Source organism: Neovison vison, chromosome 13 (genome assembly GCF_020171115.1).
Source record: "Neovison vison isolate M4711 chromosome 13, ASM_NN_V1, whole genome shotgun sequence".
Lineage (NCBI taxonomy): Eukaryota > Metazoa > Chordata > Mammalia > Carnivora > Mustelidae > Neogale > Neogale vison.
The window spans coordinates 95,996,929-96,069,017 of record NC_058103.1 but is presented as its reverse complement, the minus strand read 5'-3'; the positions used below and the strand labels follow the sequence as shown (position 1 = coordinate 96,069,017).

At 38.9% G+C, this 72,089-nt stretch overlaps 4 protein-coding genes across 4 annotated transcripts; all 4 read right to left on the bottom strand.

Annotated features, from left to right (window-relative positions):
- Window positions 1-5,233: 5,233 nt before the first annotated feature.
- On the bottom strand, window positions 5,234-6,214 carry LOC122893305 (olfactory receptor 11H7). Its single transcript, XM_044230227.1, has one exon. The coding sequence runs from the start codon at window positions 6,176-6,178 to the stop codon at window positions 5,234-5,236; it is 945 nt and encodes a 314-aa protein (XP_044086162.1). The 5' UTR covers window positions 6,179-6,214.
- A 5,486-nt stretch (window positions 6,215-11,700) lies between these two features.
- On the bottom strand, window positions 11,701-12,693 carry LOC122894636 (olfactory receptor 11H6). The gene has a single exon (XM_044232400.1). It carries the CDS (start codon window positions 12,691-12,693, stop codon window positions 11,701-11,703), a length of 993 nt encoding a protein of 330 aa, XP_044088335.1.
- Window positions 12,694-40,877: 28,184 nt separating this feature from the next.
- On the bottom strand, window positions 40,878-41,858 carry LOC122893238 (olfactory receptor 11G2-like). Its single transcript, XM_044230121.1, has one exon. It carries the CDS (start codon window positions 41,802-41,804, stop codon window positions 40,878-40,880), a length of 927 nt encoding a protein of 308 aa, XP_044086056.1. The 5' UTR covers window positions 41,805-41,858.
- Window positions 41,859-64,342: 22,484 nt separating this feature from the next.
- LOC122893268 (olfactory receptor 11G2-like) lies at window positions 64,343-65,308 on the bottom strand. Its single transcript, XM_044230168.1, has one exon. The coding sequence runs from the start codon at window positions 65,300-65,302 to the stop codon at window positions 64,343-64,345; it is 960 nt and encodes a 319-aa protein (XP_044086103.1). The 5' UTR covers window positions 65,303-65,308.
- Window positions 65,309-72,089: the final 6,781 nt, after the last annotated feature.

The following is a 72,089-nucleotide window of genomic DNA, read 5'->3' as shown; positions in this document are numbered from 1 at the left end:
TTTCGTATTTATGAGAGAGATAGTCAATAAACAGATAAACACATAGATCTATAATATCAAAGATACTAAGTTATATAAAAGGAAAAATGGAGAGTATACAAAAATTACAGTGGTAGGATAGGGCATAATTTAGATCAGATGGTCAGAGAGAGTTTTTGTGAGGTGATATTTTAAACTAAGGGAATACACTATGCAGAAACCTAGGGGACATAAATTCCACATAAGTACAGGTATATTATGGAGTTTTCAAAGACAATAAAGGTTAATTTTGGCCATGCAGAAGAAAATGGTACATGAGCCTGGAGACATAGTCAGTATTAGATATCTAGAAGGTCGAGGTCACAATGAAGAGTATTTTATCTGAATTCTGGGGAAGCCTGCTCAATAGTATACACTAAGGATAAGGCTTAATAAAATTTCTAATTAAGTAAAGATCCCATATGAATAAAAAATCATACTCTAAGCAATTCTTAACTTAGGACTACTTATTTACCAAAATGTTTAATTAAAAATGCATTTATTGGGGTGCCTCATGGCTCATGTGATGGAGCATGTGACTCTTGATCTTGGGGTTGTAATATGCAGTCCCATTTGAGTTTAGAAATTACTTAAATCTTTTGGGGCACTAGGGTGGCTCAGTGGGTTAAGTCTCTGCCTTCGGCTCAGGTCATGATCTCAGGGTCCTGGGATTGAGCCCTGCATCAGGCTCTCTGCTCAGCAGGAAGCCTGCTTCCCCCCCTCTCTCTGCCTCCCTCTCTGCCTGCCTCTCTACTTGTGATCTCTCTGTCAAATAAATAGATTAAAAAAAACTTAAAAAAATCTTTTAAAAAATTTATTTATTTAATATATTCCTCTTTGTTCCACCAAGGATTTGATGTATCAACAAAAAATGGACAAAAGGAAGGAAGAGAAATATTAAGTTAAAAAGAAAAGAATGAAGAGCCTGGGTGATGCAGTTGGTTGAGCATCTGACTCTTGGTTTTTGGGTCAAGTCGAGATCTCAGTGTCGTGGGATTGGGCCCTGTGTTGGGTTATTTGCCCAGTCCCGAGTTTATTTAGGACCCTCCCGGCCCCTTCCCCCTGGTTTCTCTCTAGCTCTCAAATAATTTTTTTTTTGAAGTATTTCTTTTTTTTTTCCAATTTATTTATTTTCAGAAAAACAGTATTCATTATTTTTTCACCACACCCAGTGCTCCCGCCACTTCAACCCCCTCAGACTGTTTTTCAGAGTCCATAGTCTCTCATGGTTCACCTCCCCTTCCAATTTACCCAAATTCCCTACTCCTCTCTAACGCCCCTTGTCCTCCATGCTATTTGTTATGCTCCACAAATAAGTGAAACCATATGATAATTGACCCTCTCTGCTTGATTTATTTCACTCAGTATAATCTCTTCCAGTCCCGTCCATGTTGCTACAAAACTTGGGTATTCATCCTTTCTGATGGAGGCATAATACTCCATAGTGTATATGGACCACATCTTCCTTATCCATTCATCTGTTGAAGGGCATCTTGGTTCTTTCCATAGTTTGGCGACTGTGGCCATTGCTGCTATAAACATTGGGGTACAGATGGCTCTTCTTTTCACGACATCTGTGTCTTTGGGGTAAATACCCAGGAGTGCAATTGCAGGGTCATAGGGAAGCTCTATTTTTAATTTCTTGAGGAATCTCCACACTGTTCTCCAAAGAGGCTGCACCAACTTGCATTCCCACCAATAGAGGAAGAGGGTTCCCCTTTCTCCACATCCTCTCCAACACATGTTGTTTCCTGTTCTGTTAATTTTGGCCATTCTAACTGGTGTAAGGTGATATCTCAATGTGGTTTTAATTTGAATCTCCCTGAGGGCTAATGATGATGAGCATTTTTTCATGTGTCTGATAGCCATTTGTATGTCTTGATTGGAGAAGTGTCTGTTCATATCTTCTGCCCATTTTTTGATGTGTTTGCCTGTTTCGTGTGTGTTGAGTTTGAGGAGTTCATTATAGACCCTGGATATCAACCTTTATATGAAGGGAATCATGGATCCTTATTGATTTTCTGCCTAGATGATCTATCCATTGATGTAAGTGGAGTATTAAAATCTTCTATTATTAGAGTATTATTATCATTAGTTTCTCCTTTTATTTTTCTTCATATTTGCTTTATGTATTTAAGTGTTTTAATGTTGGGTATATATATATATATATATATATACAGTTGTTATATCCTGTTGTTGGATTAATCCTTCTATGTAATTCCCTTCTTTGTCTCTTGTTAAGTCTTTGTTTTAAAGTCTGTTTTGTGTGATATAATTATTGCTATTTTCCTTCTTTCTTCCATTTCCAAGGTAAATGTTTTTCCATTCCTTCATTTTCTGTCTGTCTGTGTCTTTGGACTCTTATAAACAGCACATAGATCGGGCCTTTTTTTTTTTAATTCTTTCTGCCACCCTGTGTCTTTTGATTGGAGCATTTAGACCATTTACATATAAAGTAATTATTGCTAGGTATGTATTTATTACCATTTTATACTATAAGAAGACAATATTAATATGAAAAAAATAAGGCATATCTATTTATATTGTACCTGCATAGAAAATTAAAAAATTTTAGGAGAATAGCAACTATGACATAGTCTGAATAATGTAATTATTTTAAAGACATCAAAACCATTATATGTATATGCATTTGCTTTTTTAAAATAGATAAGTTTCTTAAATGTTAAAAAATGTAAATAACCAGTTAATGGTTTTGTGACTAAAATATATTTAATACTAGTGAGGACTGATTTAAGAACTAACTCATTCATCCAATTCTAAAAACTCTTCTTTTCTGGGGTGCCTGTCTTGGAAGCATCCAAGTCTTGGTTTTGGCTCGGGTAATGATCTTAGTGTTGTGAGATGGAGCCCTGCTGAGCATAGAGTCTACTTGCGGCTTTTTCTCCATTTGTCCCTCCCACCGTGCTTTCTTTCTCTCTAAAAAACAAAAAAACAAAACAAACAACAACAACAACAAAAAAAAAAACAAACCCCAAAACTCTTCCTTTCTTTACACACTTACTGTAAGTCTGTCAATTATCCTGTAACATGCTGGGAATGAAAAGATAAGATCCTCTCCTCATCCTCAAAGGGCTTCCACTCTGGGGGAAGAGACAGACATATAATAGACTCACCTCAAAAAATGTAAGTACAATGATGAAATTTATTTTATTTTTTTAGTGTATTTTAGATGCATTATGAAGGACACAGCACAGCCTGAAGATGTTTGGAAGGCTTTCTAGTGGAAGTGTTGTCTGAATCAAATCTTAACAAAAGAATAGGTGTTTGACAAGTATAGCTACATATTCAACCTCTAATACATTGCAGTAGTAAGATATGTGTGAGCTATTTTATACAAAATAATTTTTGTTCCTTCTTTAGGTAATGAGTTCAGTTGAATCACTAAAATATTAGTGCAGAATTAAGACAAAACTGTAGTAGATAGTTCAAACTTGTCCTTAGTAGCCTCCCAAGTAGATTTTATGATTCCTTTCCCACCTTTTTTCGATCCCTCTACTTACCTTGAAGTATAGTCCTATCCAATTGCACAATAACACTTTCAGAGAGATATCTTTTGGTCTTCAGGTGAGGGTTTTCTTCTTTTTAGGCTATAGCATTTTGTTTTATTTTTTGTTTTTTTATTTTTTAAAAGATTTTATTTATTTATTTGACAGAGAGAGATCACAAGTAGGCAGAGAGGGAGACAGAGAGAGAGAGGGGGAAGCAGGCTCCCCACCGAGCAGAGAGCCCAATGTGGGGCTCGATCCCAGGACCCTGGGACGAGGACCTGAGCCGAAGGCAGAGGCTTTAATCCACTGAGCCACCCAGGCGCCCCTAGGCTATAGCATTTTAAAAAATATTTTTTACTTTAATTATTTAATTGCTTGTTTTAGACTTGGTAGGGTATAAATACAAAGGAATTTTAATTTTTCTCAGCACTTCAAACATTTTCTAATGTTCAATTTTCTCCATTTGTGGATAATACCTTGGGCCAATGTGGTAGTTTTCTGATTATCTTTAGCATTAATACAGGGTCTTCTTTATCCAGATCTGGAAGGTCTAAAGCCAAAATTTTAATTTTTTTATCCAAATTAAAACTTATTCCTCAAGACTGGGTCTGACTCAGGCTTGATGTACTTCTTTTCCTCTACCTTTTTACTCCTCTTCTCCCACATGACTACACTGCCTTTGTTTACTCTAGGTTCCAGGTGGGAGAAAAGTAAAGGTGAAAAGTTTTTTCTTGACTGATATTGTTGCCCTTTTATTTGACAGAAATTTGTATGTTGATTTTTCTCTCATGGAGTGCTTTTTTTGGTGGTGGTATGGGGTGCTCTCTAAACCGTAGTTCTATGGTATAGGTAATGCTTCATTGATTGGCTACTTAGGACTTCTTTCATCCCTGGATTCTGGTGATGCACACCATATAGACTCACTTTTGGGGTTGTTTTATTCTCCAAGTAGTGCTTTTGGGTGAAATCCCTTTCAAGATGGTCTAAGTTTGTTACTTTCCATAAGCCCTAAGTAGGCTAAAGGTGAGTATTCTATATTTGCTCTGTTACGGGTGGGAATTCAGTTTGCTTCTGTTATGGCCCATTTTCTTTGTGGTAATTGCATACTAACAACTCACCAAATATATTTTTCCTCATGGCTTATACCAAACTTCCAGTCTCCCCTTGTATACAGTTGATGAGGGTAATGAGTAAGAACTGTGAAACCGAAGTTTTATGATCTCTTAGTGTACCAATATTGATGTGTGGGGTGTCTGCCAAAATCCAATAAAAGGTGAAATATTTGTATGATCTGGAGGGAAACCAAAATATTCTGCCAAAAATCTAGGAGGAAAGGCATTTTATGTGTTATGTGTCTTTTTGGCAAAGCATTAGACAGCCATATAAGCAAATAATCAATAAATTAACATCTTTTAACAAAGTTGTCTGGACAGAAACTGCATACTGAAAAAGTCTAAACTTTCCTAGAAATAAATATTAAGATTTTTAAGAGTTATTTTTTTCTCTATAAGGGGAGGAAATCTCTTTCCATGGAAACACATTTGTGAAACTAAAAGTTCATCAAAATGGAGTAAAAAACATGATGAATTTTGCCTTGCAACACAGGACCATCATGGTTATGAATAAAGCCAAGTCCATTTGGGTTGAAAGAAGAGGATTACTGTTTGACTTTCAGAAAATGAATCACTGTTTTTGACAAAACCTTTTCACAAAGGTTGGATGATTTTCATTCCACAAATGACCTGACGGAGGGCAAATTTCATGTCCTTATTGCGTAGGCTATAGATGACGGGGTTTAAGACTGGTGTCACTACAGAGTAGATCAGTGTGATGATCTTATGCATAGCAACTGAGTCGCCAGATGTGGGACTCACATACATCACCATTATGGTTCCATAGAACAAAGACACTACAACTAAATGGGATCCACAGGTAGAGAAGGCTTTTTGCCGCCCAGCTGAAGAAGGAACCTTAAGGACAGCTCTGAGTACCAGGGCATAGGACCCAAGAATGTACCAAATGGTGGTAATGATGATAAGAGAGCTCACAGAATGGAATACATGCTCTATGATGGGTGCAGGGGCACAGGACAATGCCATCAGTGGGTCCACATCACACAGAAAGTGATCAATAATGTTGGGACCACAAAAGGGTAGTTGAGAAATGAAGAAAATAGTAATTGCATGTCCAAGGAAACCAATGAGCCAACAAAGAGACACCAGAGTGACACAGAGCTGCCCAGTCATAATGGAGGGATAGTGCAGTGGATGGCAGATGGCCAGGTACCGATCATAGGCCATGACACAGAGGAAGAAGCACTCAGTTGTGCCCAGTGAAAAGAAGAAGTAGAATTGAGTGAAGCAACCAGAGAATGATATGGTCTTGGTTTTGGAAAGAAAATTGACCAGCATGTTGGGAACTGTGCAAGTCACATACCAGATTTCTAGGAAGGAGAAGTTGGCCAAGAGCACATACATAGGGGTATGGAGCCGATGGTCCCATCTCACTGCACAAATGATGGCTGTATTCCCAGTTAGAGTCAAGATATAGATCAACAAAGTCATTGAGAAAAGGGTGATCTGTATTTTCCAGGGACCAGGAAAGCCCAACAAGATGAACTGTGTCACAGTAGATATCCCTGACTTATTCATGGTCTCCAGACTGTGGAGAGAAGACAGATAGATAGTGGTAAGTCACTTTGCTACTGAAACCTTTGAAACTTTTCTTAGGACAGGCAATTTGAGTGATCAGACAAATGTATTAAAAATCCTAAAACAAACAAAAAAAAATCCTAAAACAAGTCTTGAGTAAATCCTGCTCTGTTCTGAGTGAGCCATTTCGTCCTGATTCTTTGTAAATGTACGATTCTAGGCTCTTGAACTATTTGTCAGTGGGCACAATCAGTTAAATTTCACCTTTCTTTTGGTAGAAAGAAATACTTGAGTTAGAGGCAAAAAGGGTTTGTTTTATATTTAATTTTTTTCAGTGAAAGTTGTTCATATATAACAGTGCAGTTCACTTCAAAATGTGAGTACACATATGCTATCATTTAAAAATAGGTGTGTATTTGACACATTCTATAGATTTAAATGGTTTAAACTTTCACATCTCTCCCTGTCAGTCTCCCCCACCATTTTCTTGAGCTGTTTCCATTACATTTATTTTCTCTCACTTTTTCATGATGCTGGAAGAAAATCAACAAAGATATCCAGATAGTAAACTCTTGCTACTATTTCTTTTTCTTTTTTTTTATAATGAGAGTACATTTAAATTTTATTTTATCTTTTTTTAAAATTTTTTAAATTTTTTATAAACATATATTTTTATCCCCAGGGGTACAGGTCTGTGAATTGCCAGGTTTACACACTTCACAGCACTCATCTTACTACTATTTCTTAAAGATGTTTACATTGCACTAAAGCTCATTTACAATTTTGTATTTAATCCTTTGTTTTTAGCCATGTAAAGTCATTATAATTCACCCAATGATTAATTTCACACGATAATTTATCATGTTTCATGTCCATTTAAAATATCTCATTAAAGATTAATATGACATTGGCAGCATATTGGGGAAGAAAATGAAAATCACCAGGAGACTGTCTTCTAAAGCTCTTCTCATTGCTGTCACAAGTCTTTCTTCAAGTTCACTGTTTGGAAGATTTTACTTTAGTTTACTTAAACAATATCCCCAATTCTGATAGAAAACAAGACTTGCCCTTATTCCCTTTACAACATCATCATCAAAGGTGTCTTTTTTTTTCTTTCAAAGATGTCTTTTTAAGAATCAAATACAACTCAGAGAAAAGAGTACAATGGTAGATTTCAGAAATTTTTAACAAAATATTTCCTTAAAGTTTTCCTTAAAAACAGTTTTGATAGAAGTGGCACAGCTTGCATGGAGCACTGGGTGTGGTGAAAAAATAATGAATACTGTTTTTTCTGGAAATAAATAAATTGGGGAAAAAAAAAGAAGTGGTGTGTATAGAATATTCATAGTACTCACTGAACATAATCAAATGGAAAAAATCCTTCTATTTAGTGAGGTTATTTAAGTAATATAAATGTACTTATAGTGAAGCGGTTGTTGCAGTTTCACTAAATGAATAATGCATAAAGTGAACTATTAACCTATTCATCTAGAAGCAAACACAACCTTCCTATTGGACGGTTAAGTCAAAGAACATTATAGTCTTGAGGACAAGAAACCAAGAGAACGACATTGAAAGATGGGGATAAATTCTTTTTAATTTTTTGAACTAGGATGATTATGAAGAAGTAAACTAACCTGCATTGATCATTGTTTTGGTTCAGGGTTCCATAGAACACATCATTGTGCAAGAAACAATGGTTCCCCACTATGGGAACTCTGCATTTCCAAGCAAGAGAACTCTCTTCTCAACAAGACAAGAAAGCAATGATGCAGCGAGCATCCACTTACTACCTGGAACAATAACAACAATAACTTGATTCACAGACTTTGACTAAAAATCAAAATATGTAAGGTCTATGTATTTGAGCTATAGACTACTCTTAAAAAAAAAATAAAAGACCTCACAGAATAACTATTAGCTATAGGAAAAGCATGATAAATGAATTTCACAAATAATTTTCAACATGATTATAAGAGGCAATTCCTAATATATTCACCATTAAATTATATACACTGATTTGATTTTGTCCTTAAAAAAATTTTTTTTTAATGCCACCTCTTCTAAAGATGGAGATGAGTAATGGAATGGACAAAGAGGGGAGAGCTGAGAGAAGACCAAAACAAAACAAATCCCTGTTTTTTCTTGGTTTTGGTCCCAGTGGGTGGAACTAGTTCCATACTGTTTTGTTCAAAATATCTATGTAAATCACATCACTTGTGGTGTTCCAGCCACTTCCTGAGAAGGGAAAGACCTTTGGATGACTTTGGCACCAGTTAGTGCACTAATCTGGGGGAATGTAAGTTCCAGGATGATCTAAATACTCTGAAAATTTCATCTCTTTGAATTGTGAGTAACCAATATTCCTTGATACTCAGTCTCTTGAGCATATTCTATGAACAAATGCGAAAAAGGTGACTAGACCTACCTGTGGTGCATAATAGCCCATCAGAGATGATGTTTCCTATATACTGGGAAGCTTTCCCAGGTCCTGGGGAGAGTTCATAGGGAGGTCACAAAGATTCTCTCATTCACTGCCCTTGATGTGGAAGCCCTGTGTGAAAGATTTTTGCATGGCTTATTTCTCTTCCCTTGCACTGTAAGATTCTAGTGGCCTATTTACAACAGAGTGTGCTAAAGCTATGAACTAGTTTTAATTTATGTGTCAGTTTACCCATTGTTGAGAATTCTGAGGTATGTCTTCATATGATCTTAAAGTTTCCATTCCTTCCCTAGGGACCTTCTTTCTTCTTGCCTGGGGATTTCATTAGTATTTCTGGTATGTTGGCCTAAAGTGACTAGTAGGTAATGTGCTACATTGCCTCTCTGGAGACCTCATAATCTCAAGTTTGTGCTTCTCAAACAGAGTATGTGATTCTGTGCCATGGGATACACACAGCCCCTAATTAGATGTCTTCCTGAAGGGACAGTTTCACTTAGAGAAAATTGTTTTGTATTACACCAAATATGTACATGGAACAGAAAGTATAATTTGTGATTATTTTTAAGATAAAACTTTGACTTTAAAAGGAATATTGCCCCCAAATGCCCCATGTTCTCTGACCACTGTTGCTAAAAACTCTTTGGTGGTAAAAAGGTTTTAGAAATGCTTTATGAGAATATTTAATCACCTAGAACCAGCAAGCCTATCTTCCTGGAACACCTAATTTCATTTCCAACATGGCCATACTAAAAGGATATACTTTGATTTTAAGAAGATTGGCCTTTCAGCTAATGGCTTTCCTGTTTCAACATGGTGTTTGGGCACAAAGATGGAATTTGTTCTTGGTATAATTTTCTCTTAGTAATTTTTTGACTGAGACTTTGTCCTATAGCTTCCTGAGAGGCATAAAAATATTTTTAAGACATTATTATTGCATATTACAAGTGGTATTGTCACAGTTGATTTGGGAAAGCTATGAATAAAGATGTCCAGTTGGGAGAACATATAGATTGATTATTATTTTTTAATTTTTAAAATTTATTTATTTTTATTTTTAAAATTTTTTAGTGTAACAGTATTCATTGTTTTTGCACCACACCTAGTGCTCCATGCAATCCGTGCCCTCTCTAATACCCACCACCTGGTTCCCCCAACCTCCCCCCTCCCGCCCCTTCAAAACCCTCAGATTGTTTTTCAGAGTCCATAGTCTCTCATGGTTCATTTCTCCTTCCAATTTTCCTCAACTCCCTTCTCCTCTCCATCTCCCCGTGTCCTCCATGTTATTTGTTATGCTTCACAAACAAATGAAACCATATGATAATTAACTCTCTCTGCTTGACCTATTTCACTCAGCATAATCTCTTCCAGTCCCGTCCATGTTGCTACAAAAGTTGGGTATTCATCCTTTCTGATGGAGGCATAATACTCCATAGTGTATATGGACCACATCTTCCTTATCCATTCGTCCGTTGAAGGGCATCTTGGTTCTTTCCACAGTTTGGCGACCGTGGCCATTGCTGCTATAAACATTGGGGTACAGATGGCCCTTCTTTTCACTACATCTGTATCTTTGGGGTAAATCCCCAGTAGTGCAATTGCAGGGTCATAGGGAAGCTCTATTTTTAATTTCTTTTTTTTTTTTAAGATTTTATTTATTTATTTGACAGAGAGAGATCCCAAGTGGGCAGAGAGGCAAGGCAGAGAGAGAGGAGGAAGCAGGCTCCCCACGGAGCAGAGAGCCCGATGTGGGGCTCGATCCCAGGACCCTGGGATCATGACCCAAGTCAAATCAGAGGCTTTAGCCCACTGAGCCACCAGGTGCCCCTCTATTTTTAATTTCTTGAGGAATCTCCACACTGTTTTCCAAAGTGGCTGCACCAACTTGCATTCCCACCAACAGTGTAAGAGGGTTCCCCTTTCTCCACATCCTCTCCAACACATGTTGTTTCCTGTCTTGCTAATTTTGGCCATTGTAACTGGTGTAAGGTGGTATCTCAATGTGGTTTTAATTTGAATCTCCCTGATGGCTAGTATAATGAACATTTTTTCATGTGTCTGATAGCCATTTGTATGTCTTCATTGGAGAAGTTCATATCTTCTGCCCATTTTTTGATATGATTATCTGTTTTGTGTGTGTTGAGTTTGAGGAGTTCTTTATAGATCCTGGATTATTGTGAAGTGCAAGGGTTAGGGACTGAATGGGCAGTGTTGTGAATTAGGGATTTGAATGGAGGAAGAGTTTGTACTTTACGTAATGGAAGTATAAATTCTACTCTGTTTTTGGTGTGAAACACAGCTTTAAACAATGGCAAATGTCCTTTACTGGGTGGATTTATTAATTTTTTTGCAGCCCTTTGGTCCATTGTTTTTAAAGAATATTTTCTGAACTTAGAAGATCACACACCTATTGAAAGGCTTCAGGTATGCATGCATTTCATTCTTTCCACCAGCTAAGATTAAACAAGTGAAGAGACATCAAAGACAAATAACATACATATAATAACAGAATGTAATTACTTAGAAAAGTATGCATGTTTACAATATTTTATTTAGCCTTTTTCATTGGTGAGCTGAACTTGAACTGCTAAGGAACTGTGGGAAAAAAGTATCTTCTTCTACTTAAGTATGATCCAGAACATGAATTACTGAAGCCATTTTTTATTGCTTTTATAAATAAGGCCAGAAGTGACAAATTCTGTTTTTCTTTATTTTTTTCTCCATTTTAATTTAAATTCAATTTAGTAAACATAAAATATATTATTAATTTCAAGAATAGATATTAGTGATTCATCAGTTGCGTATAACATCCAGTACTCATTATATCGCATGCCCTCCTTAATGCCCATCACACAGTTACCCCATCTCCCCACCCACCACCCTTTCAGCAGCCCTCAGTTTGTTTTCTAGAGTTAAGAGTCTCTTATGGTTTACCTCTCTCACTGTTTTTATTTTATTTTTCCTTCCCTTCCCCTGTGTTCATCTGTTTTGTTTCTTAAATTCTAGATATGAGTGAAATCATAGGGTATTTGTCTTTCTCTGACTGATGTACTTTGCTTAGCATAATACCCTCTAAAACATCTCACTTTTGGTTAGTTCTTAATCCTAGGACTCTCTTTAGGGCATCTTTCATGTCTTTGTTTCGGAGACTATAGATAAGGGGATTTAAGAGTGGAGTCACTGCTGAATATACCAAAGTGATGATCTTCTGCATTCCTGTTGGGTTTCCTGATGTTGGGCTCACATACATCACCATAAGTGTTCCGTAGAATAGAGACACCACCATTAGGTGGGACCCACATGTGGAAAAAGCTTTAGTTCGACCAGCACCAGAAGGAACACGAAGCACAGCTCTGAGTACCAGAGTATAAGATCCCAGGATGGAAAGGAAGGGCCCAAAGATAATCAGTGAGTTGAAGGTGTAACAGATGAGCTCAGTGGAAGGAGCAGGGATGCAGGCCAGTGCGAACAGTGGGCCTGGGTCACACACAAAGTGGTCAATGATGTTGGGTCCACAGAAGGGAAGTTGGGAGATGAGGACAATGGGGACTGGATAGCAGAGAAATCCACTCACCCAGCAAACACAGACCAGGATCACACAGAGCTTCCCAGTCATGATGGAGGGGTAATGTAGTGGGCGACAGATGGCAAGGTATCGATCATAGGCCATGACTGATAAGAAGAAACATTCTGTGGTACCCAGTGAAAAAAAGAAATAGAATTGGAGGAAGCATCCAGTGAAGGAGATGGTCTTGGTCTCAGAGAGGATGTTGACCAGCATGTTTGGGATAGTGGAGGAAATGTACCAGATCTCTAGAAAGGCAAAGTTTCCCAAGAAGATGTACATGGGTGTGTGAAGACGCTTGTCCCATTTCACTATGCAGACAATAATCCCGTTTCCCAGTAGGGTGAGGAGATAGACCACCAGGATGAATGAGAAGAAAAAGTTCTGCATCTCCCTTTGACCAGGGAAACCCAAAAGGACAAATTCAGTCACAAAATGCATTGTTGTGTTCTGGGATTCCAAAACTGTTAGAGAAACAGAAGTAACTAAGGAGTGAATAATAATAAACATTTTTAGGTTTTGCTAACAATACACTTGTTAATGTACAGAGTGTTTTTATTTTACATTATTTCGTTTGGTTTTCCAAATGACTCTTTGCGCTGTAAGGAGGTGTGTTTCATCCTTCTCTTTAACAGATTTAAAAAAAAAAAAAAACAGGTTCAGGGCACCTGGGTGGCTCAATGATTTGGGCCAATGCCTTTGGCTTAGGTTCTGATCTTAGGGTCCTGGGATCGAGCCCCATGTTGGGCTTTCTACTGGGTGGGGAGCCTGCTTCCGCCTTTCTCTCTGCCTGCCTCTCTGCCTACTTGTGATCTCTCTCTCTGTTAAATAAAATCTTAAAAAAAAAAAGAAAACTGAGGCTCAGAGAAATTTAAGGGGTTTACTTAAATGTGCAAAAATAGGCAGTAGCTCCTAGATACACTCCCCATTTAGAGATTGGTTTAGAGCAAACCTCACTTCGTTTCAAATATTCCTGTAAGCCTGAGTTAGTAACGTATCATCTTACATGTTAAAATCATTGCCTCTTGGATATCCTACATGTAAGTATGCACTTTGGATATATTCTACTTTGAAACAAAATTGAATAGAAATCTGAAGCAATAAATTGTTTTCTTACTCAGAATTTCACATACTAAAATCCAATAAAAAGCAGATAAGTGGAACTATGTGGTGGGAGTCTTGAGCTCCCTTGCTTTTCTGTTTCTGAGGGAGGTGCTCTAGAAACCTCAGGATTCTGTAAAATGGTGTGAAAATTATTTTTGTAGCCCTCTCTAAGTTACATTCTTTTAGGTGGCATCTGGATTTGTAGAACAATTTAGCTCATTCCCTCCTGAGGAACTCTGGTTCTTTCAAAGTACTTAATGTTGAGCAAAATCTGTCTCCTTTATTACTTCTATGCATTGATCCTAGTACTCTCCTTTGCTGAAGCTATACAAAATAAGTCTCATTCCTCTTCTACTATGGTGATGATGAGGGGGCTTAAATAACAGATGGAAACTATTATGTCCCATATACGTTACTTTTTTTTTTTTTCTGGATACCACCATTTTCCCTGGCTTGTTTCCCCCTAAGCTGCACTATTCTACATCATGGCTAGAGTTTTGAGGTAACTGGTAGCTGGATATGCCAATTTTGTCTAGTATACAAAACAATGTACTTCCTTCTCTCTCTCTTTTTTTTTGGCTGGGAATTAAGCCTTAAACACCATAACTTTCCATTCATCATCTTGCTTTTCCCTCAAATAATGAATTAGAAAGGTCATTTTAGGATATGCCGAGACCAGAAAGATTGTCCTCATAGTGGCTGAGTTAGGAATTGAGACATGAGGATAAATTTGGATGTTGCTAACAACCTCTCTAGAATTATTGATCCAGGCTTATTTCTTTCTCTATCTATCTATCTATCATCTATCTATATCATCTATCTATCTAATCTATCTAGCAAGGGATGGGGGGCAAAAGGAGAGAGAGAATTCCCGAGATCATGAACTGAACCAAAATCAAGAGTCAGCCACCTAATTGACTGAGCCACTCAGGTGCCCCATATCCACTCTTATTTCTTTGTCTTAAAGTTTCCTGGTTAAAATTCAAGATATTTGGCTGGGTGAAACCACTTTTTTATTTTAAATATTTTAAATTTAGTGATATCTTGACTACATATGTAAGATAATTTGCCATATTATTTATTAATGTTACTGCTAAGATATTCACAAAATTGCATCTTTATGCCATTTAAATAATCTTCAGAGCACATGAGGTCTACTTCTCAGTATTTGATCAAACCTGGAGCAAACTGAGAAGGTAAAGTTTTTTTTTTTTTTTTAAAGATTTTATTTATTTATTTGACAGAGAGAGATCACAAGCAGGCAGAGAGAGAGGAGGAAGCAGGCTCCCCGCCGAGCAGAGAGCCCGATGCGGGCCTCGATCCCAGGACCCTGAGATCATGACCTGAGCCGAAGGCAGCGGCTCAACCCACTGAGCCACCCAGGCGCCCGAAGGTAAAGTTTTTATTGCCAAGGCAACTTTGTATATCTGTTTTGATTAATGATATTTTTAAAATGATGAAAATGATGAAAAAAGACTCTGACTAAACATGACTTTCATGAAAATCTAAATTTTGTCCAGGTAAGTTAGTTCAATAGACTACAACTATGACCGTATGTATCAAAATTTCTAGGAGAGCTATAATTTCAAATATACCCCCCATAATATTTGTCAGACCATGTGCTGTCACTTTTGGTCAGAAAATATAGTTACTTGGCTTATAATAAAAAAAGTTGAATGTTGAATTTAAATTTTAGCACATTATTCACTTACTTATTCACTGGCATTAAACATATGTTTATTCACTGTTATATTCCCAGCAGTGTGCTAAGGCCTGGGGCACAATGGTAAGCATGAAAAATAAAATTCCTCCCCTTTTGAAACTTATGACTTATAAAAGCAGTCAAGACTGCCACTTACATCTGTAGTGTCTTGAACAGTGTTTCATGGCACATACCCAATTACATACTGTGGGGCTGAAAAAGATATTATAGCTCATAATAATTTAGATAAATCAGTGTAATGAGAGGAGTCACATGATTGCCAACTTTGACATAAATATTTTTGGCTTTTCAAGACAGTAGACAGAGACATGAGACATGAATTGGTTTACTTTAATCACAAGCCAGGAAGTTTTTGTCACCAAGAAAAGAAATATAAATCCAGTTCATGATTTTTGACTTGGAACCAGACCTCATAAGTCTTACCTTCTTCCTGGTCCTCTGATTTCATGATGTCCAGGATCTTTTGACATTTGTGCTGCCATGAAATTTTAGTTACCTGTGGAATATGGGATCAGAAAAAGGGATAAACGGACTTCTCAGATTATTTGGAATTTTACTGCATCTGTTTCTTCTTCCTCCGCATTAAAGTGCACCTATTAGTAGCTCAAAGGGTGAACTTAAATCCACTTCTTTCTACTCACCTCAAGTGATACAACAAAAGAACAGTTGGAGAGGTGAGGAGAAACAAGGAGCATGGAGAGTCCATTCTATTTGAATGGATAAGGAAGCCATATCCTTCTTCATAACCCCGCCACTCATTTGAGAGATTTAAGCCTCTTGCCCAGAGAAGTGCAGGGATTCTTTTCCCTTTAAATATTTATATCTTTAAGGTTAATTTGTAAATTTGGTAATTTGATAAATTTGGTAAATGAAAAAGGACAAGAGAGTCTGCTTATGACTCTCTTGGTTTCCATTTCCCACTTGTTACTTATTAAGTATTCTGAAAAATAAGAACATCCTGCTTTAGTTGCCCTTGATGAAGGATATTTGTCAACCAAAACTTTGCTGATCAATATTAGAAACAAAGTGGTACAATACTCGGGCTCCATTCTGACTGAAGGTTTAGTGGCACCCCAAAACATCCAAGGGATTTGAACCCTATGTTCCCTAAGTGAGTTGTATAGTGGGAACTTTGTGATACTAGAGTGAGTCCTTAATGTGAACATATTACCCCAAACAGAAGTGTGTTAGGAAAAGAGAATTGCAGGACCTAACACGTTCTTAGTAAAGAACAAAGGAACAAAGGATAGATTTACAAGAGAACCAGCATGCTCTTAGAGTCTGACAGCAGTGGGTATATAGGAGTAGTGACACACTGATGTGGGCAGACTTTCCTTACATACCTGATGGTGTTTCTGCTCCAAGAGGAAGATGTGAGAGAAACTTCAGCCATAAGAGTACCTCATTTAATAACCTAAAGGCTCATTCATGAGTGGAGAGCAGTATTTGTGGCCCCATAGACTTCCTTCCTTTAGTATTCTGAACTAAATGAAATGTATCTTTCATGCCAGTCATTATTAAAAATTTACATGTCCTTCCTGAATCGGATTAATCATTCAGCATGTTCATTGGAAAGCATGTGTTCATGTATCTCTGGGCATGCACTTAATTCTGCCTATATTTGTGCATATTTCCCCTAGTGGTTTGATTAGTAAGACACAGAGGTCAGAATAAACACCCAAGAGAGGCAGAGAAAATTGTCCTCTTGGTGGAATTATCCTTCCTTTAAGGACCCCATCTACCTGAGGGATGAAGGAGGAGAGGAGTGAATGGGACAGGTTAATGAGAGAGAGAGAGATAGAGAGAGATAGAGAGAGTACGAGATGGGGGAGGAGGGGGATAGTGGGTTTGGGGCTGGGAGGGTGAGCTCTCTATCCAAGATAAATCTGTTTTATCTTGGTGCCAAGCCTATAAGCACTTAAATTCTAAAACGTTTCTGTTTATATGTAATTTATTTAATTTTTATTATATTCAACAAAAGGTAAAGAATTTCCGTTGTCAATTTTAAGTGTAGCTTGAAAACATTTGTTTGAAAAACTTAGTCTTCTATAAAAATAGATTTGTAATTTGTTGACTTAACTGATGCAATATTAGTAAAAATGAAGGTTTAGCACTATAAATGGCTCAGAGGCAGGAAGTAAGAATTCTTTTTTTTAAGAAAGATTTTATTTATTTATTTGTCAGAGAGAGTGAGCACAGGCACACAGAGTGGCAGGCAGAGGCAGAGGGAGAAGGAGGCTCCCTGCTCAGCAGAGAGCCCGATATGGGACTCGATCCTAGGACACTAGGATCATGACCTGAGCTGAAGGCAGCTGCTTAACCAACTCAGCCACCCAGGCTTCCCAGAGGTAAGAATTCTTACATTGGTATCAGGAGAAGGAGAAAAACAAGATGAGGCAGAGAATCTGAGGGAACAAGAACTCCAGGAGAGAACACTACTGGGTTTAGGAGTGAGGTTGTATAAGGACAGAGCAGGTTCTCAAGAATGTAGTCCCTGTACCAACAGGGACTTGAAAAGTTGTTAAAATGCAACTTCTCGGGCTCCTCTCTGACTTAGAAACTTGGTGTGGGCCAAGCAATCTGTTTTAACAAACTTGCCATGTGTTTCTGTTGCATGCTGATGTTTGAGAACCACTGTGTAGAGGATCAAGTCTGGGTTAAGGAGTGGGTGTATGAAATAGCGTCTAAGTTTGGGAGGGATTTCAGTAGGATCAGGAATTAATCGATCATGGTTTGGAGAGAGAGTTAGGAATATTTGTAGAGATAACTGGCACTAGAAGCTGAATTACAGGTGATTGTATCTCACAAGCAGGACTGCATTTAAGCATCAGGCTTTTGAAAGAGGACTGGGAAAGGCAGGGAAGTGGTGAAGAAGGTTATTCAGGCATCATATGAAATGGGGTGACCTGGGATAAAAGCAGGGTACTTTTTATGGGTGGGAGCAGAGTTGAGCCTAAAGACAAGGTGGTAAAAGAAAACTAAGACAGAAAATCTTGGTCCTAGCCTGAGTGTTTTCACTTATAGCTGTGAGAGTTTGGTGGGCTCATTTCAAATTTTAAATATTAGACACATAATTTTTCCTTGTGTACTCCATAGGGCTGATATGAAAATGAGATGAGGTACTAGATATGAAAATATTTTGTAAATGTCTATATATTCATAATATGATTGATATGGTTCAAGAGCCTCAGGAGTGTATTTGTAATTTTCCATTCTTTTTAAAATTATTTTTAAAATTTTTAATTTTTTACTCTAATTCTAGCTAGTTAACATACAGTATAATACTAGTTTCAGGTGTACAACATGATTCAATAACTTTATATGTTAAGCTCACAGGTATAGCTGCCATCTGTCACCATACAATGCTATTACAATACCATTGACTACATTCCCTATGCTGTAACTTTTATTCCTATGACTTATTCATTCCATACTGTATCATCCACCCATTTGTCCCATCCCTCCCGTTTAGAAACCACCAGTTACCACATTTATAGGTCTGATTCTGCTTTTTATTTTTTATGCATTTGTTTTGTTTTTTTATATTCTGCAAAGAAGATCATATGCTATTTGTCTTTCTCTGTCAAGTTAAAACTCTATTACATATAAGATAAATTCCTTTTTTTAGCTTTGTTTTCTTTTAAAAATTTTTATTTGAATTGTAGTTAGTTAACAGGTAGTGTAATACTGGTTTTATGAATAATTTAGTGATTCATAAATCAAAATTTAATTTAGTGATTCATCACTTACATATAACACCCAGTGCTTATCACAACCTGCCCTCCTTAATGCCCATCCTCCATTTAGAACTTCAGCCTGCCCACCTCCCTCCATCAACCCTCAGTTTGTCTCTGTCATTACGAGTTTTTTTTTCTTCTTTCATTATTTTTTTTTCAATTTATTTATTTTCAGAAAAACAGTATTCATTATTTTTTCACCACACCCAGTGCTCCATGCAAGCCGTGCCCTCTATAATACCCACCACCTGGTACTCCAACCTCCCACCCCCCCGCCACTTCAAACCCCTCAGATTGTTTTTCAGAGTCCATAGTCTCTCATGGTTCACCTCCCCTTCCAATTTACCCAAAAGCACATACCCTCCCCAATGTCCATAACCCTACCCCCCTTCTCCCAACCCCCCTCCCCCCAGCAACCCACAGTTTGTTTCGTGAGATTAAGAGTCACTTATGGTTTGTCTCCCTCCCTATCATTACGAGTTTTTAATGGTTTGCTTCTCTCTCTTTTCCCCTTCCCTGATGTTTATCTGTATTTTTTTTCTTTCTTAAATTCCACATGTGGATGAAATCATATGGTAATTGTCTTTCTCTGACTTATCTTTTTTTTTTTTAACATAATACATGCTAGTTCCATCCACATTTAAAAAATTAACATATAATGTATTATTTGCCCCAGGGGCACAGGTCTGTGAATCATCAGACTTACACATGTCATAGAACTCACCATAGCACATATGCTCCCCAATGGCCATAACCCAGCCACCCTAACCCTACCTGCTAACCCCCTAGAAACCCTAAATTTGTTTCATGAGATTAAGAGCCTCTTATGGTTTGTCACCCTCCCAATCCCATCTTGTTTCATTTTTTCCGTCCATACTCCCAGCGAACCCCCGCCCTTTCTCTGAAATTCCTCATATCAGAGAGATCATATGATAATTATCTTTCTCTGATTGACTTATTTCATTAAGCATGATACCCTCTAGTTCCATCCACATCATTGAAAATGGCAAGATTTTGTTACATTTGATGGCTGCATAGTATTCCATTGCATATATATACCACATCTTCTTTATCCATTCATCTGTTGGAGGACATCTAGGTTCTTTTCATAGTTTGGCTATTGTGGACATTGCTGCTATAAACATTTGGGTGCATGTGCTGCTTTGGATCACTACATTTGTACCATTAGTGTAAATACCCAGTAGTGCGATTGCTGGGTCATAGGGTAGCTCTATTTTCCACTTTTTGAGGAACTCCATGCTGTTTTCCAGAGTTGCTGCACCAGCTTGCATTCCCACCACCAGTGTGGAAGGGTTCCCCTTTCTCCGCATCCTCGCAAGCATCTGTCATTTCCTGACTTGTTAATTTTAGCCATTCTGACTGGTGTGAGGTGGTATCTCATTGTGGTTTTGATTTGTATTTTCCTGATGCCAAGTGATATTGAGCACTTTTTAATGTGTCTGTTGACTTTTTCATGTGTCTTTGCAGGAATGTCTGTTCATGTTCATGTCTTCTGCCCATTTCTTGATTGGATTATTTGTTCTCTGGATGTTGAGTCTGTTAAGTTTTTTTTTTCCTTTTTAAAGATTTTATTTTTTTTGACAGAGAGAGACCCAGTGAGAGAGAGAACAGAAGCAGGGGGAATGGGAGAGAGAGAAGCAGGCTTCCCACTGAGCTAAAAGCCTGATGCAGGGCTAGATCCTAGGATGGTGGGATCATGACCCAAGCTGAAGGCAGATGCTTAACGACTGAAAAACCCAGTTGCCCCTGATAAGTTCTTTATAAATTTTTGATACTAGCCCTTTATCTGATATGTCATTTGTGAATATCTTCTCTCAGTGTTCCAGTTGTCTTTTGGTTTTGATGACTGTTTCCTTTGCTGTGCAAAAGGTTTTTATCTTTTTTTAAAAAATTTCTTTCCAGTGTAACAGTATTCATTGTTTTTGCACCACACCCAGTGCTCCATGCAATCCGTGCCCTTTCTAATACCCACCACCTGGATCCCCCAACCTCCCACCCCCTGCCCCTTCAAAACCCTCAGATTGTTTTTCAGAGTCCATAGTCTCTCATGGTTCAAAAGCTTTTCATCTTGATGAAATCCCAATAGTTCATTTTTGCCCTTGCTTCCCTTGCCTTTGGTGATGTTTCTAGGAAGAAGTTTCTGTGGCTGAGGTTGAAGAGGTTGCTGCCTGTGTTCTCCTCCAGGATTTTGCTGGATTCCTGTTTCACATTGAGGTCTTTCATCCATTTTGAGTCTATTATTGTGTGTGGTGTAAGGAAATGGTCCAGTTTCATTTTTCTGCATGTGGCTGTCCAATTTTCCCAACACCATTTGTTGAAGAGACTTTTTCCATTGGACATTCTTTTTTTTTTTTTTCCCATTGGACATTCTTTCCTGCTCTGTTGAATGTTAGTTGACTATACAGTTGAGGATCCATTTCTGGGCTCCCTATTCTATTCCATTGATCTATGTGTCTGTTATTGTGCCAGTACCATACTGTCTTGATGATAATAGCATTTTTAAAAAATTTATTTATTTTCAGAAAAACAGTATTCATTATTTTTTCACCACACCCAGTGCTCCATGCAAGCCGTGCCCTCTATAATACCCACCACCTGTTACCCCAACCTCCCACACCCCCGCCACTTCAAACCCCTCAGATTGTTTTTCAGAGTCCTTAGTTGATAATAGCATTTTAATAGACCTTGAAGTCGGAATTGTGATGCTACCAATTTTGGCTTTTTTTTCCCCTCAAGATTCCTCTGGCTATTGGGGATCTTTTATGGTTCCATATAAGTTTTAGGATTATTTGTCCCATTTCTTTGGAAAAAAGTTATGGTATTTTGATAGGGATTGCATTAAATGTGTAGATTGCTTTAGGTAGCATAGACATTTTCACAGTACTTGTTCTCCCAATCCATGAGCATGGAACATTTTTTCCATTTCTTTGTGTCTTCCTCAATTTCTTTCATGAGTATTCTATAGTTTTCTGACCAGATTCTTTGCATCTTTGGTTAGGTTTATTCTAGGTGTCTTATAGTTTTGGGTGCAATCGTAAATGGGATTGACTCCTTAGTTTTTCTTTCTTCTGTCTTGCTGTTGGTGTATAGGAATGAAACTGATTTCTGTGCATTGATTTTATATCCTGATACTTTCCTGAATTCCTGTATGAGTTCTAGAAATTTTGGGGTGGAGTCATTTTGGTTTTCCACTTAAAGTATCATATCATCTGCAAAGAGTGAAAGTTAGATTTCTTTGCTGATTTGGATGCCTTTAATTTCTTTTTGTTGTGAGGCTAGGACTTCTAGTACTATGTTGAATAGCAGTGGTGATAATGGACATCCATCCCTGCTGTGTTCCTGACCTTGGCAGAAAAGCTCTCAGTTTTTCTCCAATGAGAATGATATTCCCTGTGGGGTTTTCACTGATGGCTTTGATGATATTGAGATATGTTCCCTCTATCCCTACACTTTGAAGAATTTTGATCACGAAAGAATCAAAACTGTACTTTGTCAAATGCTTTTTCAGCATCTATTGAGAGTAACATGTGGTTCTTGTTCTTTCTTTTATTAATGCATTGTATCACATCAAATGATTTGCAGATGTTGAACCAACCTTGCAACCCAGGAATAAATCCCACTTGGCCGTGGTGAATAATCTTTTTAATGAACTGTTGAAGCCTATTGGTTAGTATTTTGGTGAGAATTTTTGCATCTGTGTTCATCAAGGATATTCTCTGTAATTCTCTTTTTTGATGGGGTCTTTGTCTGGTTTTGGGATGAAGGTAATGCTGGCCTCATAAAAGGAGTTTGGCAGTTTTCCTTCCATTTCTATTTGTTTGAACAGTTTCAGGAGAATAGGAGTGAATTCTTCTTTAAATGTTTCGTAGAATTCCCCTGGGAAGCCGTCTGAACACGGACTCTTGTTTGTTGGGAGATTTTTGATGACTGCTTCAATCTCCTTACTAGTTATGGGTCCTTTCAGGTTTTCTGTTTCTTCCTGGTTCAGTTTTGGTAGTTTGTATGTCTCTAGGAATGCATCCATTTCTTCCAGATTATCAAATTTGCTGGCATATAGTTGCTCATAATATGTTCTTATAATTGTTTCTATTTCTTTGGTTTTGGTTGTGAGCACTCCTCTTTCATTCATGATTTTATTAATTTGGACCCTTTCTCTTTTTGGTAAGTCTGGCCAGGGGTTTATCAATCTTATTAATTCTTTCAAAGGACCAGCTCCCAGTTTCATTGATGTGTTCTACTGTTCTTTGGTTTCTATTTCATTGATCTCTCTTCTCCTGCTGGGTTTAGGCCTTCTTTGCTCTTCTTTCTCTAGGTCCTTTAGGTGTAGGGTTAGGTTGTGTACTTGAGACCTTGCTTCTTGAGAATGTATTGCTTGTATTGCTATGTACTTTCCTCTCAGGATTGCTTTGCTGTGTCTCAAAGATTTTGAACTGTGGTGCTTTCATTATCATTTGTTTCCATGAATATTTAAAATTCTTTTTTAATTTCCTGGTTGACCCATTCATTCTTTAGTAGGATGCTCTTTAGCCTCCATGTATTTGAGTTCTTTCCAACATTCCCCTTTGATTAAGTTCTACCTTCAGAGCACTGTGGTGTGAAAATATGCAGGGAATGATCCTAATCTTGGTACCCAATCTTGGTACCAGTTGAGACCTGATTTGTGACCCATGGTATGATCTGTTCTGGAGAATGTTCCATATCACCAGAGAAGAATGCATATTATGTTGCTTTGGGATGGAATGTTCTGAATATATCTGTGATGTCCATCTGGTCCAGTGTGTCTTTTAAAACCTTTGTTTCCTTGTTGATCTTTTGCTTGGATGATCTGTCCATTTCAGTGAGGGTGGGGGTGTTAAAGTCTGCTACTATTATTGTATTATTTTTGATGTGTTCCTTTGATTTTGTTTTTAATTGGTTTATATAATTGGCTGCTCCTATGTTAGGGGCAGAGATATTTAAAATTGTTAGATCTTCTTGTTGGACAGACCCTTTTACTATGATATAGTGCCCTTCCTTATCTCTTATTGTAATCTCTGGCTTAAAATCTAATTTATCTGATATAAGGATTGCCACTCCATCTTTCTGGATGTCCATTAGCATGGTAAATTGTTTTCCACCCCCTCACTTTAAATATGGAGGTGTCTTTGGGTCTAAACTGAGTTTCTTGTAGACAGCATATTGATGGTTTTTTCTTTTCTTTTTTTTTTTTTAAGATTTTATTTATTTATTTGACAGAGAGAAATCACAAGTAGACGGAGAGGCAGGCAGAGAGAGAGAGGAAGGGAAGCAGGCTCCCTGATGAGCAGAGAGCCCGATGCGGGACTCGATCCCAGGACCCTGAGATCATGACCTGAGCTGAAGGCAGTGGCCTAACCCACTGAGCCACCCAGGCGCCCCTCTTTTTTTTTTTATGTCCATTCTGATATGCTGTGTCTTTTGATTGAGGCATTTAGGCCATTTACATTCTGGGTAACTATTTAAAGATGAATTTAGTGCCATTGTATTGGCTGTAAAGTGACTGTTACTGTATATTGTCTCTGTTCCTTTCTGGTCTACTACTTTTAGGTTCTCTCTTTACTTAGTGGACCCTTTTCAGTATTTCCTGTGGAGCTGGTTTGGTGTTCACAAACTCTTTTAGTTTTTGTTTGTCCTGGAAGTTTTTTCTCTCCTATTTTCAGTAATAGCCTAGCTGGATATAGTAATCTTGGCTGCATATTTTTCACAATTAGTGCTCTGAATATATCAGGCCAGCTCCTTCTGGTCTGCTAGGTCTCTGTGGCCAAGTCTGCTGACAATTTTTATTATTTTATAATAATTTTATGTTACAGACTTTTTTTTTTTTTAAAGATTTTATTTATTTATTTGACAGAGAGAAATCACAAGTAGGCAAAGAGGCAGGCAGAGAGAGAGAGGGAAGCAGGCTTCCTGCTGAGCAGAGAGCCTGATGCGGGCCTCGATCCCAGGACCCTGAGATCATGACCTGAGCCGAAGGCAGCGGCTTAACCCACTGAGCCACCCAGGCGCCCTTATGTTACAGACTTCTTGTCCTGAGCTGCTTTCAGGATTTTCTCCTTGTCATTAAGACTGTGAGTTTTACTATTAGGTGACTGGGTGTGGACCTATTTTTATTGATTTTGAGGGGGTTCTTTGTGCCTTCTGGATTTTGATGCTTGTTCCCTTTGCCATATTAGGGAAATTCTCTATTGTAATTTGCTTCAATATACCTTCATGCCCCCTCCTTCTTCTGGGATCCCAAATATTCTAATATTGTTTCATTTTATGGTATCACTTATCTCTCATATTCTCCCCTTGTGGTCCAGAAGTTGTTTGTCTCTCTTTTGCTCAGCTTCTTTATTATCAATCATTTGTTTTCTATATCACTAATTCTCTCTTCTGCCTCATTTTTCCTAGCAGTAAGAGACTCCATTCTTGATTGTACCTCATTAATAGCTTTTTTTATTTCAACTTGGTTAGATTTTAGTTCTTTTATCTCTCCAGAAAGGGATTCTCTAATATTTTCCATGCCTTTTTTTGAGCCTAGCTAGTACCTTGATAATTATCATTCTGAACTTTAGTTCGGACATACATTTTTTATTTTTTTCATTTATTTATTTTCAGCATAACAGTATCATTATTTTTTCACCACACCCAGTGCTCCTCTATAATACCCACCACCTGGTACCCCAACCTCCCACACCCCCGCCACTTCAAACCCCTCAGATTATTTTTCAGAGTCCATAGTCTCTCATGATTCACCTCCCCTTCCAATTTACCCCAACCCCCTTCTCTCTAACTCTCCATGTCCTCCATGCTTTTTGTTATGCTCCACAAATAAGTGAAACCATATGATAATTGACTCTCTCTGCTTGAGTTATTTCACTCAGCATAATCTCTTCCAGTCCTGTCCATGTTGCTACAAAAGTTGGGTATTGGGGGGGGACAAGATGGCGGGGTACTAGGAAGAGGCGTCTTTTCAGCTGGTACCCCAAAGTGAGCTGATTACCTACCAAAGAACTCTGATCACCCATGAAATCAGCCTGAGATCAGAATCATACACGTCTGGATCTCTACAGGGGCAGAAGGCGCCAGTGAGCAGGTAAAGCGGAATGGGAACAGCGGACTGATATCGGAAGATAAACAAAAGGGGGAGGGAGCCACCAGAGGCGACCGGTGCAAAAGTAATACCCCGATACAAGCGAGAGTGCGCTGCATCTGGGGACCAGCATTAACTTGGAGACTGGTTGAAAGCATTCCAAAAGAGCAAAGGATCGCGGGGGCAAATTGTGGGAATCGGGGCGGCTAGGGACAGGGGCTTAAGTCCCCGGTCCCAGACGGCCTCCCCAGCGCGGAGGCAGAGAGAGTGCGGCGGAGAAACCGGCTCCTGGTCCCTAAGCCGCCAGCGCGCCCCAGAGCGCGGGGGTTCCGGCTCCTGTGAGGGGACGGGAGCCGCGCCGGTCTGCAGAATGCGCACTCGCCCTAACACAAAGCTTGAGATGCGCGCGCACGTCGCTCCAGCTCTCCTGGGTTTCTAAGGCCCGGGGGCGCTTCTTGATCCGGGCCATTGTTTCAAAGTCTAAGCCGCGCGCGCGCGCGAAACTCTTCCCCGGACAGAGGCGCGCAAAAGCCCAGCCTGCGGCTTCCGGACCAGCGCCCCGTTCTCAGTGCCCCAGACGCGCGCCCGACCCACAGCCGCCTCTGAAAAGAGGTGCGCGCAAGCCGGGCACTCCCAGCCCGGGCCGGCGGCAAAATCTCAGTGTGCGCTGCTTGGAACCTCTCTGGCGGTCAGGAGCTCCCAGACAGCCGCCACTGCCTTGGCTTTGGGGACGAGCAAAAGATCCTGCGCCCCCAGGGTCTTTAACTTGGAACCTGCACTGCCAGCGTCCAAGGGGGAATTTATTCAGCTTCTGCACCCAGACTGAGGCTTCTCTCTGAGACGGAGATCAGGAAGTGTTCCAGGGTGCACCTTGACTGCACCAGAGTGGATACATCCAGCTACATCTGTTCAGTCTTCTCCCACCAAAATGACTAGGAGGAGGAATGCCCAACAGAAGAAAAATACAGAGGATGGACCTTCCACAATAGAGCTAACGGCTATCAACATAGACAATATGTCGGAAAGAGAATTCAGGCTAACAATTATCCAGGCAATAGCTAGGTTGGAGAAAGCCATGGATGACCAAACAGAATTGATTAGGGCCGAACTGAAAGCGACCAGACAGGATGTTCACAATGTTAGGGCGGAGCTTAAAGCTACAGGGAGGAGGTCCACAATGCTCTCAATGAGTTCCAATCCAATCTAAACTCTCTCAAAGCTAGGGTAACTGAGATAGAAGATAGAATTAGTGATCTGGAAGACAAACAGATAGAGAGAAAGGATCAGGAGGAAGCCTGGAACAAACAGCTTCGATCCCACGAAAGCAGAATTAGGGAAATAAGTGATGCCATGAAGCGTTCCAACGTCAGAATTATTGGAATTCCTGAAGGGGAGGAGAAAGAAAGAAGTCTAGAAGATGTCGTGGAACAAGTCCTTCATGAAAACTTTCCGAATCTCGCGAATGAAACCAGCGTTCATGTACTAGAGGCTGAACGGTCTCCACCCAAGATTATACACTCCAAAAAAACATCACGACACCTGATAGTCAAATTGAGAAATTATAATTGTAGGTATAATCTCTTGAAAGCTGCCAGGGCAAAGAGGCTCCTTACTTACAGAGGGAAGCCCATCAGAATAACGTCAGACCTGTCCACAGAGACCTGGCAAGCCAGAAGAGGCTGGCAAGATATATTCAGGGCACTAAATGAGAAGAACATGCAACCAAGAATACTTTATCCAGCAAGACTGACATTCAAAATGGATGGAGAGATAAAGAGTTTCCAAGACCGGCAAGACTTAAAAGACTATGCAACCACCAAGCCGATACTGCAGGAAATATTAAGGGGGGTTCTATAAAAGAGGAAAAATCCCAAGAATAGCATTGAACAGAAATATAGAGACAGTCTACAGAAAGAAAGACTTCAAAGGTAACTCGATGTCAATAAAAACGTATCTATCAATAATCACTCTCAATGTGAATGGCCTAAATGCACCCATAAAACGGCACAGGGTTGCAGATTGGATAAAACGACAGGACCCATCCATATGCTGTCTACAAGAGACCCATTTTGAACCTAAAGATACACGCAGACTGAAAGTGAAGGGGTGGAGAAGCATCTTTCATGCCAATGGGACTCAAAAGAAGGCTGGGGTAGCGATTCTCATATCAGATAAATTAGACTTCAAACTAAAGACTGTAGTCAGAGATACAGAAGGACACTACATAATCCTTAAAGGGACTATCCACCAAGATGATCTAACAATTGTAAATATCTATGCTCCCAATATGGGAGCAGCCAATTACTTAAGAAAACTGTTAATCAAGATAAAGAGTCATATTGATATGAATACACTAATAGTAGGTGATCTTAACACGCCTCTTTCAGAATTAGACAGATCATCGAAGCAGAAAATCAATAAAGAAACAAGAGCATTGAATGACACATTGGACCAGATGGACCTCATAGATATATACAGAACATTCCACCCTAAAACAGCAGAATACTCATTCTTCTCAAGTGCACACGGAACCTTCTCCAGAATAGACCACATACTGGGTCACAAATCAGGACTCAACTGATACCAAAAGACTGAGATTATTCCCTGCATATTATCAGATCACAATGCTTTGACACTGGAGCTCAATCACAAGGAAAAGTTCCGAAGGAACTCAAACACCTGGAAGCTAAAGACCACCTTGCTTAAGAATGCTTGGATCAACCAGGAGATCAAAGAAGAACTGAAACAATTCATGGAAACCAATGAGAATGAAGACACTTCGGTCCAAAACCTATGGGATACAGCAAAGGCGGTCCTAAGGGGAAAATATATAGCCATCCAAGCCTTGCTCAAAAAAATTGAAAAATCCAGAACACACCAGCTGTCTCTACACCTTAAAGAACTGGAGGATCAACAACAAATCAAACCAACTCCACACATAAGAAGGGAAATCATCAAGATTAGAGCTGAGATCAATGAGGGAGAAACCAGAGATACAGTAGAACGTATCAATGAAACTAGAAGCTGGTTTTTTGAAAGAATCAATAAGATCGATAAGCCACTGGCTACACTAATCCAAAAGAAAAGAGAGAAATCCCAAATTCATAAAATTATGAATGAAAAGGGAGAGATCACAACTAACACCAAGGAAGTAGAAACAATCATCAGAAGTTATTACGAACAGTTATATGCCAATAAGCTTAGCAACCTAGATGAAATGGATGCATTCCTGGAAAAATATAAACTACCAAAATTGAACCAGGAAGAAATCGACAAACTGAATAGACCGATATCTAATAACGAGATTGAATCAGTGATCAAAAATCTCCCAAAAAACAAGAGCCCAGGACCTGACGGATTCCCTGGGGAATTCTACCAAACCTTCCAAGAAGAAATAACACCTATTCTCCTGAAGCTCTTTCAAAAAATTGAAGCAGAAGGAAAACTTCCAGACTCTTTCTATGAAGCCAGCATTACCCTGATCCCCAAACCAGGCAAGGACCATACCAAAAAGGAGAATTTCAGACCAATATCACTGATGAATATGGATGCTAAGATTCTCAACAAGATCCTAGCCAACAGGATCCAACAACACATTAAAAAGATTATCCACCATGATCAGGTGGGATTCATCCCTGGGCTACAAGGATGGTTCAACATTCGTAAATCAATCAATGTGATACAACAAATTAATATGAGAAGAGAGAAGAACCACATGGTCCTCTCAATTGATGCAGAAAAAGCATTTGACAAAATCCAACATCCGTTCCTGATTAAAACGCTTCAAAGTATAGGGATAGAGGGAACATTCCTGAACCTCATCAAATCTATCTATGAAAGACCCACAGCAAATATCATCCTCAATGGGAAAAAGCTTGCAGCCTTCCCGTTGAGATCAGGAACAAGACAAGGATGCCCACTTTCACCCCTCTTGTTCAACATAGTATTAGAAGTCCTAGCAACAGCAATCAGACAACAGAGAGAAATAAAAGGTATCCAAATTGGTAATGAAGAAGTCAAACTCTCTCTCTTCGCAGATGACATGATTCTTTATATGGAAAACCCAAAAGACTCCACCCCCAAACTACTAGAACTCATACAGCAATTCAGCAGCGTGGCAGGATACAAAGTCAATGTGCAGAAATCAGTAGCTTTCTTATACACTAACAATGAAAATACAGAAAGGGAAATTAGAGAATCGATTCCATTTACTATAGCACCAAGAACCATAAGATACCTGGGAATAAACCTAACTAAAGAGGTAAAGGATCTATACTTGAGGAACTATAGAACACTCATGAAAGAAATTGAAGAAGACACAAAAAGATGGAAGACCATTCCATGCTCTTGGATCGGAAGAATAAACATTGTTAAAATGTCTAGACTGCCTAGAGCAATCTATACTTTTAATGCCATTCCGATCAAAATTCCACCGGCATTCTTCAAAGAGCTGGAGCAAATAATCCTAAAATTTGTATGGAATCAGAAGAGACCCCGAATCGCTAAGGAAATGTTTAAAAACAAAAATAAAGCTGGCGGCATCACCTTACCTGATTTCAAGCTTTATTACAAAGCTGTGATCACCAAGACAGCATGGTACTGGCATAAAAACAGACACATAGACCAGTGGAACAGAGTAGAGAGCCCTGATATGGACCCTCAACTCTATGGTCAATTAATCTTCGACAAATAGGAAAAAATATACAGTGGAAAAAAGACAGTCTCTTCAATAAATGGTGCTGGGAAAACTGGACAGCCATATGTAGAAGAATGAAACTCGACCATTCTCTTATACCGTACACAAAGATCAACTCAAAATGGATAAAAGACCTCAACGTGAGACAGGAATCTATCAGAATCTTAGAGGAAAACATAGGCAGTAATCTCTTCGATATCAGCCACAGCAACTTCTTTCAAGATACGTCTCCAAAGGCAAAGGAAACAAAAGCGAAAATAAACTTCTGGGACTTCATCAAAATCAAAAGCTTCTGCACAGCAAAGGAAACAGTCAAAAAAACAAAGAGGCAACCCACGGAATGGGAGAAGATATTTGCAAATGACAGTACAGACAAAAGGTTGATATCCAGGATCTATAATGAACTCCTCAAACTCAACCCACACGAAACAGACAAACACATCAAAAAATGGGCAGAAGATATGAACAGACACTTCGCCAATCAAGAAATACAAATGGCTATCAGACACATGAAAAAATGCTCATCATCATTAGCCCTCAGGGAGATTCAAATTAAAACCACATTGAGATATCACCTTACACCAGTTAGAATGGCCAAAATTAACAAAACAGGAAACAACATGTGTTGGAGAGGATGTGGAGAAAGGGGAACCCTCTTCCACTGTTGGTGGGAATGCAAGTTGGTGCAGCCTCTTTGGAGAACAGTGTGGAGATTCCTCAAGAAATTAAAAATAGAGCTTCCCTACGACCCTGCAATTGCACTCCTGGGTATTTACCCCAAAGATACAGATGTCGTGAAAAGAAGGGCCATCTGTACCCCAATGTTTATAGCAGCAATGGCCACAGTCGCCAAACTATGGAAAGAACCAAGATGCCCTTCAACGGATGAATGGATAAGGAAGATGTGGTCCATATACACTATGGAGTATTATGCCTCCATCAGAAAGGACGAATATCCAACTTTTGTAGCAACATGGACGGGACTGGAAGAGATTATGCTGAGTGAAATCAGTCAAGCAGAGAGAGCCAATTATCATATGGTTTCACTCATTTGTGGAGCATAACCAATAGCATGGAGGACAAGGGGCGTTAGAGAGGAGTAGGGAATTTGGGTAAATTGGAAGGGGAGGTGAACCATGAGAGACTATGGACTCTGAAAAACAGTCTGAGGGGTTTGAAGTGGCGGGGGGGTGGGAGGTTGGGGTACCAGGTGGTGGGTATTATAGAGGGCACAGCTTGCATGGAGCACTGGGTGTGGTGAAAAAATAATGAATACTGTTTTTCTGAAAATAAATAAATTGGGAAAAAAAAAAAAGTTGGGTATTCATCCTTTCTGATGTAGGCATAATACTCCATAGTGTATATGGACCACATCTTCCTTATCCATTCATCCGTTGAAGGGCATCTTGGTTCTTTCCACAGTTTGGTGACCGTGGCCATTGCTGCTATAAACATTGGGGTACAGATGGCCCTTCTTCTCACTACATCTGTATCTTTGGGGTAAATACCCAGGAGTGCAATGGCAGGGTCATAGTTCTGACATATTACCAATGTCCATACTGCTTATATCCCTAGCCATTGGTACTCCCTCTTGTTCTTTTCTTGTGGTGAGTTTTTCTGCTTTGTCATTTTACCCAGATAAGAATATATGAATGGGATAATAAAATACTAAAAGGGTGGCAAAGATCCCAGAAAAATATATGCTAACCAAATCAAAGGGGACCCGAATTTGGGGAGCAAAGAAAGGAGGAAAAATAAAAATAAAAATAAAAAAAATATATATTAGGCTGTTGAATCGAAAAGAGCCATCCACTTGATTTTGTGTGTATTCTGGTATCTTAGAGGAAATTATCTCCCATCATTTTAAAGAAAAAAAATGTGTGTGTGTGTATATATATATATATATATATATATATACACACAACACACACACACACACACACAAAAACAAGGATAAACATGATGAAGGGATGGATATGACTGTAAAGATGTAAATTTTAAAAAGACTTTTAAAAAGGAATTGACAAGTTGGTTGGAAAAAGAAGCAAAAAAGAGGGAGAGAATGTGAGTAGCTGGAGACTAGAACACAGCCATGTGCAAGATTTAGGGTATTTTTGATCTATGAAAAGAAATTTTATCCCAATGTTTTTAAAAAAGAAACCTATATGTTTACAAAAAACAAGGTTAAATATGACTTTTAACATAATACATAATACATAAATACATAACATAATACATAAATATGACTTTTAAAATAATATGACTATTAACAATAAAAATTTAAAAAGATTTTTTAAAAAGGTATTGTTAAGATAAAATAGTTAAAAAACATTAAAAGAGGAAAGAGGAAAAGTTAAAAAAATAGAATAAGAACAAAATAAAATAAAAAAAAATTAACTTTGTAAGACTAAAGGGCCATGAGAGAAAAGCCATGAATTCTATGTGTTGCTTTCCCGCAGTTCTTGTTGATAGTGAACTTGGTCTTGGCTTGATGTTCTTGCTGATCTTCTGGGAGAGGGTCCTGTTGCAGTGGTTTTCAAATGTCTTTGCCTGAGGCGGAATTGCTCCACCCTTTCCAGGGTACGGGCTAAGTAATCTGCTCAGGCTTGCTCTCAGGAGCTTTAGTTCCCTGGGTGCTTTTTGTAGAGCTTTGGGGGACAGGAATGATGATGGAGAAGCCAAGAGCTTGGGGCCCCACTTCTCAGTGTGCCCTCAGAGAATAGCAGTCAATCCCTTCCATACTGGTCTCCAGCCACACTCCATGCTCACCCGGCCTGTGACAAAGTGTTTCTATCTCTGGTGCACAGTCCCGTTTGGAATCTCTAAACCCAGCAGATTTCTGCTGCACATTCCTAAGCTGCTGCTTCTGGAGGGAGAAGGTGAGTCTCCCAGGATCTGCCACCTGTGGGGTCCCTGCTTGAAGACCTGTGGCTTGACTGTACCTTGGATCATGGTTTAAGGTAAACCCGAGCTAACAGCTCACTCCTTGGCTCTGTCTCTGTAGCTGGCTTCCCTACTTTGATACCTGGGGTCTCTGCCACACTTAGATACCCCTGGTTTTCCTGTGACCCCGTGGGTCCTGCAACCACACTGACCCCATGAGGATTCCACCCCCTACTTAGCCTCTGGAGCAACATCCCTCAGTGCAGCAGACTTTTAAAAGTTCTAATTTTGTGCTCTGCAGCTCCACTGCTTGTCACTAGCCAGCTCCTCCCCCCACAGTCTACCATCCCATAGCTTCAGATTCACTTCTCTGCATGTCCTACCTTCCAGAAAGTGGTCAATTTTCCATTCCTAGAATTACTGCTCTTCTTCTCTTCTATCTACCATTGGGTTTGTAGCTGTTTGGAATGGTTTGGTAACTATCTAACTGAACTCCTGGGACCTAATGATATTTCAGTATGCTACTCCTCCACCATCTTGCTTCATCCCCCAGGACCATAATGTTTTGATTACTACAGCTTTATGCTCTATCTTGAAGTCAGGAATTATGATACCTCCAGCTTTGTTTTTCTTTCTTAGGATTGCTTTTTCTATTTGGAGTCTTTTTGTGATTCCATACAAACTTCAGGATTATTTTTCTAGTTCTGTGAAAAATGCTGTTGGTATTTTGATAGAGATTGAATCTATAGATTGCTTTGGGTAGTATGGACATTTTAACAGTATCAGTTCTTCCAAAACGTGAGGATGGACTATCTCTCCATTTATTTTGTTTGTTTATTTTTTCAAAAATTTCAATTTTTATTTATTTGTCAGAGAGAGAGAGCACACAAGCAGGGGAGCAGCAGACAGAGGGAGAGACAGTCTCTCCACCGAGAAGGGAACCTGATGTGGGACTTAATCCCAGGACCTTGGGATCATAACCTGAGCTGAAGGCAGATGCCTAACTAACTGAGCCACCTAGGTGCCCCTATATTTCCATTTATTTGTGTCATCTTCAATTTCTTTCATGAATGTTTTATAATTTTTAAAGTACAGGTCTTTCACCTCCTTAGTGATGTTTAATTATAGGTATTTTGTTCCTTTTGGTGTCACTGTAAGTGGGATTGTTTTCTTAATATTCCTATTACTTCATTATTAGTATATAGAAACACAGTAGGTTCCTCAGTATTAGTTCTGGGTCCTGAAAATTTACTGAGTTCATTTATTCAAATGATTTTTTTGTGGAGTCTTTAAGGTTTTCAGTGCATTGTATCATGTCATCTGCAAATACTGACAGTTTATCTTCTTCCTTACCAGTATGGATGCCTTTTATTAGAAACACTTTTGTTTTGTAACCTGAGGTGTGCTTTTAAAAAGAAAATGCCCTATGATTAGCTATGCTTTAATCTTCTTTTACATGACACAAATCCATGTTTACACACATGCTACTTCTCATGATCTTTAATAGTATTAGTCTTTCCCCCATTATTGCACTTGTACCATTTAACAAAAAGAAAACACTTGCAATTTTATTATGCATCTGTACTATGACACTGTGAGCCCTATGATGGAAAAAAATGTCTCTTATGTACTTTTGTATCAAATTTATTTCCTGGTTCAGTATCTGGTATTGTAAGTGCTCAACAACAAAAACAAGAGTATATAGTTGAATAATGGGAGGGGGGTGTCTAAATAGAAATATGATACAGTAGTTACAGTTTGTCACAGGATATTTGTAGAAGCTCTAAGAGGAAAAAAACATGTCTCAGATTTTCTATGAAGTGCCAAAAAGTCAGTGAAAAAATGTGAAGATGTTCTTTGGACCTAACTTCTACTTTTTAATACATGAATAGGCTCCTATGGACTCCTAGAGTTGTTGAGGGAGTATTGGGGGAATAATTATCTAGATCATATTATTAGAAAATTCCTCTAGAAAGTTATTTTTTGTTTAAAAACAACTGTATTATTATTTATTTAAATTTTTAAAAATATATTATTTAAATGAATTAAATAAATTTTAAATAAATATGTAATATTTAATAATGAAATTTAAGTAAAATTTCAAATTTATTTTTAAATAAATAACTCAGGCAATATACCAAAGAATTTAAAGAGTTCAAAAGAAGTTATGAAGTAAACACCTCCTTCATCTCTTGTTCCTCAGACATCAAATTCTCCTCCCCTGAAGCAACCCCTGTTACCAGTTTTTGGATCTCTTTCAGGAGATAGTCCATACATTTACATGAAAGATAGTTACACTCAGCTATCCGCCTTGTGTTCTTCACTCAACAGTGTATCTGGGATGTCAGCTATCCTTCAGAAATAATAATAAATCCCAAGATAAAATATATCTTGGAGCTATATATAATATTACATATGAAACTACTTCACATTCTATAAGGCTGAAGACAATATTCCATTGTATGACTGAACCATAGCTTATTTAACTAGTCTTCTTTTAATAGGAACTGACATTTTTCTCAACATTTTGCTAGTATAGCAATACTGGAATGAATATTCTTATACTTTCATCATTTCCTATATGTGTGAGAATATCTGTACACCGAGCACCTTAGAAGTTGAATTGCTGGCTTATAGGGTGTATGTCTTCTAAATTTTGATCAAAGTTGCCCAATTGTCCTGTATAGAGCTTGTAAAATCTATTCTCCTACAAGAGTGAGGGAAATCATTTCACTATCCTCAACCACACAGTGGTTATCAAAATGCTTGATCTTTATTACTCCTGTGGGTTAAAAATGAGATAACATTATAGGCTTATTCTACTTGTATCTTTTTATGAATGAATTAGTGCTCTTTCTATATGTTTAAGAATATTTTCTACATGTTGTCTATATCCTTTTGCTTATTTTCCTATTAGGATATTGTTCTGTCCTCCTACTTCATAGAGTTTTATGTATCTTAAGGAACCAAATATTGTTTAACTGCCAAATGATTGAGACTTACTAAATTATTGATGGGAAAATAATTGAAATGTACTAAAGATAGAAATACAGTATTAGTTTGTATCAAAAAAGCAACTTGGGCTAGTGAAATGGGTGGTGGATAGAAAATTTTTGTGTTTTACCATTAAACATCAACATGCCACTCCTGATTCCCAACCTTTATTTTCTTCATTTGCAGATCAGGTCTTTGAATTGCTAAAGACATTTCAATATTAAGATGACCTTTCATTTAAGACCTAGGAGGGAGTGCAAGGAGAACTAGCCCAAGTGACTAATATAACTCCTGGGTAAATGTATTTACTGATCTACAATTGCTGAGTGCCTTCTATACAGGGAAAGGGAAAAAAAAAGCCTGAATCTGTTCTCTGTGTTTTCTGTGGGTGTTACCGCTCATTTATTATTTTTTTAAATTTTATTTAATTTTATTTTTTTCAGTGTCCCAAAATTCATTGTTTATGCACCACACCCAGTGCTCCATGCAATTCTTGCCGTCCACAATACCCATCACCCGGCTCACCCCCTTCCCCCAAACCCTCAGTTGGTCTCTCAGAGTCCACAATCTCTCATGGTTTGTCTCCCTCTCCAATTTTACCACTTATTTTAATGTAAGCAGGACTACCCCGCCCTGACTATTCCTTGGGAATCTGGAGCTGCTTGCAATAAGAAAAAACGCAGGTCTCTATCGCAAACTTGTGTTTATGCCAGTCCCTGTATTCACTTGTCTCTGATTTGTCTCTGCATTTTTGCATGGTTTTGTTATAGGGTCATCTTAGGAAAGTGAAAGAAGTGAGACCATGTGGAATTTAGATGCACCAGAAATAATAGAAAAGAATTTCTGGTTTTCTCCTGATTAAGCTGCTTGTATTAAACTAACCTTTCCACCAGAAGTAACCATAGAATCTGGACAGAATACCTAACAGCATCATTTGAAGACTCTGGAAGACGGTCAACACAGGTGACTTCAGGGGTTACAGTTCCAAGAAGGGAGGGACAAGGAAAGGAGTTCTACATTCACCTTGAGTGCTGTTTTCCTGAGGACAGTTCACTGGGTGTGGGCAATATGGGGATATGGAGGCATGTGGGAAAGAATGGGAGAAAGGAAGAATAAAGTCTCAGCAGAAAGCAGTAGTATCACTGATAGGAGAATATAAAGGCTTTGGTGTTTGTGGCCGCTAGAGAAGCTGGAGTTTGAGCAACAAATCCTGGAGAGAGGAGAACCACAGAGAAGTGAGGCTCAAAATATGATGCAATATTCCTTTCAGGCATTTGTTAATTTCTACTCCATTAATGTGCAAGATGAGATTTCAAGAAATCTAGAGAAAGCAAAACTGGGAGTCTAAAGAGCTGAGCAGAGCTTTCAGGAGCATGGCGTTCAAGGAGTGCAGAATTAGGAAACTAGGGTGCACTAAAGTGGAGGGACCCTGAAAACAGTCCAGCCTTGCAGATGAGACTCAGAGGACTATTCTTGGAGTATACATTTCAGGAATAAAGGCAAAACTAATCTAGGCTATTTTTATACTTAAATTATAGTCCTTAAATGAAATAAAAATGATCTGCCTCCACTTTCTCTACTGCTACAAGAAAACTTTTGTTGATTTACTACACCTGCTGTCTTCACAAATTTTTTTCCAATTTATTTATTTTCAGAAAAACAGTATTCATTATTTTTTCACCACACCCAGTGCTCCATGCAAGCCGTGCCCTCTATAATACCCACCACCTGGTACCCCAACCTCCCACCCCCTGCCACTTAAAACCCCTCAGATTGTTTTTCAGAGTCCAGAGTCTCTCATGGTTCACCTCCCCTTCCAATTTACCCAAATTCCCTACTCCTCTCTAACGCCCCTTGTCCTCCATGCTATTTGTTACGCTCCACAAATAAGTGAAACCATATGATAATTGACTCTCTCTGCCTGACTTATTTCACTCAGCATAATCTCTTCCAGTCCCGTCCATGTTGCTACAAAAGTTGGGTATTCATCCTTTCTGATGGAGGCATAATACTCCATAGTGTATATGGACCACATCTTCCTTATCCATTCATCCGTTGAAGGGCATCTTGGTTCTTTCCATAGTTTGGCGACTGTGGCCATTGCTGCTATAAACATTGGGGTACAGATGGCTCTTCTTTTCACGACATCTGTGTCTTTGGGGTAAATACCCAGGAGTGCAATTGCAGGGTCATAGGGAAGCTCTATTTTTAATTTCTTGAGGAATCTCCACACTGTTCTCCAAAGAGGCTGCACCAACTTGCATTCCCATCAACAGTGTAAGAGGGTTCCCCTTTCTCCACATCCTCTCCAACACATGTTGTTTCCTGTTCTGTTAATTTCGGCCATTCTAACTGGTGTAAGGTGATATCTCAATGTGGTTTTAATTTGAATCTCCCTGAGGGCTAATGATGATGAACATTTTTTCATGTGTCTGATAGCCATTTGTATGTCTTGATTGGCGAAGTGTCTGTTCATATCTTCTGCCCATTTTTTGATGTGTTTGTCTGTTTCGTGTGGGTTGAGTTTGAGGAGTTCATTATAGATGCTGGATATCAACCTTTTGTCTGTACTGTCATTTGCAAATATCTTCTCCCATTCCGTGGGTTGCCTCTTTGTTTTTTTGACTGTTTCCTTTGCTGTGCAGAAGCTTTTGATTTTGATGAAGTCCCAGAAGTTTATTTTCGCTTTTGTTTCCTTTGCCTTTGGAGACGTATCTTGAAAAAAGTTGCTGTGGCTGATATCAAAGAGATTACTGCCTATGTTCTCCTCTAAGATTCTGATGGATTCCTGTCTCACGTTGAGGTCTTTTATCCATTTTGAGTTGATCTTTGTATACGGTATAAGAGAATGGTCGAGTTTCATTTTTCTACATATAGCTGTTCAGTTTTCCCAGCACCATTTATTGAAGAGACTGTCTTTTTTCCACTGTATATTTTTTCCTGTTTTGTCAAAGATTAATTGACCATAGAGTTGAGGGTCCATATCTGGGCTCTCTACTCTGTTCCACTGGTCTATGTGTCTGTTTTTATGCCAGTACCATGCTGTCTTCGTGATCACAGCTTTGTAATAAAGCTTGAAATCAGGTAACGTGATGCCGCCAGCTTTATTTTTGTTTTTCAACATTTCCTTAGCGATTCGGGGTCTCTTCTGATTCCATACAAATTTTAGGATTATTTGCTCCAGCTCTTTGAAGAATGCCGGTGGAATTTTGATCGGAATGGCATTAAAAGTATGGATTGCTCTAGGCAGTATAGACATTTTAACAATGTTTATTCTTCCGATCCAAGAGCATGGAATGGTCTTCCATCTTTTTGTGTCTTCTTCAATTACTTTCATGAGTGTTCTGTAGTTCCTCAAGTACAGATATTTTACCTCTTTAGTTAGGTTTATTCCCAGGTATCTTATGGTTCTTGGTGCTATAGTAAATGGAATCGATTCTCTAATTTCCCTTTCTGTATTTGGAAAGAAGTAGTTTTTAAAATTACTTTTAAAATTTTCAACATCTCTAATCATCAAGAGCAGTGTAAGTAAAAAACCACAATGAGATAGCACCTCACATCAGTCAGAATGGCTAAAATAAAAAACACAAGAAACAAGAAGTGTTGGCAAGGTTGTGAAGAAAAGGAACCCTCATGCACTGTTGGCAGGAATGCAAAGTGGTTCACCCACTTTGTGTAAAAGACTATGGAGGTTCCTCAAAAAATTATAAATAGAAATACCATATGATCTAGTAATTCCCCTACTAAATATTTAACCAGGGGAAACAAAAACACTAACTCAAAAAGATATGCACATCCCTGTGTTTATTGCAGCATTATTTATAACAACTAAGACATGCAAGCAACACAGTGACCAGCCACAGACAAATGGATACAGAAAATATGCACAATGGAATATTGCTCAGCCACAGAAAAAGGTGAGAGCTTGCCCTGTGAGACAACATGGATGGACCTAGAGGGTATTTTGCTAAGTGAAATATGTCAGAGAAAGACAAAATGCCATAGGATTCCACTTGTAAATGGTATTTAAAAAATGAATAAACAAAAAGAAGAACCAAACTTATAAATACAGAGAACAAACTAATGGCTGCCAGTGGGGAGCAGTGTGGGTTGGGCAAAATGGGTGAAGAGGAAGGGGACATACAGGTTTCCAATCATGTATTAAGTCACATGCATAGAAAACCAGAGCATAAGAAATGCAATCAATGATAATGTAATAACTATATAATGAGTCAGACGGTAGCTATATAGTGGTGAATGTAGCATAATATGTAAGCTTGTCAAATTGCTAAGTTGTATACCTGAAACTAGTGTAATATTGTGTGTCAATTATACTAAAAAAAAACTTTTTAAACCTGAAAATAAGTTAAATACAATTTTTGTAAATAACTTAAATGTAATATTGAGCTCTAATTTCTCAAGAGCTGTTTTGATTAACACTTTTTATATTCCCAGAAGTTTCTGCAGGGCATTTTTCATATCTTTGTTCCTAAGACTGTATATCACAGGATTAAGGAGGGGGGTCACAACAGAATAAAACAGAGTCACAATCTTTTGTGTTCCAGCTTCATGCTCAGATGTTGGGCTTCCATACATGACAAGTACTGAGCCATAGAACAGTGAAACCACAGCCAGATGAGACCCACAGGTGGAGAAAGCCTTTCTTTTCCCAGCTGCTGAAGGGACTTTCAGTACTGCTCTTAGGACCAGAGCATAGGACCCCGTGATGAAGAGAAAGGGAATAACGAGGGGCAGAGGACTTAAAGTGGAGAAGACAAGCTCTATCACAGGAGCTTTTTTGCACATGAGTGCTAGAAGAGGACCTGGATCACACAAAAAGTGGTCAATGATCCTGGATCCGCAGAATGACATTTGGGAGATGATGACGATGGGAATCAAGAACCAGAAAAAACCAAGTATCCAGCAAGTGACCACAAGATTGGTGCAGAGACCTCTTGTCATCATGGTTGGATAGTGTAGAGGTCGGCAGATGGCAAGGTACCGATCAAATGCCATAATAGCCAAGAAAAAGCATTCTGTAGATCCCAAGGAGAAGAAAAAGTAGAACTGGAGAAAGCATCCAGAGAAGGAGATGACCTTGGTATCAGAGAGGAAGTTGGCTAACATGTTGGGGACAGTGGAGGTGACATAGCAGATCTCTAGGAAGGAGAAGTTGGCGAGCAAGATGTACATGGGAGTATGGAGTCTCTGATCCCAGCGCACTGCCCAGATGATAGACCCATTGCCCATGAGGGTCAGGAGGTAGAGAAGGGTGAAGAGCAGAAAGAGGAGGATCTGCCCTTCCCTGGGGCAAGGGAAGCCCAAAAGGATGAAGCCAGTGATGGTGCTGGAGCTGTTGGAGATTATCATGTGTCTGGGAACTGTAAAAAGGCCATCAAATTATTGAATGACAGTGTAAAGAGAGACGGGGACCCAGAGTTTATTTAAAACATCTTGGGAAAGAAAATAGAGAACTATATGTTTATAGTTACTTTTTTTCTTAGAAAGAAAAATATTGAGCTGGGTTACTTTTTATTCTCATTGACATTTTCACTGTGGACTCAAGATAACTCTGGTTATAATTGATAAGGTCTTGAAGGAGAGTGTTGTAGAGGTGTTTTAAGATTAGATTAGACCTTATATTTAATAGAGTTTCTGTCTACCTACCTGTTCTCACAAAAGTGGAATTTTTTCCATTTTCAGAAGTGGTGACATTTGCGGTTGTGGCAGAAATTGCATCAAACTCTTTATTATGTAACAAACTTGGAACTTTTTTGAATGACTTCTTTTACATGATTTTTGAAATTGGCCTTATTTAAAACTAAATGATTACCTTAATTTGATAATATTACACACCAGTTTTATGTGAAAACAGTCAAGCCAATTGGCAAGAATTAGCTTTAGTTTCTGTTGTGTTAAAAACAAATAGCATGGAGGACAAGGGGCGTTAGAGAGGAGTAGGGAATTTGGGTAAATTGGAAGGGGAGGTGAACCATGAGAGACTATGGACTCTGAAAAACAGTCTGAGGGTTTTGAAGTGGCGGGGGGGTGGGAGGTTGGGGTACCAGGTGGTGGGTATTATAGAGGGCACGGCTTGCATGGAGCACTGGGTGTGGTGAAAAAATAATGAATACTGTTTTTCTGAAAATAAATAAATTGGAAAAGCAAACAAACAAACAAACAAACAACAAAAAAAAAACAGCAATTGTAGCCATCCATGGTTGACCAAGGTGAAAGAATTATTAATGGGCCATGTAGAAACAGGTCTGTGCTTACCTAAAAAAGACATATGAATTTTCCTAGTTTATAGTTATAAATATAATTCTATTCCAACAATATATACTATGGTAATTATTAATAATATGGAATTCTAAATAGTGGTGGATTTGTAGGGGATGCAAAGCTAAAACTTTACTCCATCCTTCAGTAACTCCTTAGGATGATCTCAAGGCAGAGTGGCTTTTAAATGTTGAATATTACATACAGTTGTTTTCTTTTGTTCTAAATAAGTTAGAATAACTTTGTTAAGCAATTATGTACTCAGGCCTTGGAATCAATTAGAACCCTCTGTAAATAAATGTATAAATAAGCAACAGAAAAAAAATAAGCAACAGAAAATCTGTGTCCCCCCCCCCATTTTATGTTAAGTCCATATTTTGCTTTTTGAAAATTGGCACAGGTATCCAGGGAGTCGAATAATTTCTTACTGTGAGTAATCAAGTTCTGAGAAAACTGTAGGACCAAGAGCAAAAGGTGACAGCAACCAGCTGATACTCCATCTCAAGTATTAGGTTTGGGGGCTTAAAGAGTTGCACTGGAGGAAGAACAGTCGTGTAAAGGGGGGTAAGGCGGGGTAAGACTGGAACAGTCACAGCATAACTTTTAAAACCGTTTCTGGGCCATTTGAAACTAAGGATCCCCTGATTCTGATAGCGTGGGGGATTCTTGGGGCCGATAAAATCTCCACAGATCTGCCTGACTCTATTTACCATGTATAAACTGGAATAGGGTTTAATGGACTCTGGTCTTGGTGGAGGAAAAGTGAGCTAGATTCTTTTGGTATCTGCATTATGAACTTCCATTTCCTAGACGTCTTTTCCTTTTCTGCTTTTAAACTCATTTGTGTAGGGGCCTACTAAATTTCTGAGACCACACATTTATCTCTTAAAAAGGGTAGTTGGAAGCAGACAACAGAAGAATGTATTTTTTTAAAGTCACTCTGTACCAGCTTCGTTCATGATTAAGGACCTTAAGCATTTAGCCTTTTTTTGCAGCATGCCCTGCAGTGTTTTCAAAGTTACATTGGAGTCACATGAGCCTGCTGATTGCTAAAGAATTAAAACAGGGACATGGGAAAGATTTTGCTATGTGTAAATCCTTGATGGATTCTAAAAAAGAGATTAAGTCTATAAGTCTAGCGCTAATTTAGAGGAAGTTAACTTAATTATGAGCAATTAAAAACAAAGGTTACTAATAATGATTAGTATTTTTGACCAGGATTGTTTTGCTGGTATTTGTGAAATTCCATTTTAGGAGTAAACATCTTAGCATGAGCACAGTCTAATAATTGGTCCTTGTATTAAATGTTTAAGAATTCTGCCCCCTCCCTGCCGTAGAACTTATTTCAGTGTTGTATTTCTTCCCTTTCTCTTACCCTCACATCTCATTCGTCAACAATTTCTGTTCATTTGTCTCCAAAATAAGTCTCTGGTCCACCTACTTCTCTGTAGCTTAAGCTGTCATCTTTTCTCTGCTGGACTTCTGTGATGCTGTTCTGACTGCTTCCTGCTTCCACCCTTCCCCTCTATAACCTGCTATCCATGCCACAGCCAGAGTGACTATTTAAAAAAGGAAAATCAGATCAGTCCTTGTTCTTGCATGAGGATTTCAATTAACTTCCCAAAGCACTTACAGTAAATAAAATCTCCACACCAGGGTCTTTGATTTGACCCTGCTTAATATTTCTAACTTCACCTCATGATTCTGTTAATCAAACACACACACACATACATACTTTCTTTGTCTCTCATACACACATGCCCCCCTCCCCCAACATACACTATTGTGCAAAGGAGGTGAACACATAGGGACTTCAGATATAAAATAAGGTTCAACAAGCAGAGGGGTTGTAGAATGTGCCCTTCTCTGGGCTGATCTCACTGGGAGGTGTACATATTTGAACTAGACCCATACTAGCCAGAATTTCAGTAGAGACAGACCCATTTCTGTAATGCTTTACACCAAGGGCCAGCAAATTTTGTCTTAAAAATTTTGGGTTGTAGGGGCATTTGGGTGGCTCAGTCAGTTAAGTGTCTGCCTTAGGCTCAGGTCATGATCCCAGAGTCCTGGGATCAAGCCCCATGTCGAACTCTCTACATAGCAGGGAGTCTTCTTCTCCCTCTCACTCTCCCTCTTTGCTCTTCCTATCTCTCAAATAAGTAAATAAAAATCTTAAAAAATTTTTTTGGCTTGCAGGCCACATAGTCTCTGTCACAACTACTCACCTTTGCTGTTGTGTGAAAGCAGCTACAGACATTATCTAACTGAATGCACATGGCTGTATTCCAATAAAATGTTATTTATGTCCACTGAAATTTGGATTTCATGTAACTTTCATGTGTCACAGAATGTTATTCTTACATATTGATTTTATATTTAAGTTAAAAATGTCAGAATTATTAGTCCATTGGCCATACAAAAACAGACAGCAGGCTAGATTTGTTCCATTGGTTATAGTTTACTGACTCCTGCTCTTTCGTATTTATAAGCAGGAAGGCAGGCACCATCCATTTGACTGTGGAATGATGACAACTTGGTCCAACAATAATGACCTTTTAAGAAAAAGCGGGGACAGCTGTTGGGATCTACCTGTTCTGCTTAGCAGATCTGTTAGGACAGCTTTCCATTAAATTACAAAAATGAATTAAAACTATCAGGATTTGCCCTAATTTCTATGTCTCTGTACACACATGCACAGATGTATATGTGCACACAATAGTTCAGAAATACAACATTGGCTGCCTTTTAGTTTCTAGAAGTGAATACTTCCCTGACTCAGGCTCTTTGTTTTTGTCCTTCAAGTTTATCCCTGGTGCCCAGGACAGTCTGAAGAAAATAGTATTTTGTAAATATTTGTCAAAGAAATTATCTACATTGTTACAGAGAATATAGCTAGGTGATAGATACATAAATATTTATGAATTACTTCACTTGAACTTCAAAAATCCTGTGAGATGAAATTTTAGGAAATGAAATGTAGAAGGAAGACTGGGGAAAAATGACCTGGGGCTACAGAGCATTGACCCATACTTGAGAGGAATTCCATTCAAAGGAAGCAATGCAAGATGGAATGTTCTGGATAGTAGGGCATGTTGCACCCCGACTGCTAAAGATAGTTGTGATCCCACAGCTTTTGGATGTCGAAGCAGGAAAGAGTGGGATAGAAATTCTAGATTCAGTTCTGCGACAGAGTTGCTCAGTGGCTCTAGTGGGTGTTTCTGTTTTGTTTTCTTTTTTTAATCTTTATAAGCTTTGATTTCTTTATATGAAAAGGGAGTAGCAGCATATGAGTTTTAATCACTTTTAATTATAAAATGCTTTATATGAAAAGGGAGTAGCAGCATATGATCTTTATCACTTTTAATTATAAAATTCCCTATGACCCTGCAATTGCACTCTTGGGTATTTACCCCAAAGATACAGATGTTGTGAAAAGAAGGGCCATCTGTACCCCAATGTTTATAGCAGCAATGGCCACGGTCACCAAACTGTGGAAAGAACCAAGATGCCCTTCAACGGATGAATGGATAAGGAAGATGTGGTCCATATACACTATGGAGTATTATGCCTCCATCAGAAAGGATGAATACCCAACTTTTGTAGCAACATGGACGGGACTGGAAGAGATTATGCTGAGTGAAATAAGTCAGGCAGAGAGAGTCAATTATCATATGGTTTCACTTATTTGTGGAGCATAACAAATAGCATGGAGGACAAGGGGCATTAGAGAGGAGTAGGGAATTTGGGTAAATTGGAAGGGGAGGTGAACCATGAGAGACTATGGACTCTGAAAAACAATCTTAGGGGTTTGAAGTGGCGGGGGGGGTGGGAGGTTGGGGTACCAGGTGGTGGGTATTATAGAGGGCACATCTTGCATGGAGCACTGGGTGTGGTGAAAAAATAATGAATAATGTTTTTCTGAAAATAAATAAATTGAAAAAAAATGCTTACTCTCATTCCAAGTACAGCAAAAGTGCACATCCTCTGGAGACTTTATAGATCTACAGGCAATATTTTAGTCACATTTATGTCTCAGATAAAACATCACTTGTATAGATTGTTGCTTATATGTGAAAACCAAAAGATCCAGGCCAGCTATCTTTCAGGGCAATTCTCTCATGTTGAGTGTCTGACAGAGTTGCCGTAGAAAACAAGAAGGGTGTGAAAAATGATAATCTGTGTGTCATCACGATTTCATGCTTGACCTAACTAAATTGACAGTGGGTAAAAAAAAAGATATATCTAACAAGACCGCATTCTTCCTCACCTTTTATTAGTTGGCCTCTCCATACAGAGAGTGGCAGTATTTACCTGGTATGGGGCTTTGGACAGTGGCAGGAAGATTTTCCAGGCTCAGTTTTAGAAAGTGCTGTGTAGATGTAGTGCATATATGGATACAGTCCTGTCAAAGCTGTGGTAGGTATTCAGGATGCATAGACTGAGTTAATTAAGAAGTCAGACAAAATAAACTACACTCTTACCTTCATTATATCTTGGAAAGTTTGGGTAGACCCAATCTAGGACAGCCAGGTCCTGAGCTGTCAGATGAGAGAAAGATGTTTCTCTAATATTTCCTTTTTTCCTAAGGCAGGTCTGAGAAGACAGGATGGTATAGAAGTATTACTAACCTGCTCTCTTAACTGCACATCCTTTTACTTCATTTGGTTGGGACAGATTATCACACCTGTCCCTGTCTGCAAAGCACTTGAAAATAGGAACAGTGTTCTCATTTATGAGAAGTGATTGGTAGCTAAGCCTAGTAGAAAAGCAAAGTATTTGGGGTAAGGAGCCCAAGGTTTGAATTACAAATCATATTTTACCAATTATATGAACGTTGTCAAGCCAGTTTTGTAATACCATTTCCCAGTCTTTTCATCTGCAAAATGGGCAGAGTAACACTTTCACCAAGGGGTGGGGGACTCTGAGATAACCTGTGGAAGAGCCTTATCTAGGTCCTCACACAAAAATGCTTAGGAATTGTTAACTATATAATATATACCTGAAGCAAAGTGAAAGGGAGCCTTATTTAGGGGGTGGTAGTTTTTCTATCGCTTTTATGTTTATTATCTCCTCTAAGCTTTGTGTCATTGCTTTCAAGGGGACAAACCTGAAGATTCTCTTACAGTATCTGGTCTTCCTGGAGAGGAGAGCGGGTCTCTTCCACAATAACCCTCAATGAGTGAAGGTGTAGAAATAGGGTGATCTCTTTGTATTTGCTGGAGGTCAGAGGGATTATAAGCAGAGCCTCTAGGGAGTGGGCCCTGCTCCATGAGGATCACTTTTCCACTGCTAGAAAGAGAACCATGTCAGGAGACTGTTCTGTGCCAGTTCTTTTCTTCCCCAGGGGCCTGCCTTCTCTGGAGACCCTGATGCCTTCCACCTTTGTTTTCTAGTAGAGGAGAAAATATTACCTTTTCCAGCCCTAAAGTTCTGATGACCTGAGATCTAGTCAACCTCCAAACCGACTCAGAGCACCTGCCGGCTGCCCAAAGGAAAGTCTATCCAAGTAATAGGGTGTGGTGACTGCATGCAGGAAGCAACTCACTGGGCCTCTAGTGAGTGGTGTGAATCATGGGTTTTAGGGACAGAACCTCTTCTGACTTTCTAGAAAGGAGAGATGGGGGAAGGTGTGATGAGATCTCAGGCATAGAGGGCTGTGCAGCTGCAGCTGGAATCAATCTTCCTGGCTCCTACCTGGTTTCTTTATAGATCTTTCCTTTCTTTTTTATGGTTGGGCCCTGTGAGCCTCAAGCAGCTGAATTTTAGGGCACACCACCCAGGTCCAGGAGAGGCCAGAGCAGGGCATTTCACAGTTCCTCTCCAGCAGTTGCATCTGGAAGCTGGGTTCTATGCCTCCCTCATCTCTGATGGAGTGCAGGTTTTTTTTTTTTTTTTTTTTAGCACAACTCATTTTCTGTCCTTCTGCTTCCAACTATGGAAGAAGGTTCATCTTAAAGACTTAATTAGTTCATTTTGCTTCCTTGTTTGAACAGCTTTAATATTTCCCTCAGTCACAACACAAGATTCAAAACTGACAAAACAAGAACACCTGCAATTCATCTCTAAAATTATTATTTTTAAAATGTTTTATTTATTTATTTTTCATGTTTTATTTATTTATTTGACAGAGATTACAAATAGGCATAGAGGCAGAGGGGGAAGCAGGCTCCCCACTGAGCAGAGAGCCCAATGCAGGGCTCGATTCCAGGACTCCGATATCATGACCTGAGCCAGTCACCCAGGCGCCCCTCATCTCTAACATTGTTATTCCTGTTGTTGTTATTTTCCTTTTCCCCACTGTTTCTTACAGATGTTCTTATGTCACAGCCACATCAAGCTACTTAGCATGCAATGGAAGGTCATATATTTTCATGGAATGAATAATTTCACCCTCTGAAAAGTAGACAAGAACACTGCATTAATGACTGGCAGTGGGAGAGCTAAGCCCTGAGGTGTGAGGGATCTGGGGAGATTAATTTACTCATGCAGATAATGAGAGCTAATTTATGACGTGTCCTCTTTGTATTCCTTTTCTTGTTTTGTGTTTTGTCAGCATCATCTCTTACTGATCCCCTCAGCCTAGATATTTTCTCACAGAATTCTTGGAGGTGGTATTAGTACAGTGTAACAGAGGTCATTAGTTCCCTGCGTATATTCCCTCCATATTTCCTCCTTTGTTCACTTTAGTGTACCTGCCAACCTCCACGTTTATTTCCCAGAGGTTTTTTTTGTTGTTGATTTTGTTTTGTTTTCTGACTGGGAAACCTGCTTTGCCTGCCTTTTTTTCATTCTTTCACATCACAAGTTCTGGGAAGTTAATGACCTCTGTGCTCCCTAGAAGCCTTCAACTATGGACAGATGAGAACTGGGATATCAAAATTCCAGCTTCCTTGCTCCTGTAGTGAAGCAACTCTGGGATGTCTACGGGACTTCTCTGGGGTTCCTTAGAGGGATTAGCTCCAGTTACCCACAGTGGTAGCTGGCTTGACAATGTACCTTTTCTACTGGAATACTTCCTTGTTTCACTCTTCTGTCAATGTTCCATTCATTACCCAAATGAACTAGTTTCACTGGACTCCTTCTCAGGATTTTTTTCTGGGGAGAACAGCAGAGACATAGGGGCAGGTACATTATGACCCTACCACTATTTGTAACTGTTTAGATGAGCAAAGTTGTTTCAAGTTTCAAACAACCAGTAAACATTTTTTTTCCAAATAAACTTTTTGACAATTTAAATAGTTAGATGGGTGCTATTCTTTATAATGTTTTCTCTAAGAGTATTACTAATTTTGTTTGGAAACATGAATTATGAAAGTTATGAAATAAAAACATTAATAATTTACTGTTAAAATTCATCTATAAATAGCTTTTTCTCCATATTACTCACTCTACAAGTTTTTAGGAGAAAGAACAAAACATTTTTGCTTTACCTAATTCTGTCATCTCCATTTCATTGGTCATAATTGCTGGATAAGATTAGATTGTGAACAAGTTTTCTGCTTCTTTTATGATAATTATGAAACTAAACTAGCATAACCACTTAGCTTAATTTACACCAGTAAACTTTGGTCAAAATTGAATTTTTTTTTTTGCTTTTGAGTTGTAGAAATTCTTTACATATTTGGGTTTTAACCTGTTGTCAAATATATGGTTTGCAAACACTTTGCCATTCTGCAGGTTCCGTTTTCATTTAGTGTATTATTTCTTTTGCTGTGCAGAAGCTTTTAAGTTTGATGTACCAGTTGTTGCTTTTTGCTTTTCTTTTATGGGCTTTGGTGTCATATCCAAAAAATAATTGTGCAGACCAGAGACTTTTCTGGAAGCTTTGCCTTATGGTTTATTCTAAGAGTTTTACAATTTTTAGATCTTATGCTCATCTATTTGAGTTTGTTTCTTGTGTATGATGGAGGATATGGTTCCAATTTCATTCTTTTGCATGTGGGTATTCAGTTTCTCAGTGCCATTTATTAAGGAGACTATCCTTTCCCCATTTGGTGTTCTTAGTCCTTTTGCCAAAGAGTAGTTGATCTTATATGCATAGGCTTATTAGATGTGTCTTCTTTCAGCTTTGTAAACTTACTGTTATAATTTTGAAGCTTGCTACACATTGGGATGTACTGTGCTGTCTCATTGTTTATTTTCTCATCTGTGGGCTGAACAGGAGAAGAGAATGCTGTACTTTCTTTTCCAAAGCAGTCACTTACACAGTCAAAACATAAGATATGTTCACATCCTCCTCAGCGTGTAGATTCCTTCAAGATATTGCTATAATACAAATATTTCAGGTTCTTATCCAGTTGATTGTATCAGTTTCTTATTGATGCTTCAACAAATGCCAAAAATTTAGTGGCTGAAAACATGCATCTGTATTACCTTAGGGTTCTAGAAGATAGAGTCCAAAATAGGTCCACTGGATTAAAATCAAGATGTCAGCAGGACAGAGTTCCTTATGGAGGCTGTAAGGGAGAATAATTTCTTTGCCTTTTTTTTTTTATAGCTTTCAGATGTCTTCTGCATTATCTGGCTCATGACTTCCTCTTCCATCTTCAAAGACATCTTCAAACCTTGCTCAGACTCTAGTCTCTATTTCCATTGTCTTATTTCCCTCTTTACTCTTTTCTACTTCTTTCCTCTTGCACTTATAAGGAAGTTTTAAGTGTCATATGTTTTGTTCTCCATATTCTATAAAGAATAGCACCCATCTAACAATATTTAAATTGTCAAAAATTTATTTGGAAAAAAATGTTTACTTGTTGTTTGAAACTTGAAAGAATGTTTCTCATCTAAACATATGATAATTGTCTTTCTCTGATTGAATTATTTTGCTCAGCATAATACCCTCTAGTTCCATTCACGTCGTTGCAAATGGCAAGATTTCATTTCTTTTGATGTCTGCATAGTATTCCATTGTATATATATACCATATCTTCTTTATCCATCCATCTGTTGATGGACATCTAAGTTCTTTCCATAGTTTGTGGACATTGCTGCTGTAAACATTTAGGTGCACGTGCCCCTTTGGATCACTACATTTGTATCTTTAGGGTACAATACCCAATACTTTAGGGTAAATACCCAGTAGTGTGATTGCTAGGTCATAGGGTAGCTCTATTACCAACTTTCTGAGGAGCCTCCATGCTGTTTCCAGAGTGGCTGCACCAGCTTACATTCCCACCAACAGCGTAGAAGGGTTTGCCTTTCTCTGCATCCACACCGCATCTGTCATTTCCTGACTTGTTAATTTTAGTCATTCTGACTGGTGTGCGGTGGTATCTCATTGTGGTTTTGATTTGTACTTCCCTGATGGCAAGCAATATGGAACACCTTTTCAGGTGTCTGTTGGCCATTTGGATGTGTTCTTTGCAGAAATGTCTGTTCATGTCTTCTGCCCATTTCTTGATTGGATTATTTGCTCTTTGGGTGTTGAGTTTGATAAGTTCTTTATAGATTTTGGACACTAGCCCTTTATCTGATATGTCATTTGTGACTATCTTCTCCCATTCTGTGAGTTTTTTTTTTGGTTTTGTTGACTGTTTCTTTTGCTTTGCAAAAACTTTTGATCTTGATGAAGTCCCAACAGTTCATTTTTGCCATTCCTTCCCTCACCTTTGGCGATGGTTCTAGGAAGAAGTTGCTGTGGCTGAGGTTGAAGAGTTTGCTGCCTGTGTTCTCCTCTAGGGTTTTGCTGGATTCCTGTTTTACACTGAGGTCTTTTGTCCATTTTGAGTCTATTATTGGGTGTGGTGTAAGGAAATGGTCCAGTTTCATTCTTCTGTATGTGGCTGTCCAATTTTCCCAACACTATTTGTTGATGAGACTGTTTTTTTCCCCTTGGACACTCTTCCCTGCTCTGTTGAAGATTAGTTGACCATAGAGTTGAGAGTCTATTTCTGGGTTCTCTATTCTGTTCCATTCATCTATGTGTCTGTTTTTGTGCCAGTACCACATGATTACATTACTTGATGATTACAGCTTTGTAAGAGAGCTTGAAGTCTGAAATTGTGATGCCACAAACTTTGGTTGGCTTTCTTGCTTTTTATCTATCTATCTATTTATTTATTTATTATTTTATTTATTTATTTATATTTATTTTCAGCATAACAGTCTTCATTGTTTTTGCACCACACCCAGTGCTCCATGTAATCCATGCCCTCTCTAATACCCACAACCTGGTTCCCCCAACCTTCCACCCCACCGTCCCTTCAAAACCCTCAGATTGTTGTTCAGAGTCCATAGTCTCTCATGGTTCACCTCTACTTCCAATTTTCCCCAACTCCCTTCTCCTCTCTAACTCCCTTTGTCCTCCATGCTATTTGTTATGCTCCACAAACAAGTGAAACCATATGATAATTGACTCTCTCTGCCTGACTTATTTCACTCAGCATAATCTCTTCCAGTCCCATCCATGTTGCTACAAAAGTTAGGTATTCATCCTTTCTGATGGAGGCCTAATACTCCATAGTGTATATGGACCACATCTTCCTGATCCATTCGTCTGTTGAAGGGCATCTTGGTTCTTTCCATAGTTTGGTGAGCTCTCTTCTTGACAAATGTCTTTGTAAGAGTAGGCTGAGGTTATTATTATACCCAACTTTTGTAGTAACATGGACGGGACTGGAAGAGATTATGCTGAGTGAAATAAGTTATAGAGTTGAGGGTCCATATCTGGGCTCTCTACTCTGGCCCACTGGTCTATGTGTCTGTTTTTATGCCAGTACCATGCTGTCTTGGTGATCACAGCTTTGTAATAAAGCTTGAAATCAGGTAAGGTGATGCCGCCAGCTTTATTTTTGTTTTTAAACATTTCCTTAGCGATTCGGGGTCTCTTCTGATTCCATACAAATTTTAGGATTATTTGCTCCAGCTCTTTGAAGAATGCCGGTGGAATTTTGATCGGAATGGCATTAAAAGTATAGATTGCTCTAGGCAGTCTAGACATTTTAACAATGTTTATTCTTCCGATCCAAGAGCATGGAATGGTCTTCCATCTTTTTGTGTCTTCTTCAATTTCTTTCATGAGTGTTCTATAGTTCCTCAAGTATAGATCCTTTACCTCTTTAGTTAGGTTTATTCCCAGGTATCTTATGGTTCTTGGTGCTATAGTAAATGGAATCGATTCTCTAATTTCCCTTTCTGTATTTTCATTGTTAGTGTATAAGAAAGCCACTGATTTCTGCACATTGACTTTGTATCCTGCCACGCTGCTGAATTGCTGTATGAGTTCTAGTAGTTTGGGGGTGGAGTCTTTTGGGTTTTCCATATAAAGAATCATGTCATCTGCGAAGAGAGAGAGTTTGACTTCTTCATTACCAATTTGGATACCTTTTATTTCTCTCTGTTGTCTGATTGCTGTTGCTAGGACTTCTAATACTATGTTGAAAAAGAGGGGTGAAAGTGGGCATCCTTGTCTTGTTCCTGATCTCAATGGGAAGGCTGCAAGCTTTTTCCCATTGAGGATAATATTTGCTGTGGGTCTTTCATAGGTAGATTTGATGAGGTTCAGGAATGTTCCCTCTATCCCTATACTTTGAAGCGTTTTAATCAGGAATGGATGCTGGATTTTGTCAAATGCTTTTTCTGCATCAATTGAGAGGACCATGTGGTTCTTCTCTCTTCTCATATTAATTTGTTGTATCACATTGATTGATTTGCGAATGTTGAACCATCCTTGTAGCCCAGGGATGAATCCCACCTGATCATGGTGGATAATATTTTTAATGTGCTGTTGGATCCTGTTGGCTAGGATCTTGTTGAGAATCTTAGCATCCATATTCATCAGTGATATTGGTCTGAAATTCTCCTTTTTGGTAGGGTCCTTGCCTGGTTTGGGGATCAGGGTAATGCTGGCTTCATAGAAAGAGTCTGGAAGTTTTCCTTCTGCTTCAATTTTTTGAAACAGCTTCAGGAGAATAGGTGTGATTTCTTCTTTGAAGGTTTGGTAGAATTCCCCAGGGAATCCGTCAGGTCCTGGGCTCTTGTTTTTTGGGAGGTTTTTGATCACTGATTCAATCTCGTTATTAGATATCGGTCTATTCAGGTTGTCGATTTCTTCCTGGTTCAATTTTGGTAGTTTGTATTTTTCCAGGAATGCATCCATTTCATCTAGGTTGCTAAGCTTATTGGCATATAACTGTTCGTAATAACTTCTGATGATTGTTTCTACTTCCTTGGTGTTAGTTGTGATCTCTCCCTTTTCATTCAAAATTTTATGAATTTGGGCTTTCTCTCTTTTCTTTTGGATTAGTGTAGCCAATGGCTTATCGATCTTATTGATTCTTTCAAAAAACCAGCTTCTAGTTTCATTGATACGTTCTACTGTATCTCTGGTTTCTCCCTCATTGATCTCAGCTCTAATCTTGATGATTTCCCTTCTTATGTGTGGAGTTGGTTTGATTTGTTGTTGATCCTCCAGTTCTTTAAGGTGTAGAGACAGCTGGTGTGTTCTGGATTTTTCAATTCTTTTGAGCGAGGCTTGGATGGCTATATATTTTCCCCTTAGGACCGCCTTTGCTGTATCCCATAGGTTTTGGACCGAAGTGTCTTCATTCTCATTGGTTTCCATGAATTGTTTCAGTTCTTCTTTGATCTCCTGGTTGATCCAAGCATTCTTAAGCAAGGTGGTCTTTAGCTTCCAGGTGTTTTTGTTCCTTCGGAACTTTCCCTTGTGATTGAGCTCCAATTTCAAAGCATTGTGATCTGAGAATATGCAGGGAATAATCTCAGTCTTTTGGTATCGGTTGAGTCCTGATTTGTGACCCAGTATGTGGTCTATTCTGGAAAAGGTTCCGTGTGCACTTGAGAAGAATGAGTATTCTGTTGTTTTAGGGTGGAATGTTCTGTATATATCTATGAGGTCCATCTGGTCCAATGTGTTATTCAATACTCTTGTTTCTTTATTGATTTTCTGCTTCGATGATCTGTCTCATTCTGAGAGAGGTGTGTTAAGATCTCCTACGATTAGTGTATTCATATCAATATGACTCTTTATCTTGATTAACAGTTTTCTTAAGTAATTGGCTGCTCCCATATTGGGAGCATAGATATTTACAATTGTTAGATCATCTTGGTGGATAGTCCCTTTAAGGATTATGTAGTGTCCTTCTGTATCTCTGACTACAGTCTTTAGTTTGAAGTCTAATTTATCTGATATGAGAATCGCTACCCCAGCCTTCTTTTGAGTCCCATTGGCATGAAAGATGCTTCTCCACCCCTTCACTTTCAGTCTGCGTGTATCTTTAGGTTCAAAATGGGTCTCTTGTAGACAGCATATGAATGGGTCCTATCGTTTTATCCAACCTGCAACCCTGTGCCGTTTTATGGGTGCATTTAGGCCATTCACATTGAGAGTGATTATTGATAGATATGTTTTTATTGACATCGAGTTACCTTTGAAGTCTTTCTTTCTGTAGACTGTCTCTATATTTCTGTTCAATGCTATTCTTGGGATTTTTCCTCTTTTATAGAACCCCCCTTAATATTTCCTGCAGTGTCGGCTTGGTGGTTGCATAGTCTTTTAAGCCTTGCCGGTCTTGGAAACTCTTTATCTCTCCATCCATTTTGAATGTCAGTCTTGCTGGATAAAGTATTCTTGGCTGCATGTTCTTCTCATTTAGTGCCCTGAATATATCTTGCCAGCCTCTTCTGGCTTGCCAGGTCTCTGTGGACAGGTCTGACGTTATTCTGATGGGCTTCCCTCTGTAAGTAAGGAGCCTCTTTGCCCTGGCGGCTTTCAAGAGATTATACCTACAATTATAATTCCTCAATTTGATATCAGGTGTCGTGGTGTTTTTTTGGAATGTATAATCTTGGGTGGAGACCGTTCAGCCTCTAGTACATGAACGCTGGTTTCATTCGCGAGATTCGGAAAGTTTTCATGAAGGACTTGTTCCACGATATCTTCTAGATTTCTTTCTTTCTCCTCCCCTTCAGGGATTCCAATAATTCTGACGTTGGAACGCTTCATGGCATCATTTATTTCCCTGATTCTGCTTTCGTGGGATCTAAGCTGTTTGTTCCAGGCTTCCTCCTGATCCTTTCTCTCTATCTGTTTGTCCTCCAGATCACTAATTCTATCTTCTGTCTCAGTTACCCTAGCTTTGAGAGAGTTTAGATTAGATTGGAACTCATTGAGAGCATTGTGGACCTCCTCCCTGGTAGCTTTAAGCTCCGCCCTAACATTGTGAACATCCTGTCTGGTCGCTTTCAGTTTGGCCCTAATCAATTCTGTTTGGTCATCCATGGCTTTCTACAACCTAGCTATTGCCTGGATAATTGTTAGCCTGAATTCTCTTTCCGACATATTGTCTATGTTGATAGCCATTAGCTCTGTTGCAGAAGGTCCATCCTCTGTATTTTTCTTCTGTTGGGCATTCCTCCTCCTAGTCATTTTGGTGGGAGAAGACTGAACAGATGTAGCTGGATGTATCAACTCTGGTGCAGTCAAGGTGCACCCTGGAACACTTCTGAGCAATCAGGATTCCCCACCCAAACGAGAGACAAAAGAAAAGAAAAAGAGGAAAAGAAGAAAAAGAAAAACAAAAAAGAAAAAAGAGAGAGAGAGAGAGACAGGAAAGAAAGGGAAGATGAAAGAGAAGGTTCAGCCCAGATGGGCCCCAAGGTAAGATTTATGAAGTAGACAAACAAAAAGAGATAAAAAGACTGATACAATTATATGGCAAGAGAAAAAAAGAAAAAAATATATATATGCAAATAAATCTTCCTGGATGTATCTTGATGTCTTTGTTAAAGGACTCAACTCTCCTAAGATAAAGGGGATTAAAAATTGGTTTACCTATAGGGGTAGTATTGATTGGGAAAAGGGGATTACTTTGAAGTTAACTCTATATGAATATTAGAGGATAAAAATAAAAAGGAATATACTAGACTAAACTAAACTAAAATTTTTTTTAAAAAGGGAATTCAAAAAATAAAAATGCAAAAGACGCAGGTCTCTCTCACTCGGATTGGGGTATTACTTTCCCACTGGTCGCCACTGGTGGCTCCCTCCCCCTTTTGTTTATCTTCCGATATCAGTCCGCAGTTCCCATTCCGCTTTACCTGCTCACTGGCGTCTTCCGCCCCTGTAGAGATCCAGACGTGTATAATTCTGATCTCAGGCTGATTTCATGGGTGATCGGAGTTCTTTGGTAGGTAATCAGCTCACTTTGGGGTACTGGCTGAAAAGACACCTCTTCCTACTACCCCGCCATCTTGTCCCCCCCCAAATTGATGGTATTTTGATAGGGATTGCATTAAATGTGTAGGTTGTTTTAGGTAGCATAGACCTTTTCACACTATTTGTTCTTCCAGTCCATGAGCATGTAATGTTTTTCCCTTTCTTTATGTCTTCCTCAGTTCTTTCATGAATTTTCTATATTTTTCTGACTACAGATCTTTGCCTCTTTGGTTAGTTTTATCCCTAGGTGCCGCTTCCATTTGGCTATGAGAGAAGAATTAGGCACAAACAAGTCAGCTGCAAGAGATTGGGAGCAGGGGACAACAGTCGAAAAATCTATAAAGAACTTAACAAACTCCACACCCAAAGAACAAATAATCCAATCAAGAAATGGGCAGAGGACATGAACAGACGTTTCTGCAAAGAAGACATCCAGATGGCCAACAGACACATGAAAAAATGCTCCATATCACTCGGCATCAGGGAAATACAAATCAAAACCACAATGAGATATCACCTCACACCAGTCAGAATGGCTAAAATCAACAAGTCAGGAAATGACAGATGCTGGCGAGGATGCGGAGAAAGGGGAACCCTCCTACACTGTTGGAGGGAATGCACGCTGGTGCAACCACTCTGGAAAACAGCATGGAGGTTCCTCAAAATGTTGAAAATAGAACTGCCCTATGACCCAGAAATTGCACTACTGGGTATTTACCCTAAAGATACAAACGTAGTGATCCAAAGGGGCACATGCACCCGAATGTTTATAGCAGCAATGTCCACAATAGCCAAACTATGGAAAGAACCTAGATGTCCATCAACAGATGAATGGATCAAGAAGATGTGGTATATATACACAATGGAATACCATGCAGCCACCAAAAGAAATGAAATCGTGCCATTTGTGACAACATGGATGGAACTAGAGCGTATCATGCTTAGTGAAATAAGTCAAGCGGAGAAAGACAACTATCATATGATCTCCCTGATATGAGGAAGTGGTGATGCAACATGGGGGCTTAAGTGGGTAGGAGAAGAATCCATGAAACAAGACGGGATAGGGAGGGAGACAAATCATAAGTGACTCTTAATCCCACGAAACAAACTGTGGGTTGCTGGGGGGAGGGGGGTTGGGAGAAGGGGGGTAGGGTTATGGACATGGGGAGGGTACGTGCTTTTGGGTAAATTGGAAGGGGAGGTGAACCATGAGAGACTATGGACTCTGAAAAACAATCTGAGGGGTTTGAAGTGGCCGGGGGGTGGGAGGTTGGGGTACCAGGAGGTGGGTATTATAGAGGGCACGGCTTGCATGGACCACTGGGTGTGGTGAAAAAATAATAAATACTGTTTTTCTGAAAATAAATAAATTGGAAAAAAAAAAGAATTTCCAACTACCAGCCCCCCCCCCAAAAAAAAGAAAAGACTGCTGCCACGAGCAACTCCACAGTCTCACTTTTATTAGATAGAAACAATAGCCAACAGAAGGACTGATAAAAGTCAAACGTTAGTTGCACGTCCTGCGGACAAGCAAGAAGGACAAAGTTTATAGTTAACCAAGCACATTCAAAGGAGTCATCTAAAAAACAACGGGTGCTTCTGGGAAGAGAAAGGAGTGGTAGCGGAAAAGGGAAGCAGGCGGTATTTTGTTCCACCCTGAGCTGACCAGGCATTCCCTGATACTTGGCTTCCCTGAAGCAGGCAGCGTTCCACCCTGGGCAGGCCCGGCTTCCCAGCTGCGTGGCTTCTGTGAAGGGGTGGCCTTCCGCCCTGAGTGAGCCAGGCATCCCCAGCTGCCCAGCTTCACAGTCGTATATCGTCCTTCTCCCCAAAGACCTGTTGCCAGTATATGTTTTTCTTAATGCCATATCTAAATGTGCTTGGCAACTAGTAAAATCCTCCAGGGGTTATAGTTTAAGTAACAAATTATTCCGAGGGGCAGTAGCACCTAGGTGTCTTATGCTTTTGGGTGTAATTGTACATGAGATTGACTCCTTAATTTCTCTTTCTTCTGTCTTGCTGTTGGTGTATAGAAATGCAACTGATTTCTGTGCATTGATTTTATATCCTGACACTTTACTGAATTCCTGTACAATTTCAAGCAGTTTTGGAGTGGAGTCTTTTGGGTTTTCCACATATAGTATCATATCATCTGCAAAGAGTGATAGTTTGACTTTTTCTTTGCTGATTCAGATGCCTTTAATTTATTTTTGTTGTCTGATTGCTGAGGCTGGGACTTCTAGTACTATTTTTTTTTAAAGATTTTATTATTTATTTATTTGACAGACAGAAATCACAAGTAGGCAGAGAGGCAGGCAGAGAGAGAGGAGGAAGCAGGCTCCCTGCTGAGCAGAGAGCCTGACGCGGGGCTCAATCCCAGGACTCTGGGATCATGACCCGAGCCGAAGGCAGAGGCTTTAACCTACTGAGCCCCCCAGGCGCCCCACTTCTAGTACTATTTTGAATAGCAGTGGTGATTATGGACATCCCTGCCATGTTCCTTACCTTAGCAGAAAAGCTTTCAGTTTTTCCCCATTGAGATGATATTTGATGTGTTTTTCATAGATATCTTTTTTAAATTTATTTTTTTATTAATTTACTTACTTTCAGCATAACAGTATTCATTATTTTTTCACCACACCCAGTGCTCCATGCAATCCCTGCCTTCTATAATACCCACCACCTGGTACCCCAACCTCCCACCCCCCCCCCGCCACTTCAAACCCCTCAGATTGTTTTTCAGAGTCCATAGTCTCTCATGATTCACCTCCCCTTCCAATTTTCCCCAACTCCCTTCTCCTCTCTAACTCCCCATGTGCTCCATGCTATTTGTTATGCTCCACAAATAAGTGAAACCATATGATAATTGACTCTCTCTGCTTGACTTTTTCATAGATATCTTTGATGATATTAAGGTATGTACTCTCTATGCCTATACTGTGAAGAGTTTTTATCATGAAAGGATGTTGTACTTTGTCAAATGCTTTTTCAGCATCTATTGAAAGTATCATATGGTTCTTGTTCTTTCTTTTTTTAATGTATTGTATCACATTGACTGATTTGCAGTTGTTGAACCAACCTTGCAGCCCAGGAATATATCCTACTTGGCCATGGTGAATAATTTTTTTAATGTACTGTTGGATCCTATTGGCTAGTATTTTGGTGAGAATAGTTCATTCAGGGAACACAATTGAAGAGACCCTAATGAAGAGAATTTTTATAGAGGCACAGACAGAGTTAAGGTAATCCAGAATGGATATTGAGCCACTCAGAGCCTAGTAACACAGAGAAACTATTATTACCCGAGACCTCACAAGGTCAGAAGAGGAAATAGTTTTATAGGAGCCCCATAAGTGCAAGAGCAGTAAAGCAGGTATCATCTGAGAGAACCTATATTCCTAGAGAGATGTAGCCATTACTAGAACCTAGTAGTGAACACAGAAGATATATACCATCCAGGTTGAGCCATAACATTCATAGGGCACAGGGCAAAAATACAAGTGGATTCCCATATGCAATATGTCTAAATATTTAAAAGATAAAAATCAACCTAACAGTGTTCTGTAAAATATGTCCTTTCCTTCTATTTTCAGGTGTACTTTGTATGGACTTAGAAAACTAGCTTCAGAAGTAGAATTCTGAGATTCCTGAGAGTTTCATGCAGAACTGTGGTACAGAGAGAGCTGACCTCTTACTCCAGGCTCTTTCTCTTGTGGCTCACTCCTTTCTCTTTCTACCCCTGAATCAGTTTGACAATGTGAGAGGCCCTCATATACTCACATAAGAGGACACCTAGCTTGTATATCCAGGCTCTGTCCATACCCCTTTAAATAACCCCGTTGTCATCTCTGTGGTCCAGGGATGTACACACAGACTGCCATTCAGATGATAGACTAAGGGAAAATGTTTACACAGGCCAGGGAAGTGGGCTTGGGGCCATTAGAGAAGGAAATTCCAGAGACCTGAGTACTCAGAGCTTGATCTAAAAAAAGAGAGGGTGAGGCCCTCTGTGGGAAATTTTGTTGGTTGCATGGTCAGTCACCATACCGTTAGGAAACAAAGTGAGCAGATCCATTTTCCTGGGTCTATGGGCTGTGTTGAAGCTAACTTCTCTTTCTTCCCTCTGATCTCCTGATGGTGTCTCCCATTAGTTTTATTTAGCAGGAAGCCATACACAATGGAGCTTGTGGGGTGTAGTGCTTTTAGTGGACAAATAGGGAAGAGCACAAAGAGAAGGATCCAAAACTCCTTGGGGTGAGAGGAGTCAGAGTGTTAGCATTTTGGACGTGTTAAAATATTCATGTATCTGTGAAATGTAGAAAGGCCAGCAGTTAGTGAATGTTAATGGAATGACTTAGGGTTGTCATTTCTGTCATTCCATTTACATCAAGCTAGGTGTTGCAACAAGACTCTACTGCCTCTTTTGAGTGTTGTAGTGGGGAATGACATTTCACTTCCTAACATTTTCTATACTCATATATTCATATTTTATTGAGAGATAGTTAACATACAAGGTTATGTTTCAGTTATACAATGTAAAGATTTGATATATGTGCATATTGGAAAATCATCACCACAATAAATCTAATTAAAATCACCACACATGATTACAAAATTTCTTTCCTCCCTCATTCTTAATTATACTACTATGACTAACTGGAATTATATGTTTATCTGATTATTATTGGTCTCCCTCACTAGATTAAAAATTTCACAAATGCAGGGACTTTCTTTTCTACATTGATGTAGTTCACTAAATTTTTTAAAGATTAATATATTTGATTTTGAGAGGGTGTGTGAGTGGGAAGAGGGGCAGATGGAGAGAAGCAGAGTCCCAGCTGAGTTCAAAACCTCACACAAGATTTGATCCCATGACCCCAAGATCATGACCTGAGCCAAAACCAAGAGTCAGACAATTTAACCAATTGAGCCACCCAGGCATCCCTCATTAAATGTTTTTACTGAATGAGTAAGCAATAAAGAATATAAATATAATAGTTCTGAAAAGAGTCTGGTTATAATTTTTTTTGGTGATTTTTTTTATTAAATTTTTAAATTTTTATCCCCAGGGGTACAGGTCTGTGAATCGCCAGGTTTACACACTTCACAGCACTCACCAAAGCACATACCCTCCCCAATGTCCATAACCCCACCCCCCTTCTCCCAACCCCCCACCCCCAGCAACCCTCAGTTTGTTTTGTGAGATTAAGAGTCACTTATGGTTTGTCTCCCTCCCAGTCTGTTTATAATTTTAATGCAGTTTATTTCCTCCCACAAATTCTCAGATGACAAAGTAATTCCCATTTGCTCGCTTCAGAACAAAGAAGTCTGAATGAAATTATGTCTGTGGACTCTTAGATCCTGGCTCCTTCATATGTTATGGAAGGCAGCCTCCTTTATAGATTATGCAAGGGGCCCAGGAATTGTGGGAGAACTATTCCTTAGTACCCAGTTCTTGGAAAATTTGCCAGTAGAGATGACATCGTCGTCATCATCATCATCAATAAAATTTTGTCTCTGGGATAACAAAGGGTACAGGGGGAAAATAAATCTTTTCCTTTCTTTTGTATCCACAACACCCTCCATCCTCTTCCCAAGTGAACCCATTGTTAGTTTTCATATCTATACTTCAAAAGGATATTCTACCCTTTAAAAATGCACAGATTTATAATTTTAAACAGAAATGACAGATTATATCATGTATTCAGTTAACAAAGTAACTTGTCATGGTACCATATCTGTACATCTAAACTCCCTCATTTAAAAAAGTTTCATTTTCCATTGCATGGGCACATCATAAATTATCCAAACAGGTCTCAATAAATGGGCATTTAAGTGGTTTCTAGTAATGTGTTTTTACAACATTGCAACAATGAATATTCTTCTGCATGCATATTTTCACATATGCGTGCTTGTATGTGTAGACTAGGTATTTAGGAATGAGTGTAATTGCTGGGTTAATGGATAGCATGCATTTTAAAGTTTGTTAAATTGTTTGTGATTTGTTTAAGTATAAGTTGTACCAGTTTACATTTCTATCAAGAATATACATATTTCTCCCTGCTCAAATGAAAGACTATTTGATGGTTAGATATCTGAATGGAAAACATATTTTCTTATAGTTTATTATGTATTTCTTTCTTTATGAATAGAAAGAGCAGCTCTTTAAAAAATAAACAAAATTCTGTGCATTATAAAGTTATGATGAGAGCAGGTCCCTCAAAATTTCCATTCTCCAGCTTCTTCATCTATAAAGTGAGGGAATTGGATAATGTCTCTGAGTCCTTTCTTGCTCTAATGATTCTAGGAAAAGTATGAACAGCCACAATGAATAAGTTCAATAATAGGATTAACAATTCTCAGAGTGGTATTGGTTATTAATATTTTTTCACCTGAAGAAGTATGAAGGTAGGCTATTATTCAAAGATTTTTTTTTTTACCAAAGTAAAAATTTTTATATTCCTAGAAATTTATGCAGGGCATATTTCATATCTTTGTTTCTCAGACTGTAGATGACAGGATTAATGAGTGGGGTTCCTACAGAATAGAAGAGGGTCACAAGCTTCTGCATCCCAGATTCATGTTCAGATGTTGGGCTCAGATACATTACCATCACTGAGCCATAAAACAATGAAACCACAGCCAGATGGGACCCACAGGTAGAGAAAGCTTTTCTTCGTCCAGCTGCTGAAGGGACCCTCAACACAGCTCTGAGGACCAGAGTATAGGATACTATGATGCAGAGGAAAGGAATAAATAAAAGCAAAGAACTTAAAATCATCCAAAAGAACTCCATTATTGGGGCTCTGGCACAGGTGAGTGCTAATAGGGGACCTGGGTCACATAGGAAGTGGTCAATCCTAGACCCACAGAAGGACATTTGGGAAATAACAACGATAGGGACTGGGAACCAGAGGAAACCAAGTATCCAGCAGGTGACCACCAGATTGGTACAGAGACGTCTTGTCATAATGGTTGGATAGTGTAGAGGTCGGCAGATGGCAAGGTACCGATCAAATGCCATAATAGCCAAGAAAAAGCATTCTGTAGAACCCAAGGAGAAGAAAAAGTAGAACTGGAGAAAGCATCCAGAGAAGGAGATGACCTTGGTATCAGAGAGGAAGTTGGCCAACATGTTGGGGACAGTGGAGGTGACATAGCAGATCTCTAGGAAGGAGAAGTTGGCGAGCAAGATGTACATGGGAGTATGGAGTCTCTGATCCCAGCGCACTGCCCAGATGATAGACCCATTGCCCATGAGGGTCAGGAGGTAGAGAAGGGTGAAGAGCAGAAAGAGGAGGATCTGCCCTTCCCTGGGGCAAGGGAACCCCAGAAGGATGAAGCCAGTGATGGTGCTGGAGATGTTGAGGGTGTTGGAGATTTTCATGTATCTGGGAGCTATGAAAGAACCCATAATTACTGAATATTCCTGGAACAGTGGAGAGGTTTCATTTTCTTTGTCCAAAGAAGAAACAGATTAGTTGATTCATTATGAATTCAATTTTTATTGAATGTTTACTGTTGGCGAGGGATTTTTTCTAGATACTGGAGGTGTAGCAGTGAACAAAATAGATTAAAAATCCCTATAGCCTTTAGCTTATCCCAGATAGTAGAACACAATGCAGGTTGATATTATTATGTGTAATTCTTTTTCTTTCCTCTTAAACTCAATATACTGGGTTAGCTCTCTTCTTTTTTTTTTTTTTTTTAGCTTTTATATTTTTTCTTTTAATTTCTATTTAATTTTTTTCCATTTATTTATTTTCAGAAAAACAGTATTCATTATTTTTCACCACACCCAGTACTCCATGCAATCCGTGTCCTCTATAATACCCACCACCTGGTACCCCAACCTCCCACCCCCCCCCCGCCACTTCAAACCCCTCAGATTGTTTTTCAGAGTCCATAGTCTCTCATGATTCACCTCCCCTTCCAATTTACCCCAACTCCCTTCTCCTCTCTAACGCCCCTTGTTCTCCATGCTATTTGTTATGCTCCACAAATAAGTGAAACCATATGATAATTGACTCTCTCTGCTTGACTTATTTCACTCAGCATAATCTCTTCCAGTCCTGTCCATGTTGCTACAAAAGTTGGGTATTCATCCTTTCTGATGGAGGCATAATACTCCATAGTGTATATGGACCATATCTTCCTTATCCATTCATCCGTTGAAGGGCATCTTGGTTCTTTCCATAGTTTGGTGAGCTCTCTTCTTGACAAATGTCTTTGTAAGAGTAGGCTGAGGTTATTGTTATGTCCAGGAGCAGTGTCATGGAGGTGATTAGAGCTATAGATGATCCTTGCCTTTAGAAGACTTTCTGTAATTTTTTAAATGAATGGATAAATACATTACCTTTAGGAACTACATGAACAGTCACCTGTTCATGCAGCTGCTTGTGGTCAGGTGCCTTGTTGGTCATGTGATTCCAGAGCAAGAAAAATGTGGGACTTTTCATTTCAGTTAAAAATTACATGTTTTTCAGACTGTTTTTCAGAGTCCATAGTCTCTCATGGTTCACCTCCCCTTCCAATTTTGAAGTGGCGGGGGGGGGTGTGGGAGGTTGGGGTACCAGGTGGTGGGTATTATAGAGGGCACAGCTTGCATGGAGCACTGGGTGTGGTGAAAAAATAATGAATACTGTTTTTCTGAAAATAAATAAATTGGGAAAAAAAATAAAAAATAAAAAAAAATAAAAAAATTACATGATGTTTAGGCTATATTTTAACCTAATTCTTTCTAATGGCATTATCTACCAATTTCATGGGCAAATCCATCAAGTTTGCTGGAGAAAACTACCTGAAAAAAAAATAGCACTTAAGGCCATTTGGATGGATGGCTTGGAAAATAAAATTAACATCAATAATCTGACCTGATTGGAAAAGATCTGTTCTCTGGGGTAAGGATGCAGTGGTATGCTGGAACCCCTTCTCTTGGTCAAGTTGGTTTAGGACATTTATTTAATTCCCAGGTTAAGGGTGGTCGTGTGTCCCCTAAGAAATTCTAAGATTCTAGCCATCTTGGTCTCAATATCTATTACCACAGGGCTTTCCTGGCCTCAGCTAGGGTCTGAATGGTTGGGTAGATGATGACTGCATTATGATGACTGCACTCTTCTGTATGCTTTTGCCCAGCTTTAAATTTGTCTGTATCAGATCTCAGGTTAAATTCGAAATGATTATCTATTTATTTCTCATAAAGGGGAACTGAAAGCAGGTTTATTTAAAAATCTCTAATTTGTAAAACAACTCTCTTTCATTTAGGATGAAACTATTCAGGACTTTTTGCCTCTGTTGGAGAAAAATTTTGACTTTGCCTGTCTATTTGTAGAACATGTTAAAACTGATATTGCAGTCACATGAACTCAGGTTATCCAGTCTCAGAAGTTAAAACAAAAATTTTATGAAGCTTGTGAGTTTATAATATTAATTTACAGACATAATACCTGGATTTAAGCAATTCAAGGGATCTCCTGCTTAGTCTTAATTGTGTGTTTTTGGTTTGGATTCTTTTGCTGCTTTTCCTCAAATCTCAGTTTATACTCAGTCATCTATTTGACCACTTTTTTACCGGAAATGTGGATAGTTGAGTAAATCTTTGAGGGCTTTCGTTTTTTTTTCCTGTACGTTTAATATCATATCTCCCTCTCTCTTATCCTTTATAACTCAGTTATAATTTGTATAACTCAGTTGCAATTTGTATTTGCTCTGTTTCTAAAATTTGTCTTGATGTATCTGCTTTTCTATGTTTCCCCTGCATCTCTTTGTTCAAACTACTATTATTTCTCTGGATTACTACAAAGCCTCCTGAATTACCTCTTTTCTTCCTGCCTTTGCTTCTTTTTAACCCGTTCTCTACAACAGGCATACTGCCTTTTTTTAAAAAAAATATTTTTTATTTTCAGCATAACAGTATTCATTATTTTTGCACCACACCCAGAGCTCCATGCAATCGGTGACCTTTTAATAATGTAAATTTTAAAATTTTAAAAATGTAAATATGTCATTTCTTTATGTAAAAACATTCAGTAACTTCCCCACCCTAGAATAAAATCCAAGTTCCAATTTATGGCACATGAGCCCCTAAATGATTCGGCCTTCACCTACTTCACCAGTTTCTTCCCTTTATCCTCCTCTTCTACATATAGCTGTCCAGTTTTCCCAGCACCATTTATTGAAGAGACTGTCTTTTTTCCACTGTATATTTTTTCCTGTTTTGTCGAAGATTAATTGACCATAGAGTTGAGGGTCCATATCAGGGCTCTCTACTCTGTTCCACTGGTCTATGTGTCTGTTTTTATGCCAGTACCATGCTGTCTTGGTGATCACAGCTTTGTAATAAAGCTTGAAATCAGGTAAGGTGATGCCGCCAGCTTTATTTTTGTTTTTCAACGTTTCCTTAGCGATTCGGGGTCTCTTCTGATTCCATACAAATTTTTGGATTATTTGCTCCAGCTCTTTGAAGAATGCCGGTGGAATTTTGATCGGAATGGCATTAAAAGTATAGATTGCTCTAGGCAGTATAGACATTTTAACGATGTTTATTCTTCCGATCCAAGAGCATGGAATGGTCTTCCATCTTTTTGTGTCTTCTTCAATTTCTTTCATGAGTGTTCTATAGTTCCTCAAGTATAGATCCTTTACCTCTTTAGTTAGGTTTATTCCCAGGTATCTTATGGTTCTTGGTGCTATAGTAAATGGAATCGATTCTCTAATTTCCCTTTCTGTATTTTCCTTGTTAGTGTATAAGAAAGCCACTGATTTCTGCACATTGACTTTGTATCCTGCCACGCTGCTGAATTGCTGTATGAGTTCTAGTAGTTTGGGGGTGGAGTCTTTTGGGTTTTCCATATAAAGAATCATGTCATCTGCGAAGAGAGAGAGTTTGACTTCTTCATTACCAATTTGGATACCTTTTATTTCTCTCTGTTGTCTGATTGCTGTTGCTAGGACTTCTAATACTATGTTGAACAAGAGTGGTGAAAGTGGGCATCCTTGTCTTGTTCCTGATCTCAACGGGAAGGCTGCAAGCTTTTTCCCATTGAGGATGATATTTGCTGTGGGTCTTTCATAGATAGATTTGATGAGGTTCAGGAATGTTCCCTCTATCCCTATACTTTGAAGCGTTTTAATCAGGAACGGATGTTGGATTTTGTCAAATGCTTTTTCTGCATCAATTGAGAGGACCATGTGGTTCCCCTCATCTGCAGCACAAATACTTTCTTATTCTGAACACTCTATGTTAGTTCCTCTGTCATTCTCTCATTACTAAATTTCTATTTATTTTCTTTTTAGTACTTATCAAGATCTGAAATTATTTCTTTACTTATTTATTGTATTTGCCGGTTGAATGAGCTCAGAGAACTTGTCAAATTCATTGTTTGATTAGGGTCGTGGCACATAGTGGGGATTTAATAAATTGTAGTATAATTTTTTTTCAGAATTATTTTTAAAATTATGAAATACATGTATCATATAAAACTCTGGAAAAACACATGGATTTACAGTGGAAAAAAGACAGTCTCTTCAATAAATGGTGCTGGGAAAACTGGACAGCTATATGTAGAAGAATGAAACTCGACCATTCTCTTACACCGTACACAAAGATCAACTCAAAATGGATAAAAGACCTCAACGTGAGACAGGAATCCATCAGAATCTTAGAGGAGAACATAGGCAGTAATCTCTTTGATATCAGCCACAGCAACTTCTTTCAAGATACGTCTCCAAAGGCAAAGGAAACAAAAGCGAAAATAAACTTCTGGGACTTCATCAAAATCAAAAGCTTCTGCACAGCAAAGGAAACAGTCAAAAAAACAAAGAGGCAACCCACGGAATGGGAGAAGATATTTGCAAATGACAGTACAGACAAAAGGTTATATCCAGGATCTATAATGAACTCCTCAAACTCAATCCACACGAAACAGACAAACACATCAAAAAATGGGCAGAAGATATGAACAGACACTTCTCCAATCAAGACATACAAATGGCTATCAGACACATGAAAAAATGCTCATCATCATTAGCCCTCAGGGAGATTCAAATTAAAACCACATTGAGATATCACCTTACACCAGTTAGAATGGCCAAAATTAACAAAACAGGAAACAACATGTGTTGGAGAGGATGTGGAGAAAGGGGAACCCTCTTAGACTGTTGGTGGGAGTGCAAGTTGGTGCGGCCTCTTTGGAGAACAGTGTGGAGATTCCTCAAGAAATTAAAAGTGGAGCTTCCCTATGACCTTGCAATTGCACTCCTGGGTATTTACCCCAAAGATACAGATGTCGTGAAAAGAAGGGCCATCTGTACCCCAATGTTTATAGCAGCAATGGCCACAGTTGCCAAACTATGGAAAGAACCAAGACGCCCTTCAACGGATGAATGGATAAGGAAGATGTGGTCCATATACACTATGGAGTATTATGCCTCCATCAGAAAGGATGAATACCCAACTTTTGTAGCAACATGGACGGGACTGGAAGAGATTATGCTGAGTGAAATAAGTCAAGCAGAGAAAGTCAATTATCATATGGTTTCACTTATTTGTGGAGCATAACAAATAGCATGGAGGAAAAGGGGCGTTAGAGAGGAGTAGGGAATTTGGGTAAATTGGAAGGGGAGGTGAACCATGAGAGACTATGGACTCTGAAAAACAGTCTGAGGGGTTTGAAGTGGCAGGGGGGTGAGAGGTTGGGGTACCAGGTGGTGGGTATTATAGAGGGCACATCTTGCATGGAGCACTGGGTGTGGTGAAAAAATAATGAATACTGTTTTTCTGAAAATAAATAAATTAAAAAAAAAACACATGGATTGCAGCGAATAAAGCAGAGAATAATAAAAGTTTTAAAAATATCTATAAAAGACATTTTAGGAGAAACATGTTCTAAGTCTTAAAATGATATTATTTATATGAAACTGATTTTTACACCTTGGGAACTTAAAAAAATAATGCGAGTAAAATTTACAGGAATGTGTTATTTAATAACTTCCGTGTTTTACCTTGAGTTACTAGAGTTCTGATACAGATTTCAGGGAACTTATTTGAAAGGGGGTTATGAGAGATTGAATGTTCTTGGTAACAGAACATATTCTGTTTAAGTGATCTGTTCAGCTGCTAAAGGATGGGTAGCAGAGTGGACAAGTAGAAAGACAAGGCCTAAATTCTTTTGATTAAAAAAATTATTTGGGGGCGCCTGGGTGGCTCAGTGGGTTAAGCCGCTGCCTTCGGCTCAGGTCATGATCTCAGGGTCCTGGGATCGAGTACCGCATCCGGCTCTCTGCTCAGCAGGGAGCCTGCTTCCCTTCCTCTCTCTCCGCCTGCCTCTCTGCTTACTTGTGATCTCTCTCTGTCAAATGAATAAATAAAATCTTTTAAAAAATTATTTGTTTATGGATCTAGCATCTTAGTTTCTCAAATGGTTGAATGGGAACTGTACTACAGAATTCTTAAGTCTGTTCATCTCTGAGAAGTTAGTTGTTATTCTAGGAATGCCCAGACTGCACAGGATACTTAGACTTGCAAGTCTAGAAATGATATATGATCCTAGAATGAAAACCCTTGGCTGGATATTGTATTAATTAATCCGAAGGAGGAGAAATCAGAGAGTGAGATGAATCATGAGAGACTATGGACCCTGGGAAACAAACTGAGGGATTCAGAGGGGGAAGGGGTGGAGGGAAGGGGGTAACTGGTGATGGGTATTAAGGAGGGCACGTGTTGTGATGAGCAGTGGGTGTTAAAAGTAACTAATGAATCATTGAACACTATATCAAAAATAATGATGTACTATACAGTAGCTAACTGAACATAATAATAAAAACAATAATTATATATGAAGGTACAAGGTATAGGACAACTCCCTTGTAGAATAGTTTTCCAGGTATAAGCCTGACAAAACTGTCCTGGAGAAGAGGAAATGTGTAAAAATATTTTATGCTAAGTCTAATGAAATTAAATGTGGTTAAAGATAGATATATTTGTGCTAAGCTGTTTTGTTACTGTTTTTCAATTAGCTCCTAAGCATAGAAAGCAGCTGCTAATGAATTCTTTTAGAAGCATTATACATTGTGTACTCTTACTTATGTTTTAATTGAACATTAAGGGAATGCAGTATTTTAATGGTAACCCTGCCAGTATCTTTATCTAGAGGCCTGTTGCCATTTTTGTCCTCTCTGAAATCTTTGTTGCCGAGAAAGGC

Bases quoted from the DNA above. Each gene is read 5' to 3' on its own strand.
- LOC122893305 (XM_044230227.1), bottom strand. From the start codon at position 6,178: ATGAATAAGTCAGGGATATCTACTGTGACACAGTTCATCTTGTTGGGC.
- LOC122894636 (XM_044232400.1), bottom strand. From the start codon at position 12,693: ATGTTTATTATTATTCACTCCTTAGTTACTTCTGTTTCTCTAACAGTT.
- LOC122893238 (XM_044230121.1), bottom strand. From the start codon at position 41,804: ATGATAATCTCCAACAGCTCCAGCACCATCACTGGCTTCATCCTTTTG.
- LOC122893268 (XM_044230168.1), bottom strand. From the start codon at position 65,302: ATGGGTTCTTTCATAGCTCCCAGATACATGAAAATCTCCAACACCCTC.